The sequence below is a fragment of the Rutidosis leptorrhynchoides genome, chromosome 4, assembly GCF_046630445.1.
Source record: "Rutidosis leptorrhynchoides isolate AG116_Rl617_1_P2 chromosome 4, CSIRO_AGI_Rlap_v1, whole genome shotgun sequence".
NCBI lineage: Eukaryota > Viridiplantae > Streptophyta > Magnoliopsida > Asterales > Asteraceae > Rutidosis > Rutidosis leptorrhynchoides.
In genome coordinates, this window is record NC_092336.1 from 225,557,523 (window position 1) to 225,629,611 (window position 72,089).

Below are 72,089 nucleotides of genomic sequence, written 5' to 3' on the forward strand. Positions count from 1 at the left end.
GGTAATTTGGAGTGGCTTCAGTGGATCTCCAACCCTATGTTCTTCGATGTTAACCCCATTTCAAAAGCGGGAATTGGCTGATCTGAAGGTTTTTGCTCAAATCCTCTGTTATGTCTTGGAATTGGGGCTAAGTGGGTTAGGCTAGGACGCTTTGTCGCTGAGTTCTCAGCACTGTGATCTTACTCCTATCCCAGCTTGTTTTTACAAGTTGTCCCTCCCAAGATGGTAACCGAGGATTAAAGCTTTTTTCCTTCAATGTAATCGCGTTGTTTCTAGTTTTTTTTTTTTTTTTTTTCTTCCCTTTTAGCTGTATCTTACCTTTTGTATAGCTTCTGTATTTTCTCGAGTTGTATTCCAGGATCCTTATGATCCTCCTTGTTGTACGTTTCATTCTTTATTTCCTTTATAATAATTTTTGTTGGCTTTTCAAAAAAAAAAAAAAAAATTAATTAATCCCAGTTCAGTTTGGCGTGCTGGTTCCATTAAAGATCGCAGTTACAAAGTTCGAATCGTGCAGTTTCAAGTATATGCATCAACAAAGCTTTAGTTAGCCGAGGGTCATATAGGGATGTATATAATAAATCAAGCAAAAAGAAGTTTAAACCTTAGATTCTAGATTATCATGTTGTAAATTATAGTGTATGATTATTAGTGGTATTCTTGGTCAAAGAGTTGGACTTTGGCATCTAAAACCAATGGTGTCTGTCTCGATGACCAAGTATTACAAATAAGTTACAGTGAATTACAAGTTTGGTTTTATAAAAAGAAATGAATATAATATAATTAGATGAATCGGTCAACATGAAGTTGCAGTTTAACACTTCAAGCTACAAACCTATGGTGATTGGTGCTTGAAATTTCATAGTAGGTACTACGTTATGGTTTCTAAAAACATGCTCAATTGGGTCTAAACTAAAGATATTACGATATGTAGACTGATTAGTAAAGATTGTTTCTAGCTGAATAAGAAAGAACATGATTGGGGTCAACTTCATATGCAAGCATTTAAGTCAGCTTATTTATAAGTGAACTATTATCAGAAGAAGAAAAAATACTATGGATCTTTACAAATATAGGTATCTAATCGTTTATATCCACTGAAAAGAAGACTTATGTGAGTTTCAGCATGTTAGACTCATTCAACCAGTTTGAGTTAAAACTTAAAACATGGCTCAAATCGATCCATCAATCCATATTATAATTGAATAGGTTAAAAACAACAAACATAACATACAGATCTATAGAACTCAACTAATTTTTACATGTAGTCTAACCGATAACGATCTTTTAGCTAGCCTAACCAATCCTCCTTTGTTGAGGTACAACAAGCACTGGTACAGGACCATTTACATGTCCATTGACCACATATTTTGACCTATACATGAACTTTTTGGGGGTTACAAAAAATGTTTTAAATCTTGAAGTACTTGTAACCATCTTCTGGGTTTTTCATTCCCTCTTCCCAGTCGCCCATTGACCGACCCCCAAAAACTACCTGCTGTATACCTACATATCTGAAAAATAAGATAACTGTTAGAAAATAAAGCAAAAATAGATTTACTTGAAATGGAAAGTGGACTTTTGGATCACATGAGATTCCTTTCTATGACTCTCAACGGCTACTACAAGCATCAAATTGTCCTCTTTCCTAAATTAGTCAAAGTTGAATAAGTTGTCATAAAAGTGATAGGATCCCTTGCCAAGTTAACCATATAGCCGTTTGAGGCTATATGATATAAATGGTTGTATTTGTCAATTGTAAAAAAAACTAAGTAATTCACAATGTAGTCCATTCACTTTTTTACTCATTTTTATCTTTTTCTGTTTATCAACTTGGCTCCATAAATAATCAATTCAATATCAATAAACAATCTAATTCCGCATAAATTATCAATTGTTTACAATAACGATAAGCTTAAACGAACTAAGACTACCAATCATAGGTTTTTCAACCCACTCATACACAAACGGGTTAATTTTCGGTTTCGTATCATAAGTGACATCATCAGACCCAGCAATTTAAACTGAAAAAAGGGGTCCACGGGATTAAAAACAGGGTTTCAGTCATCTGACATGCAATAAAATCTTTTATATCTCTTTATCAAAAAAAAAAAAAAAAAGTTCAGATTATATTTATTATAGTATAACTAATTAGGTCAACCATTTATATACCAGTATATAACAAAAATGATTATCTGTCAGCCCGACCCATTACAAACCAGCACAAATTTGTTGCAGATTGTGGGCTGATATACAGGTGCTTACTCTGAACTCAATACAGTGAGGCAGTTGAGCAGCACATCAAGAGCAAAGTAATCTGACGTACCAATGTCTACCCTGTACCACATTATCAAATATCCTGATTCTGTTTTCCTTGAAAAAAAAAAAAAAGTTTAATGGCAGCAATAAAATAGCATTATGTAAAATTTCATACCAAACCCTGCCCCAATTGTCCTGAAACTCAACATCACTGACGTCATGGAATGATGATGGCATCACATTAAAGCCCTTATCTGCATCGTACAGGGGATTGTATTCCATTGATGTATTTGCCAACTGTGAAATGAAAGACCACTATCAACGCTACTACATCAGAAAAATATAAATTATGTTTGACTTTTTGGTGTCCAAACTTTCAATACACAGCGTGATCACATAAAATTGTTCAAGTATTTCGTGTAGTTGTTAAGCATTTCAATCACTTTGTTGTTCCTCATTTCTAATCAGAGTTTCTTTCACTAACCTAAATATGAATAAATGTGATTATGGGAATCTATGGTCAAACAGGTATGCATAGATTTTATTAGCTTCATACTTCCCATAATTACAGCAGTTACAAAGTTTGAGTAATAAATTCATGAAAAAAAGTAACAATTATAACACAACCTAAAATGGTCTATATCTGCCTGCAACTACTCACTTTGCTCCAAACTTAGTCACACAATTCAAAAGTGGATCAAACGAACCTGGCAGTTAGCTGAATTAAATGCACCCAAACGCCCCATGACATACCATGACTGAATAACCTGTCACATACACAAGCCATATTGCGTTATTTAATCTTCATACCTAGTAAAAAGGTGCATAAATTGGGTGGCCGGTTTATATATAGTAAAATGAAACAATGAACTACAATCATCTTCTCAATTTGGGTATGGTGGAAGAGGAAACAAATCAACAAATATAAAAGACTGAAAACACGTTTTCACTAAAAAGCTAGTAAAAAGGTGTGGAAACATACACTGCCAATCAGGTCAACATCCCGATCAGAAGGTGGTCCATATAACTTGAACCATATATTTGAACCAACAGGACTGAAGCTGTCAATCACAAATTAAAACAACAACCATTTTCAGGTAAATTAAGTGACATTTCAAAAGGATTATAAATACTATATATAGACGTCATTCATATATGCATTTGTCTACATTCATCGGATAAATATCTCTTTTTATGAAATCATCTATCAACATAGTCAATTGGAAGCTTCACAAAAGTGATCGAAGAGTAAATATAAGAGATATGGCAAGTTAATTACTCTCTAAAGGTGACTTTAAAAGCAACAACCGAACCCGTTTTAGCCTTGTGAAAATCCCTCCCCTTTTTCCGGATCCTATCTTCTACCTGTAGAATTATACATTTGTAGACTCATTACAGATTTTTAAACAGAACATAATCCAAATAAGAAGTAAATAAAAAGGAATCGAACATAAAAATAAAATCAAATAGCAAAATATGTTATACAAACATTAATTAGAACAATTGAATAACAATAACATATAATCTGTTACCTTCTGTCTCATCTGCTCAGGCTTCCCAATGCTATCACCCAAAACATTTCTCAGTTCAATATCATTTTTAGCTGCATCTTCTAAGACCCTACAACCACAACAAAACATATGCAAATTCAAAACCCTTTTACTACAATAGTTATTTATTTATTTATTTTTATTATATCATTACATTAAAATGTACCAGAAACTAAAATAAAAATAGAAGAAGCTTGAAACTGCAAAAAGTCAATGAATGATTCGGTGCTGATGCAAGATGCACACAAAATTGTGCATCATGTTGAAGTAAAAAACCATGCTTCATACAGTACTTGTTAGCGCCACAATTCTTTTATTTGGAAAGGTTTCGTATGCTAACACGTGTCATGATACCTATTATTTAATCGAGATGCATATTTCATTTTGGGGGAATTGTTTGAAATAACCTCTCAAATTAAGTAGTACTATTAAGTAAGTATGTAATCATATATCATAGATAAGAAACTTACTGTGAAGTATATACACTAAAATGACTAAAACTAATTTGCATTCTCAATTTGTATAGAAAATAGAAGATTACTTAGCCCAAGAAGGATAATTATGAAGGCGATCATATTCACGTTTTCTTTTTTCTTCTCTAACTTTGAGCAACCTCCGTCCTCTAGCGCTCGTACCAGAACCTCTGACGTCATCATCTACCGAAACACCGTCGTTGGTACCGGAATTCTGTGCACATACGGTGGTAATTGGCGTTCTTCCGTAAACAGGAACGAATTTAGGGCATAAATGTAAAATTTCTTGATTGAATGAAATTGAAGAACAGCGATTGAAGGCACTGCACATGTGCATGTTTTTAATTTTGAGCAATTTGTGTATCAAATCAGTTGAATTTATAACTGTTATGGTAGTTTGAGGATAAGCTGAAGTTTAGGGTTTTTGTAGGGGGTTTATGGTATCAACAAAACAAATTGTTGTTACATTTAATCCCTAGAGTTTTAATATTTTTCATAAACAGTCAGTCCATCAACCAACTGTCGAATGAACCTAAATGAGTAAATGGTCTAACGTAAGGCTTATTTGTTTATCGTGTATATTGTTGTTGTTATGTTATCATCGATGAATGGTCTCAGAAAATGTAAGCTTATGTTATGTTCATCAATAAATGGTCTCAGAAAACGTGCATTTATATTGTTTATCGTCTATATTGTTATCTTATGAGTAAATGGTATCAGAAAACATAACACTATGTTGTTTATCTATATTGTTTATCTTCTATATTGTTATGTTATTGATGTATTTCTGTATGCAGATTTAAAAATCCTAAAAACATGTACTTCATTCATCTCATTTCAAGTGTCTACATTACTATTTTAAAATGTTCTATTTTAAGCATTCTTGTATTTCAACCAATTAACATAGATTATTAAAGATAACATATTTTATTGGTGGAGAATGAAGTTTGTGAGATTTTTTTACTGCACAAAAAGTAAGTTGACATTTATAATTAGGAATAACAATGGATCAGATATGGATGAGTTTCATATCCACATCCATATCATTTTAGATTTTTTTATCCATATCTATATCAATTTAATTTAAATCATCTATTCATATTCACATCCGCCAGATTAAGCGGATTAATAGATATTCATCCATATCCATATAAAATTCTTATATTTTGCCCAATCGTAAGTGTTGTTCTAGTTTGTATAGTCAAATTGATTATTACCAATCGCTTATACAATCGGAAATCATAATTTTACTAATTTGTACAATTAAAAGTCAATAGATGACTTATTAAAATTTATAAGCATTGGTTGTATGTTCATTGCACACTTTGAAAGTTACATGAGATTACATTGAAACTCTTTTTTTATTTTTATTTTTGAAAAGCAATAGAGTTTCATTTCATTTAAAACACAGTAAGTACAAAGGCCATAATGAAGGCCTCAAAACCACACAAACATATGCTACAATCTACACAATTACAAATAAAATGGATGTTGAGAATGCATCCAATTTAAGCGTAAAAACTAAGTGATGCACGACTTCGGATTCGATAGCCACATTAACCAATCAATTGTTGTTCCTTTTATCCTTTTTGAAATCCACTCGTATGACTTAACTTGAATTTCGTTAAGCGCCGTTGGACCGTTCCACTCTTTGTTTTTAAAAATTGATTGATTCCGGTTTCTCCAAATGAGGAATTATATATTGTAACAACCCAAACCATACCGCGTATAAAACCCCGTTAAATTTCATGACAAAAAAAAAAAATTTGCTGACTGATCCATTTGCGCGGCGCGCCGACAGGTTGCGCGGCGCGCAGAACCTGTCTGGCAGCCCGCTGTCCCGTTTTACTTAAAATGCCAAAATGTTTGACCCGTTCCCGACGTTTTTAGCCAAAACGCTTTTAACCATGAATTCATACATATAAAACTAACACGTTTAATTAATAAAATTAAGTTTACGAAGCGGGTCCCACATCGACCCATTTTACCACCTTAAGTACCAAAATACAATTTTCGACTTTAAGACTTTAATACAACACAAAGCCGAGCATGGCGATCGGGGATACGCTACCCAATCCTAAACGATCCAAAAGCAAGTCTCTAAAGCAAGCTATGAAAGTCTTCTAGTCCTCGCACTTACCCGAGCCACCGTCCGCATGAAATCTATAAAAATAATCAACAACGAGAGGGTAAGCTAGTGCTTAGTGAATGATAATATACTACATACATATATATGTATAAAATGAATACGCCACACAAAACAAATACCGCATACCGAAGCATCCAAGTATAAAGCGTCTACACTAAGCATACCGTACGATCTAAGCAACGAGCTAAAGATACAACACAAAAGATAGTCCATCAACGACAAAGTAAACATCGCCAAATAGCTACACCCGGAGGGTTAGCTACAACACAACAACACATTAATATATATATATAACAATATAAACGAACAAGGTTAACCCCTTAACCTCAAACACACGAACATTGGCCGAACAACCCGAGCCTTGTGAATTCGCACAACCCGAAATTCACTTCTCAACCATAAGATGACCGAACAACCCGAGTCATCATGAATCCGCACTACCCGAGATTCATTACCTCCAATAAGGTGACCGAACAACCCGAGTCACCATGAATCCGCACTACCCGAGATTCATTTCACAATACTAAAACCCACGGTCACGGGATTATAAAATCCACCACACAACCATATCAACCCTTCGCCATTAGGGTTATAACAACCAAATCACAACCAAGTGTGATAACGTGCACACAAACGTGTACTTCGCCAAAGATGGTCAACCAAGACGCACAAACGTGCCAATTGGACTCATACACAAGTCCTTCAAATCCACCTATATGTGAAGTGAGCTCTATAACCGAGAATCACCTCACCCGACCCGCACCCATCCTACACATACATATGCATATAGGATATTATCACTCACCTTGAAGTCTTGAAGAAAGCTTCCAAGTAAACCGCAACTCGCCGATGGAAAATACCTATTCCATTATCACAAATACCACAACACAATTAGATTGGATTCACAAATTAACCCAATTCGTCACTTAGTGCCATTTCGACCCAAATGCACTTCCAAGCACAAACCGTACCCAAACTAACCAATAATCACTAACACAAGTGAGAATGGTCCTAATATGCCAATTAAACCCGAACTCAAGTGTTAAACACGTGTCATACCCATTTTGACACTTAAACCCAAATTTTGACCCATAAAGGTCAAAATCTCATCCTTTACAAGTTTTGCCACCAAAACACATTTAACTCGGTCTTATACTTCAACTTAATCCATTTTAAGTTTATAAACCTCATTAATTCGCCAATCGGGTCATAGTCACCACCAAACCCTAATTTGACTCAAAGTCAAAGTTAGTCAACCAAACAACCTCCAATGGGTTCCAATACTTCCATAATCACTAATCCAAGTGATTAAACTCATAATCAAAGCCTAATCAAGGCCAAACCGCCAACCAACCCAAAACCCACCAACAATAACTATAAGATCCGATTACTAGCTTCACTTAACCCATTTCATCACTTAAAAGGGTTTTACAACTAATTAACTCAAAACCCTAACTTGAATATCAAATTAAATAAATGAAATTCGGAGTTTGAGCTTACCAATACTATCACCGCGTAGCCGAGAACGAAAGGAACAACTTTAAAACCCGAGCTTTTGCGAGAAATCCACTCCTACTTCCCCAATCAAGCTCTCTCTCTCTAAACTCCCTTCTCTCTCTCTAGATGTAAGTGTGTGAGTGAAAGAGGTGAAAATGAAGATAAGATTGCCCATGGATCAGTTTTGTGGCTCAAAACCCGGCCACCAAGTGAAATACCCATTTTACCCTTTTTAAAACACTTAAAAGAAAAAGGGGTCTGCCAGCTCGATTCTGCGCGGCGTGCACCAGGACCGCGCGGCGCGCAACATGCCTGTTCCAGCTTCTTTTGCTTTTTAACTAATACAAATAGCCAATGCAACCAGAACTCGAATGTTATAAGTACATAAGTATGTAATATAAATATTTGGGTCTTACATATATTTTCGGGGAAACTAAAACTAAAGATAAGATAAATGTGCATAATGAAATGAACCAATGAATTATATATTTTCGAAGAAACTAAAACCAAAGATATATATATTTAATGAAATAGTACCATATAATTGATATCGTAATATATTTATATATTTAATTATTTCGGGTAAACACGGGTTCATTAATGGATAACAAATTTTCATTCATATTTGATCCACTAATCTCATCATCCATATTTATAGCTATCGGGTCGAATGTTAGGTCACCCGTATCCGTTTTTAGTAGATCAAGGATAATAGATACTTCATCCGTCTTAGTTCAATAGTCTTGGGTTGTCTTTTTTCATAACTTTGACAGTAAATAGCTTGTTTGTGTTATAAAATACTTGATGAAAGTTATACTATATAAAAGCATATATAAAACTTAATTTATTCATTTAACTATTTTTCATCAGGAAAAAGAAATATTTAAAGTCAGGAAAAAAAATTAACCGATCACTGTTAAATTGAAATTGAGATGAGTAACAAAATGATGTATACACATTCTAAATAATACTCCGTAGATAGCCACATTCTAAGTAGCAAGGTTTATATAGTTAACAAGCAGAGTAATAGATAGCCACATTCTTGGTGCCCGTCCCAACCCAACTTCAATTATATGGATTTCTTGGATTCCAAAGAAAGTTAACTTGTTCGTTTGGAAGTTAAATCTGGACCGGCTATCGACTTGCTCCAATCTACTCTCAAAAGGTATAATTCTAGACACTTATAGTTGCCCATTTTGTCAGGCTCACCTAGAAAAAGTGGAACACTTAATTCACCATATTTCGATATACATTGCCAATTTGGAGGACATTTTAAAGTTGGTGGTCTAATTCCGACCCTGTACCTGTTGGAGTTGCGAATGTACTCAGTTCGGAAAATCAAAACTTAGGTTCCAGCACGCTTAATCGGATTTATTTGGCTACTCGTTACGTGTTGTTGTGGCTTATACGGAAGGGATTATCACTAAAATGCCCATTTTTTCTCACCTATTTGACTCAGAGCCCATAATTTTTTTTTTTTTTTTTAAAATTTGCCCGCGCAAGACGTAAGGACGCAAGGTGCTCTTTGCGACCTTGCTCCCCGGTGGACGCAAGGACGCAAGGTGCCTCTTGTTCTCTTGCTTTCCGGGGACGCAAGGACGCAAGGTGCCTCTTGCTCCTACCTGATGTCATAATCAATGTTTTTTTCCAGACATTTCATCAAACACGTTGCGTGCATATCTTTGTTTTGCTCTAAAAGAAAAAGTATTTTCTTCATCGCAATATAATTATTCATTATTTCAATTGGAAATGTTTCACCATTAATCACTTTCAGTTTCTATTATTGGGGGAATATATAAATGAACAATATTAATCAGCAAATTTGAAATGTGCATATATAATTTTAACTAATTAATTAAATCGTGAAAAGAGAAGTATAATTAAAGGGGTTGCATGTTTGGTATGATGGCCCGAACAAACCTACAACGGCCACGAAATATTTACGGTACCAATTCTTGCTTTCAGTTACCATAAAGATTCCGTTTGTCATCACAAATAAAGGGTTTTACATAATCATTTTGCTGATTTTTTAGAGCAAAACAAAGATATGCACGTAAGGTGTTAGATGAAATGTCTGAAAGAAAACACTGATTATGACATCAGGGAGGAGCAAGACGCACCTTCCGTCCTTGCGTCCCCGGGAAGCAAGGTCGCAAGAGGCACCTTGCGTCCTTGCGTCCCCGAGAAGCAAGGGAGCAAGAGACACCTTGCGTCCTTGTGTCCACCGGGGAGCAAGGTCGCAAAGAGCACCTTGCGTCCTTGCGTCTTGCTCGGGCAAATTATCAAATTTTTATTTTTATGGACTCCGAGTCAAATATGGGAGAAAAAATGGGCATTTTAGTGATAATTCCTATATGGAAGTGGAGCAATAGATTAGTTCATGCAAAGCAAGAAAAAAAGGAGAGTACTCCTAAACGAGGACATCATGTCAAGTTTGCGGGTTTCGACACATGGCTATCCAACAAAAGTTCGAAGATCACGGGTGAGTTTGAGGTGTGGAAATCTAACCCGAAAGGCACGGTGACAGCAACTAAAAAACCAAGTGGTTTGAAGGAGTTATTGATTTTCAAAGAATGTAATTGTATTTGTAGTTCAAATTCCTGATGTAATTTGCTTGCGCCTTTCGCAGCTCATAGGTTTTGTTTGGCTTTGAAGGCTAGATGTAGACATGTAGGTTTTGTTTCGTATCTCGATGTGTTGTTTTGTTGGTGTTGTCATCGTATTCTCTTGTGTTTTGTTTCGGGTCAATTTTTCGTGCGTGTTGTTGATGTTGGTTTCATGTCGTGTAGGATGTTATGTTATTTTTCTAGGTCATTTTTCTTGAGGTGTTCGTATATTGTCTAACTTTTCGGTAATTTTTTTTTTTATAAATCCATGTCTTTAGAGAATATAAAAAGAAAACACCCATTTGATCTACGCATGATACCGTTATTAATTTCTAATAATCATGTATCACCGAAGTTTCAACGACCCTTAGTTTTGCTTTTAAACTTAATAAAACAAAATTTCGTCAAGGACTTTCGTAGCGTGGCAATTACCTTTGTTTGGTAATCATGCTCTATGATTCTAACCAAATAAGTTTATTGATATACTAAAGCATAAACAGTAAAAACGGAACAAACGGAAAATCAATAGATTTTATGCATCTATTTGGTTCGGTTTACACAAAATAAATACCCTAGGATTTAGCAAAACTTTTGATGTTTACTGTAATTCCAATATCTTACATTTTAATCATTCAAAGTCACCATTTTTTTACTTTAATACCAATTCCAAATTCCAATTGCCAAATCTCAGCCAAAACAAACACACCTTCAAAATCCCATTCCAATTTCCAAGTTCCAGCCAAAATAAACACACGCTTGAATATCCAATTTCCAAATTCCAGCCAAAATAAACACACCCTTGAATATCTCTCTACTACATACATTATATCATGCATGAAAAGCTTCTATTAGTTTACTTTAAAAGTCTATGCAACATCTTGAATATCTTCTATTATGTTCCAAATCGAACAATCACAGTCGCGTGATACCATATGCAGTAATTCTTGCTTCAACATAAACAATGGTTAAACTCTTCAAGTGTCTAAATATATAATATTATGCCTTGCCAAAACCAGGACTGACCAGGACTGAGCCCTAAAGATAGTTTAACCTAAATACTTATGGTTTGTTTTTGCTCATCGCTGCCATGATTCCTTAAAATTACGTGTTCTGTCGTGAATACTTAAAAATTTTCCTACATGAACTGCCTGAAAATAATACAAAGATTACATGTCAAACATAACCAAAATTTTCTGCATATTGTGATTATGACAAAATAAAATTAATCGTCGGTAACTACAAGCTACAAGAGACCATCAGCGTTCATTTAGAACACATCTAATCTCAGCAGTCAGAATGAATAAGTTGTGTAGAAACTGCAAACTGGTTGGTGGCACAACAGGATCATGTTTCATCATCAAGCTGCTTTGACCTTTCGTGATGGTGGACGACGGAAAAGACTGATTAGATCGTCAACACCCTGTTGAGAGATATCATGTGCAATTTTTATAATATGAAAATAAAGATTCCTATTACTTTTAGAAATTCAAATCAATAAGAGTATGAAAAGAACGTTCAGAAGGTAGAAATGGCAATGAATGTAGTGGGTTATTATACGAGTCAAAACGGGTAATTAAAAATTCTTTACTATTTTCAAAGATAATCAAAAGTCTGAAATTAGTAATAAAATGTTTTTAAAGATTTCATCCATTAAAGTCTGAAGATACAATCAATGACTTCCGTGATCCGATTGATCAATTTCCTTCAAATTTAAATGTTTGACCCGTTAGGCTGTTGGCCCAAATAGCCCAATTCATATGTGGATCACAATTTCTACATATACCCACAGGTTTAGGTAATGAGAGGATCATACCCTGGTAGTTATTACGAGGAAACTGAAAAGTGTAATCAAGTATGAGCCAAGAACAAGTAGCAAGAGCAAGTCAAATGTTACACTTGCAACCTGTGATGCATTCAAAATGATTTTCCTGTTAGCTTTAAAAAAGTTTGTTCACTATAAATAAATTCAACAAAGTTGACAAATTATCACTATCATGGAAATGAACAAATATAATAGTGGGGGATTAAATTCACCTGATAAATCTGCAATTTATTAACCGTGGAATCATAAAAGGTGAACATCCCATCAATCACGTCATGTTGCAAATTCACTTCCACAACATGATCTGCTAATTCCTGCGATTAACAAATATAAAAAAAATTGAAATAAGTGGATTTCACTTTATTTTTTAGCAACACCAAAAAATCAATAAAACGTCATGGTTAATACCTTTTTCAATGACATGATGAGTGCATCGTCCTTAGAAAGAAAAGGTGCCACACGAGGTGTTCTTGACAAAAGGTAAAGCCAAGATCCAATGTAAGAAGGATTGACCGCCAAACTACTGTTATCTGCAAATATATTGACTTTCTTCCCCTCCTGACCGTATATATGCCTCTGCATGTACCAGTAGTAGTTATATCAATTTCACACTTTTAAAAAAATTTATTTTTACTAGTTCTTATTACATGCTGAGAAATATTTACTCTAACATGCATACATGTCATAAAATTAATACTTCTATTTGCTGAAAAAAATTCGGAGAGAATGTAACAATAATAACTATCACTTTATTTAAGAGTCTTACCGCCAAACTCTCAGCGACCAATTTTACACTCTGGGCAACTGCATTTTCGCTGACAAACTCTCTAATGACAAAGCAAAGAAATTAAACCAGAACATCAACAAAACAATATGTTTTATTAAATGATCTATGTAGATGATAAAACTGGCAATATCCATATATATATATATACCTGCTATCAGATAGACCTCCAGTATTTTCCAGTAAACCGGGTGCTACAGATAGTCCAGAAAGTGTGGCTGCAGTAACTCTTAACCTTGAAAACTGTTCATGCTCCCAGGCTACCTGCATGTAGTAGTAACCTTTAGCATAAAATTAAATGGCTTCCCATTGTAAAAGGCCGACTAGACACACATTTGACTTGATTGGATTCAAGACATACTTCAAATTTTTTAAGGCCGGTTTATTCAGCCAAATTTGTCCAAAAGTCCAACTTAGTCGGTCAAAGTCATTAATTAGTTCAAAGTCGGATTTATTTGGTCAAATGGAGTCAAAGTCAAGTTGGTCAACATCCGAATTGTCTCCGACTTGGCGAAAGTCCTTGCAAAACTAACTAGTCCCGAATAGCGACTTTTACAAGCTTGTGTATATTTTTGCAATTTATTATAATAATCAAATTTGTAGTATTTTAAGAATCGTAATCGTTTTTATTAATTAACTTACTCGGGGATTGGAAACATTTATTTTCTTGTGCTTTAGCCCAACTTTAAGGCCCAATTCTTCCGCTACATTGGATAAACCCTGCAACAAGAGCAATTAGGGTGGGAATCTGCTTTTGAATGACTTTATGGAACTCCAAAAATGATGTTGTTTACTATGTGGTTCCTATCTACTTACCTCAAAAATTTGCTTTACGTAAGCATTCTCTGGAGGTTTAGACACATGAACCCATAACCTGTTTTCGCCTGGGCTTTGAGTACCTAAAGTATTTAGGCAGATAGCATAATCAATACTTTCTCGTAGACGCTGATCAAAACTTCTAAGCCACTGCAAGGAATAAAAACATAATGATTGACCATCTTCGGAAAAAGAAATAAAACAAAATATATATGATGTAGATGTGGCAGATGGATTTTGGTACCAAGACAAAATAGGCCATTCTAGCACAGTCCAGTTCATGTTGCATTAACTCGTAATAGCTTTTTTTCGATATTATACATACACACACAGACATATATCTAATAATACTACGCCCCTATTAATCTCATAAATGAAAAATACTTTATATAGGGATGTTTTTATTCAAAGTTACTTCTTTGCAAATTTGTTATTGTCTGAACAAGGCTGATACTTTTGATTTTGGTCTACCATATATCCGATATCCTTTTCAAAATTTAGATATCTGGGCACCAATAATACACTGAATCTTCAATTACATAAGTCCAATATCCTTTTCAAAGTTGGATATTTGGGCACCAATCATATACTTGATCTTTAATTGCATTTATAATACTTTATGATTTAAAACTTGCATTAAAATGGAACTCACGGAGTGAGAGAAAAATAAAACCTCCATGTAACATTTAGTTATCTGCATACATGATAATTATAAAAGTTCATTTTATAAGTATTACATATCAACACAAAGTATATTCAGTGGATCAAAGAATTTATATTACTTATTTACTAAATTGTCAATAAAAAGTCTGTTCACGATTCAAAGGAACAAAATGATCAATTACTTAGGTATAACCAGTGGTTATATATCTATACTTATTTGTGAAGCATTTGGTATGGTATTTTACTCATTTTGAAAAGTTATATCTAAAACAATGAAAGAAAAAAAAAATATTATTTTAGTAGAAAAATTCAATTGCAAGCTTTGCGTAGGGCAACATGCTAGTATATACAAATGTATTTGATAGATATACATAACCAGTTGACCATTTTACCAAAATTACAAAAAAAATCTAATAATAACCTAAAACAATTAAGAATAGATTTGGGGCAACTTTCATCCCTTTGATTTGTTCAAGTCATTTTAACTATTTGAAAGTGCAACATGAATGAAGTCTACATAGAAAGATACACACCTTTTGAGTTCCGTTGTAGTTATAAGGCCCTCCGGATGTCAGCCCAAACAGTATATTATACCTTCCTCTCGTGTTTGGGTTGGAATATAAAATAGAAAATAATCTGGCAATCTCAAGAAGTGCCACAACACCACTGCCATTACTATCACTTCCAACCGATAATGCCTATAACAGATAATGAAAGACACAACTATGTAAAATGTAATGTAATTCTAAGTATAGAAAAGGGTAATCTGGTAAATTACCGGAGCTGCACCAAATGTATCATATGATGCTACGATAGCAATAGTTGGGAGTTGGTTTGAATCCCCGTCAGCTTTCAATCCAGGCAACCATCCCTGTGAATAGTTAACTCGGTATCAGAATATCTTGTCTAAATCATTTCAAAAAGCATGGACGAGCAAGACTAATAAACATTTTCTATTTCACACAGTTCTTAATCGCTACATCTGTTACGAATATGCCTGGCAAACGGGTCAGGTTGGGCCGGTTTGGGTAACGGTTCAAGATGGTTTTGGGTTGAAATGGGTCATAGGTCAAACGGGTCAAATTTTTTTTTTTTTTTTTTTTTTTTTTGATTAGCCTGGGTTTCCTCCTCGCTATGCTAGTCGACTATATCCCAGGGCGACTACCCGCTTTGCGGGCAGCCCGGAGTCATCGCGGGTGAACCTCCGTGGCCAAGATGGGGTTTTTAATTGCTTGCATGGATTTGAACCCATGATCCCCTTGTTAAAGGGGTAGGCCCAAAACCATCTTTTTTTGCATGGGTCAAACGGGTTAATTTTTTAAACGGGTCAAAATGGGTCAGGTTGGGTAACGGGTCGAAACGGGTCAGTTGGGTCAAATGGGTTACATCGCTTTTTTACATTTATTACATTATTTTAGTTATTATTATATATTATTTATTATATTATATATACATAAAAACTATTAATATACATAATAAATGATATAACCATGAATGCTTTGATAAATTTTTGACGGATGAAACTTTTTATGCTCGACCCATTTGACCCATTCACAAATCCCATTAGACCTATTTCTATTTATTGATCTTTGAGTATTGATACCCATTACACTTGTTCCTTCATTTTTTGTATAGGACTTAATAGGTTAGAGAGGAACCCATTTAGATCTTTTTTTAAGTTTTGATTTACATTGTTAGGCCTAATTTTTCTCAAGACCCAATTGACCCGAAAGCTAGACCCATTTGACCCGAATTTGAGTACATGGGTCTTAATTGTCAGGTATAGTTACGAAGCACATCTCATATATTCTCACAGACGTCTACAATCAACATTCAACATACATTAAGAAAGAATATCTAAAGAAAGGAAAAGAGAACATAATTGAAGGCCTCTAGGTGGACTGTGCATAGACACATTCATGACTTGAAATTTTGAAGGCAATCTGAACCAGGTTATATAAATCACCGATTGGGCTATAGTTTCAGTTTTTATCCACTTAAGTACAAAATTTAAGTTCTATCTAGTAGAAATCACACTGCCCCAATTACACGTAAAGATAACAGCTTATCAAATGCAGACAGGGAAAAACCTGGATGTTTGTAATTGTGGGAGATGCAAGTTTCTTAGGAGCTGCTGACGTGACAATAAGCTTGTATCTGCAATTAACTGGAACATTAATTTCCTGAATAAAATATGATTTAAAAGGAAAGTGTAAAGCTTTTAGTGGTGTTTCTATACTAAGATTAAATTTGCATGCTGATTGAATATATACTAACCCGCCTGTAGTTGCTGTTGCAGACTGACCAGCTACATCACTTTTCTTAATATCCGACAATACCTTTTGCAAATCTTCATCTTCAAAAGCAAAATACACAGGATACTGAAAATGAAAACTAAATTAATTAACACGAAAAAGGGGTGATACAGAGAAAAAATATGAAACACCACCATCTGACGTTTAAATTTAATATTTTAACTTTCAGGTCTCATAGTTGCACATCAGATTTTTGTTAGAAAAACAGTCAATTGTAAATGCACAAAGATATATAGTGGTTATTGCACATATATTGTGTGTTCACTCACTTGAATAGTAGCACGTATTAGCTTCTTTTCTAAATCCGCCAATGTATCTTTTAAATTCTCCTTACCAACATATAAACAATCAGTTGGAGTGATCTCCGGATTGAAAAATTGAGGAAGTAGAAGTAGTAGTCCTCCTAAAGGCTTTCCGCTTTCGATATATTCTGCCATATGGTCAACAATAGTTAAAAGACGAAATCAGATTGTTACAGAAGCAATAACAAAAATGAGAAACCTTTTATCTCAAAATACAAGGGATGGGCTCACACGAATGCATCTAAATGATCAACAGAGCTATTATCGGCCAATATGATACGACAAGCAAAATAACAAATACATTCCTCTTCTGATTATTTTTTCTCCATATATCTAGTAGTCACATTCCCTCTTTTCCATATCTAACTTACCAAACTATTTTATTTCAATACGCTTCAAATTTAGTAAACATATTATGAGCTGGAAATAACAACTCTATATCACTAACTTTTCTAACATACACAAAGCCCAACACTTTCCATATTTACTTAAGTGTATCCAAATTCCAACTCCAAATATAGTAATAAAAAAGACAGCATAAACTGTGTAAACGTATCGTAAACATCTCAGTAATTTCTGCATCAATCAAATGCTTCTCGGAAGCTTATTACTTTGCATTTAATTATATATGACCTATCAGATTTGAACCCCATAAAGAAGACCAATACCAATCAAAGCCATAATCAAATAAGAAGCTAAAAGTGTGAGAAGTAACCTGATTTACAACTTCTATGAATTAACTCACATATGTAACTATGTAAGGCTTACGGTTGACATTTACATAAGTAGTATATCATTTTAGTTCTTACGCTTCTTACCTATATTGCACTTCTTATTAGATCCTAAAACCCCAATAAAAAACACCGTTATTGATTTCATCTTATTCAAATTCAATCAACTGTGACACTCTAAGTCTACTCAATTCGATCAAACAAGATATATAAAGATTAACATCGACGATAAACAGCGTTCACAATGACAGAAACTAGTTCATTTGCTTTTGGTTTAATATGGTATCGATAGCAATAGCTGTTTTTCCAGTTTGTCGGTCCCCAATTATAAGTTCTCGTTGACCACGGCCTATAGGAACCAGGCTATCTACCGCTTTTAACCCAGTTTGCATAGGCTCGTGCACAGATTTACGTTCAATAATCCCAGGAATCACTTACAACTTCCATGAATCTGTCCAAATACGGAAGGTCGTGAGTCAATGTCACCGAAGTAATGGTTTGATTGTTTCTCACGTAGCTTCACGCTAGATCTATGTCCCCCGATCTACAAGACATATATCAGATTCATTCTTTTCAAACTCAATGAAGTCCAACAATCAAAGCCTACTCCATTCTATCAAACTACATAAAGATATACTCACATCGGTAATAAAACACAATTAAATATCAACTGATCATACTCTCTACTCTCTAGATTTGAAGACTAAGCTTAAAGAACAATCATCGAATACTTAACCGCATACAGACAAAACTGTAAACTAATAGTTACTACATACATTTATAAAAATCACCAACTCAGTAAACCTAACATCCACCACCTCTCAATCAAATACACTAGCATCGATTATAAACACAGTTAATCAAAATACTCTATCAGATGCAAATGAAATCACTAGATTTACCATATTCAAATTCAAAAAACCTACAATCCAGCTCTCAATCAATGCTTTAGCATCGATTATGAAGAGATGTAATCAAAGTACTCTAGCATATGAATGAAACCATTAAATTCACCTTATTCAAACTCAATAAACCCTAGAATCCAGCTCAATCAATACTATAGCATCAATCATAAATAGAAGTAATCATAATTCAAAACAGTTTAACAGATGCAAATGGATTTTGTTCAGTTCACCTTATTCAAATTCAAGAAACCTAAAATGAAGCTCTCAATCAATAGAACAGCCTAAAATCCAGCTCTCAACCAATACAGCAGCATCGATCATAAATAGTCAAAATACTATAGTAGATGCGAATTAAATAATTGAATTTACGTTATTCAAGCTAGATAAACCTAAATTCCAGGTCTCAGTTAATATAATAGCATCAATCACAAACAAAGGTATCAAAATACTTCAACAGATGTAAATGAAATCAAAAGTTTTCTGTTTACCTCGAACGAAAGTTTCATTCAATTCACGTAAAGGAAGTATAACAACAGTACGCGAGAGATCAGAACCAGGAGCAAATAAAGAAGAAACAGCGTGATGATTAAGTGACGAAACACGAGATCCGTACGGAGCTCCGGCGAGATCGTACTGAATAAGGCGGTAAACGTCAACGACGGTAGAAGCATCGCAGAGTTCAACACAAGCGACTAAAATGAATACAATTGTAATGACGGAGTACATTGATTCGAGCATGAGTCGTCGCTTATTTGGTGCTGCAATCACGGGATTCTCCATTGATGAAATTAAGGAGAGAGATGTGGAGTTTGGATGTTTGTGTGAGTTGTGTGTGAACTAGGGTTTAATAGTTTGATTAAAAGAAAATTATTAATATTAATATTTATTAATAATTAATAATTAATAATTAATAATAATAATAATAATAATAATAATAATAATAATAATAATAATAATAATAATAATAATAATAATTAATAATAATAATAATAATAATAATAATAATAATAATAATAATAATAATAATAATAATAATAATAATAATAATAATAATAATAATAATCGGCCTTATGGAAATCACAGCAGGGTATTCACACCTCTGCTCGGCTAAGGGCAGTCCCTATTTTGGGGTTGGATCAGACGATGAACGCAAAGATTTACCGATGTGTGTTGTGCTACCGGTTAGGTGTTCCATTGTTCTCTATCTCGACGGCATGCTCTGCCTGTTCAAGGGTTTTTACTGGGGATCTTTTCGGGGATCACGCGGTGTCTTGTGCTGGTATGGTGGGTATTAAGCATCGACATAATGTTGTTCGGGATTCCCTTGTTGATGTTTGTTATTGATATGGGATTTCAGCGAGAAAGGAGGTTGACATTGGATTGTCTGGAGGGAACGACAGGGCCCTCAGACCTGCAGATGTGTTACTTTATTCCTGGGATTGTGGTCGCGATGTTTGTGTTGACTTGACAGGGTCTTCTCCTTTGACACAGTCTGGGCTTTCTGACTTTGTCCCTGGACGTGCTGTGGTTGATGCGGCTCGTCGGAAGTGGGTCAAGTACGAATCTAGCTGTCAGGCGATTGGTTATGGTTTCATTCCTTTCTCATTTTCTTCCCTTGGGAAATTAGAGAAGGAGGCTGTTTCTTTGCTAAAGCGAGTTCAGAAGAGTTCGATGGCGCAAGATATTGGTGCCGGTGCTGCTAATCATATTTTTACTATGATAGGTTTTGCTATTGCTAGAGGTGTGGGGGCTCAGATTGTCTCTAGGCTTCCCACTAATTTTTTATAAGTTTAAAACTTTTAAGTTTATTATTATTATTATAATAATAATAATAATAATAATAATAATAATAATAATAATAATCATAATAATAATAATAATAATAATAATAATAATAATAATCTATCTATTATAGTGGTTTCTATTAAAATTCCAAAATGATTATGTCATAAAAAAACTATTTCTCTTTATATAAAAAAATAAAAAATAAAAAGAAAAATTTTGAGATGGAGTTAGTGATGTCATTAATAAAAATTAATATAATTGTATTAATCTCAATCTCGAATTACATTCAACACTCGATTACATTACATTCAAGGAATTTAAAATCTACATCAGAAGCTCTAGGGTTTCCTACCACATATCCAGTGGCGGATCCAAAAAAGTTACTTACCGGGGGCAAAATTTTTATCATAAAAATAACAAAATTACTAAATAGCTCAAAAGAACACGGTGGGCCAAAATAAAATGAAAAACGATCTTTTTTCATAGAAGTCAAAGTGTTGGTCAATGTTTAAATGTTGATCCACGTTAGAAATGTTGATAAGTTAACTTGTGTTCGATGAGATACAAGATATAAAACTTTAAAATTTGAGGTCATTATGAAATTTAAAATGTTCATCAATGTATTTTTTGTAATTTTCTAAGACTCGACTCGTATATATATTTTTGTGCTCTACTTATATATTTGAACCCATTTGCAATTGTCGTTGTTATATTGGAGGTTAGCACAACCAGGGGCGGATCTATTAAGGTGCAAACGGGGTCACCCGCCCCCAATGAACTTGAAACTTTTAGGGTATATGTTTTAGTGAGTTTAGTGTGATTAAATGTAAATTCGTTATTTGACCCCACTACTCTTGTTGTTAAACTCATTAATCAAGCTTTTATAAAAGAAAAAGGAGAAATAATGAAGTGCAGATCGTATTTTATGGAAGTAATTTTGAATATAAAAGGCTTTTTGGAAGTAATTGAGTTGCACGGAAATTTTGGGGGAGATGACATTATGGCCCCACTTTCTTTCTTATATTTGATTTTTCTTTGAAGTCCTTTCTTTTGTCTAAACTTTTAATTTCGCCCATGAACTTACAATTTTCACTTTGACCTGATTTCATCTTATAATTTGATTTACCCATAATGAAAATTGTAAATCAAATTATGGGTAAATCAAATTAAAATATCAAATTATAAGATGAAATCATGTCAAAGTGAAAATTGTAAGTTCATGGGCGAAATTAAAAGTTTAGACAAAAGAAAGGACTTCAAAGAAAATATCAAATATAAGAAAGGAAGTGGGGCCATAATGTCATCTCCCCCAAAATTTCCCTGCAACTCAATTACTTCCAAAAACCCTTTTATATTCAAAATTACTTCCATGAAATACGATATGCACTTCATTATTTCTCATTTTTCTTTTATAAAAGCTTGATTAATGAGTTTAACAACAAGAGTAGTGGGGTCAAATAACGAATTTACATTTAATCACACTAAACTCACTAAAACATATACCCTAAAAGTTTCAAGTTCATTGGGGGCGGGTGACCCCACCTTAATAGATCCGCCCTTGGTTGTGCTAACCTCCAATATAACAACGACAATTGCAAATGGGTTCAAATATATAAGTAGAGCACAAAAATATATATACGAGGCGAGTCTTAGAAAATTACAAAAAATACATTGATGAACATTTTAAATTTCATAATGACCTCAAATTTTAAAGTTTTATATCTTGTATCTCATCGAACACAAGTTAACTTATCAACATTTCTAACGTGGATCAACATTTAAACATTGACCAACACTTTGACTTCTATGAAAAAAAGATAGTTTTTCATTTTATTTTGGCCCATCGTGTTCTTTTGAGCTATTTAGTAATTTTGTTATTTTTATGATAAAAATTTTGCCCCCGGTAAGTAACTTTTCTGGATCCGCCACTGGACATTACCATATTTGATAATGAATTTTATAAAAATTCTAATAGATTTTAGCTTTTATGAAAAATCTTATTTTAATAAATAAAAAAAAAACTTCGTTTGCCTAAAAGAACTTAAAGTTTTAAACAGAAGGACAAGCTAAAAGCTAATAGAAGTAAACATTTGAGAAAAAAACTCAAATTTTTTTTTTGTCATTTTACACTTTATTTTAACATTTTCAGTTACTGTGCTAAACACCTAGATACATATAAAAAGATAACCGGTATGTTTGGCGCGAAGCTTTTAGGTATTTTTTTAGCTTTTATGAAAAATCTCTTATTTAACTAAAAACTTTGTTTGGTTAAAGAAGCTTAAAGCTTTTAGACAAAGAAAAAAAAAGCTAAAAGCTACTAGAACTAGCGTTTAGCTTTTTAATATTTATTTAAAAAATTCAGATACTCTACCATGCATCAATATATATCTGAAAAAACTAACAGCTAAAAGCTACCACCTACAAGCTAAAACCTACCAGCTACCGACTAGTTTGCCAAACATACCTACAATATAATCAATATTCAATATACGTGATATATAACAGTAGTATACAATCAGTAGATGTAATCAAAACAACAACAGATATAAAAGCTTCCACGTATTAGCTACAAGCTTAAAGCTAAAGCTAAAGCGAAAATTATAAGCTAAAAGTTAAAAGTTATTAGCTACAAACTATAAATATTAGCTACTAGCTACCAGCTAAAAGCTACAAGCTACTAGCTAATTTTGCCAAACATAACCTAGGAGTTAGAGAGAATTAGGCATAATAATCTTTTCACTCTTTTCACTTATCTCTTAAAAAAACTCAGCAATACTAAAATTCTTTTAGTCATAGAGCGCCACATTTTATTCATACGATATGTATATTGATCAAGCAAAAATTAGTTCAAGGGGTTCGATTCATGCAAGATCAACAATAAAGGGAGATTTAAGGGTTCCTTGAGTTTAACTCACCGGTCCGGAGTACCGTGAATAACCCTCATACGAGATGATGATCTCCGAAAGGGTTGTTAAACATAACCCACCATCATTCGGGTTTGCCGGAACTGATGGCTCAAGGGCGGTGCTAGGATTTATGTTATAGCCACATTACCTGAAACCGTAAAGGGTGTTAAAGTGCTATTCCGGTTGCGCAGGTTAGCCGGTGTGCTAAGAATAATGCAATTGAGAGTGATTTTTGGTGAAGTGGAAGTTATTCCCAATTGTGTATTTTCAGCTCAAGTTACGTCTATTTATATGTGTGAGCTTTTGTCCCTTAGTGCCACATAGGGACAAAAAGACATGTTAGTGCCACGTTGCTTTGTCTTTGTCTTTTTATTCCGTAAAGCTGTAAAAAGTGTTGCCATTATTTTAGTGATGCTCCCTTTATACCTTGTTGTCCTTTTCTAATCGTTATGCAATGTCAGGATTTGTACCATCCTACCGCAGGTGTCCATTCTGCTTTAGTGTCGTCATAGTACACTTCTGTCCTTGCGTGCATGCTTTGGATGGCGCCATATTTAGACTGCTCGACCGACGTCGAAAGCATCGCATTATGTCATAATCAATCGTGTGTGAGCAAGCGCATTAACACCTTTTTGTGCAATTATTATGGGGTGATGCGCACCATTCTGATGTTGCGCAATGGATGTTGATATCGGCCAAAAAGTAGCGTTTTTACACCCTTTATTGAGCCCTTAAACCATAAAGTTCCAAACTTTATCGCCAAAATAATCACTTTGTTGGTTAATTTGGTAGATTTAGTAATTACAAAGGCTATGTTTCAAGAATCACTAAGAACGGATGAAAAACGAGAAAAAACGAGCAAAACCGACTAAGACGATTAACTCACGTTTAAATAACTTATTTTATAATTTTTGGAAAAGTTTAATTACTTAATCTCATGTTGTAGGATATTCAATTACGAAGGCGTGGGCGCAAGAATCGTCATAAACGGAGCTAAAACGAAGATTCTAGAGCGAAAACGGTGAAAGACAAGTTACGATCCAGCAAACGGCTTGCCAAACCCCTTGCCAAACGGCTTGCCTAGCTTGCAAACGGCTTGCCAAACCCCTTGCCAAACGGCTTTCCTGGCTTGTAAACGGCTTGCCAAACCCCTTGCCAAACGGCCTGCCAGCCGTTTGCCAGAAAAAACCCCTTGCCAAACGGCTTGCCAAACGGCCTGCCAAGCTGTAACTACCCGGATTTTTCCGATCGTTTATACATATGAGATTAATATTTACATAAGTTAAACATTACCAACATGATAAGCAATCTAAATTGTTGAGTCTTGTGTTTTTGAAAAGAGTTTTACACAACGTTTGACCGTCCAATTTGACCGATGATATCACGAACTATATAATATACGATAATTATACGATTGTGTACATATACATATTTATACATATTTAACATGATCTAAGGATGGTTTAACATATCATTGTGTACTAATAACAATGAGTTATAAGTATGCTTTGAGACTACTAACTTAAGTTTTCAAAACGATAACTATACGTAACATTCTTTGACATATATACTTATAACCTATAATGCTTATACAAGTATCGTATAAATACGTATTTAATCACTTTTAAAGGGCTTAAATACATAAAACAATATAAGTATATTCACAAAAGATAGTTATATTTGAATTCTCGTTCCGTTTCCTCAAGATTTCTACACGTATACCTAGGGTATATGTACCCGTATTATACGCAGCTTCTAGATGTATTTACTATTGATAAATACCAATTATTAGACCTCAATTATCTGCTCTTAGCAGCCTTTATTAGTCAACAACATGTGGGATCAAGTAAGAAGACTTATGAGCTAAAAATCAAAACTTAAAATCTATATATATACATACATATACACGTTTTCATATACATACATATACTTCCATATCAACTTTATTTCAAGATAAATGATCTTATAAACTCTCTCATCTTCAACCTTCAAGTGTTCTTCAAGGTCTTCATAAGTTTCTAGCTTCATAATCAAGGTAAAACTATGCTTAAACTTTGATTCAATTCATGTAAGTTAACTATCCTAATATGCCAATTAAACCCGAACTCAAGTGTTAAACACGTGTCATACCCATTTTGACACTTAAACCCAAATTTTGACCCATAAAGGTCAAAATCTCATCCTTTACAAGTTTTGCCACCAAAACACATTTAACTCGGTCTTATACTTCAACTTAATCCATTTTAAGTTTATAAACCTCATTAATTCGCCAATCGGGTCATAGTCACCACCAAACCCTAATTTGACTCAAAGTCAAAGTTAGTCAACCAAACAACCTCCAATGGGTTCCAATACTTCCATAATCACTAATCCAAGTGATTAAACTCATAATCAAAGCCTAATCAAGGCCAAACCGCCAACCAACCCAAAACCCACCAACAATAACTATAAGATCCGATTACTAGCTTCACTTAACCCATTTCATCACTTAAAAGGGTTTTACAACTAATTAACTCAAAACCCTAACTTGAATATCAAATTAAATAAATGAAATTCGGAGTTTGAGCTTACCAATACTATCACCGCGTAGCCGAGAACGAAAGGAACAACTTTAAAACCCGAGCTTTTGCGAGAAATCCACTCCTACTTCCCCAATCAAGCTCTCTCTCTCTAAACTCCCTTCTCTCTCTCTAGATGTAAGTGTGTGAGTGAAAGAGGTGAAAATGAAGATAAGATTGCCCATGGATCAGTTTTGTGGCTCAAAACCCGGCCACCAAGTGAAATACCCATTTTACCCTTTTTAAAACACTTAAAAGAAAAAGGGGTCTGCCAGCTCGATTCTGCGCGGCGTGCACCAGGACCGCGCGGCGCGCAACATGCCTGTTCCAGCTTCTTTTGCTTTTTAACTAATACAAATAGCCAATGCAACCAGAACTCGAATGTTATAAGTACATAAGTATGTAATATAAATATTTGGGTCTTACATATATTTTCGGGGAAACTAAAACTAAAGATAAGATAAATGTGCATAATGAAATGAACCAATGAATTATATATTTTCGAAGAAACTAAAACCAAAGATATATATATTTAATGAAATAGTACCATATAATTGATATCGTAATATATTTATATATTTAATTATTTCGGGTAAACACGGGTTCATTAATGGATAACAAATTTTCATTCATATTTGATCCACTAATCTCATCATCCATATTTATAGCTATCGGGTCGAATGTTAGGTCACCCGTATCCGTTTTTAGTAGATCAAGGATAATAGATACTTCATCCGTCTTAGTTCAATAGTCTTGGGTTGTCTTTTTTCATAACTTTGACAGTAAATAGCTTGTTTGTGTTATAAAATACTTGATGAAAGTTATACTATATAAAAGCATATATAAAACTTAATTTATTCATTTAACTATTTTTCATCAGGAAAAAGAAATATTTAAAGTCAGGAAAAAAAATTAACCGATCACTATTAAATTGAAATTGAGATGAGTAACAAAATGATGTATACACATTCTAAATAATACTCCGTAGATAGCCACATTCTAAGTAGCAAGGTTTATATAGTTAACAAGCAGAGTAATAGATAGCCACATTCTTGGTGCCCGTCCCAACCCAACTTCAATTATATGGATTTCTTGGATTCCAAAGAAAGTTAACTTGTTCGTTTGGAAGTTAAATCTGGACCGGCTATCGACTTGCTCCAATCTACTCTCAAAAGGTATAATTCTAGACACTTATAGTTGCCCATTTTGTCAGGCTCACCTAGAAAAAGTGGAACACTTAATTCACCATATTTCGATATACATTGCCAATTTGGAGGACATTTTAAAGTTGGTGGTCTAATTCCGACCCTGTACCTGTTGGAGTTGCGAATGTACTCAGTTCGGAAAATCAAAACTTAGGTTCCAGCACGCTTAATCGGATTTATTTGGCTACTCGTTACGTGTTGTTGTGGCTTATACGGAAGGGATTATCACTAAAATGCCCATTTTTTCTCACCTATTTGACTCAGAGCCCATAATTTTTTATTTTTTTTTAAAAATTTGCCCGCGCAAGACGTAAGGACGCAAGGTGCTCTTTGCGACCTTGCTCCCCGGTGGACGCAAGGACGCAAGGTGCCTCTTGTTCTCTTGCTTTCCGGGGACGCAAGGACGCAAGGTGCCTCTTGCTCCTACCTGATGTCATAATCAATGTTTTTTTCCAGACATTTCATCAAACACGTTGCGTGCATATCTTTGTTTTGCTCTAAAAGAAAAAGTATTTTCTTCATCGCAATATAATTATTCATTATTTCAATTGGAAATGTTTCACCATTAATCACTTTCAGTTTCTATTATTGGGGGAATATATAAATGAACAATATTAATCAGCAAATTTGAAATGTGCATATATAATTTTAACTAATTAATTAAATCGTGAAAAGAGAAGTATAATTAAAGGGGTTGCATGTTTGGTATGATGGCCCGAACAAACCTACAACGGCCACGAAATATTTACGGTACCAATTCTTGCTTTCAGTTACCATAAAGATTCCGTTTGTCATCACAAATAAAGGGTTTTACATAATCATTTTGCTGATTTTTTAGAGCAAAACAAAGATATGCACGTAAGGTGTTAGATGAAATGTCTGAAAGAAAACACTGATTATGACATCAGGGAGGAGCAAGACGCACCTTCCGTCCTTGCGTCCCCGGGAAGCAAGGTCGCAAGAGGCACCTTGCGTCCTTGCGTCCCCGAGAAGCAAGGGAGCAAGAGACACCTTGCGTCCTTGTGTCCACCGGGGAGCAAGGTCGCAAAGAGCACCTTGCGTCCTTGCGTCTTGCTCGGGCAAATTATCAAATTTTTATTTTTATGGACTCCGAGTCAAATATGGGAGAAAAAATGGGCATTTTAGTGATAATTCCTATATGGAAGTGGAGCAATAGATTAGTTCATGCAAAGCAAGAAAAAAAGGAGAGTACTCCTAAACGAGGACATCATGTCAAGTTTGCGGGTTTCGACACATGGCTATCCAACAAAAGTTCGAAGATCACGGGTGAGTTTGAGGTGTGGAAATCTAACCCGAAAGGCACGGTGACAGCAACTAAAAAACCAAGTGGTTTGAAGGAGTTATTGATTTTCAAAGAATGTAATTGTATTTGTAGTTCAAATTCCTGATGTAATTTGCTTGCGCCTTTCGCAGCTCATAGGTTTTGTTTGGCTTTGAAGGCTAGATGTAGACATGTAGGTTTTGTTTCGTATCTCGATGTGTTGTTTTGTTGGTGTTGTCATCGTATTCTCTTGTGTTTTGTTTCGGGTCAATTTTTCGTGCGTGTTATTGATGTTGGTTTCATGTCGTGTAGGATGTTATGTTATTTTTCTAGGTCATTTTTCTTGAGGTGTTCGTATATTGTCTAACTTTTCGGTAATTTTTTTTTTTATAAATCCATGTCTTTAGAGAATATAAAAAGAAAACACCCATTTGATCTACGCATGATACCGTTATTAATTTCTAATAATCATGTATCACCGAAGTTTCAACGACCCTTAGTTTTGCTTTTAAACTTAATAAAACAAAATTTCGTCAAGGACTTTCGTAGCGTGGCAATTACCTTTGTTTGGTAATCATGCTCTATGATTCTAACCAAATAAGTTTATTGATATACTAAAGCATAAACAGTAAAAACGGAACAAACGGAAAATCAATAGATTTTATGCATCTATTTGGTTCGGTTTACACAAAATAAATACCCTAGGATTTAGCAAAACTTTTGATGTTTACTGTAATTCCAATATCTTACATTTTAATCATTCAAAGTCACCATTTTTTTACTTTAATACCAATTCCAAATTCCAATTGCCAAATCTCAGCCAAAACAAACACACCTTCAAAATCCCATTCCAATTTCCAAGTTCCAGCCAAAATAAACACACGCTTGAATATCCAATTTCCAAATTCCAGCCAAAATAAACACACCCTTGAATATCTCTCTACTACATACATTATATCATGCATGAAAAGCTTCTATTAGTTTACTTTAAAAGTCTATGCAACATCTTGAATATCTTCTATTATGTTCCAAATCGAACAATCACAGTCGCGTGATACCATATGCAGTAATTCTTGCTTCAACATAAACAATGGTTAAACTCTTCAAGTGTCTAAATATATAATATTATGCCTTGCCAAAACCAGGACTGACCAGGACTGAGCCCTAAAGATAGTTTAACCTAAATACTTATGGTTTGTTTTTGCTCATCGCTGCCATGATTCCTTAAAATTACGTGTTCTGTCGTGAATACTTAAAAATTTTCCTACATGAACTGCCTGAAAATAATACAAAGATTACATGTCAAACATAACCAAAATTTTCTGCATATTGTGATTATGACAAAATAAAATTAATCGTCGGTAACTACAAGCTACAAGAGACCATCAGCGTTCATTTAGAACACATCTAATCTCAGCAGTCAGAATGAATAAGTTGTGCAGAAACTGCAAACTGGTTGGTGGCACAACAGGATCATGTTTCATCATCAAGCTGCTTTGACCTTTCGTGATGGTGGACGACGGAAAAGACTGATTAGATCGTCAACACCCTGTTGAGAGATATCATGTGCAATTTTTATAATATGAAAATAAAGATTCCTATTACTTTTAGAAATTCAAATCAATAAGAGTATGAAAAGAACGTTCAGAAGGTAGAAATGGCAATGAATGTAGTGGGTTATTATACGAGTCAAAACGGGTAATTAAAAATTCTTTACTATTTTCAAAGATAATCAAAAGTCTGAAATTAGTAATAAAATGTTTTTAAAGATTTCATCCATTAAAGTCTGAAGATACAATCAATGACTTCCGTGATCCGATTGATCAATTTCCTTCAAATTTAAATGTTTGACCCGTTAGGCTGTTGGCCCAAATAGCCCAATTCATATGTGGATCACAATTTCTACATATACCCACAGGTTTAGGTAATGAGAGGATCATACCCTGGTAGTTATTACGAGGAAACTGAAAAGTGTAATCAAGTATGAGCCAAGAACAAGTAGCAAGAGCAAGTCAAATGTTACACTTGCAACCTGTGATGCATTCAAAATGATTTTCCTGTTAGCTTTAAAAAAGTTTGTTCACTATAAATAAATTCAACAAAGTTGACAAATTATCACTATCATGGAAATGAACAAATATAATAGTGGGGGATTAAATTCACCTGATAAATCTGCAATTTATTAACCGTGGAATCATAAAAGGTGAACATCCCATCAATCACGTCATGTTGCAAATTCACTTCCACAACATGATCTGCTAATTCCTGCGATTAACAAATATAAAAAAAATTGAAATAAGTGGATTTCACTTTATTTTTTAGCAACACCAAAAAATCAATAAAACGTCATGGTTAATACCTTTTTCAATGACATGATGAGTGCATCGTCCTTAGAAAGAAAAGGTGCCACACGAGGTGTTCTTGACAAAAGGTAAAGCCAAGATCCAATGTAAGAAGGATTGACCGCCAAACTACTGTTATCTGCAAATATATTGACTTTCTTCCCCTCCTGACCGTATATATGCCTCTGCATGTACCAGTAGTAGTTATATCAATTTCACACTTTTAAAAAAATTTATTTTTACTAGTTCTTATTACATGCTGAGAAATATTTACTCTAACATGCATACATGTCATAAAATTAATACTTCTATTTGCTGAAAAAAATTCGGAGAGAATGTAACAATAATAACTATCACTTTATTTAAGAGTCTTACCGCCAAACTCTCAGCGACCAATTTTACACTCTGGGCAACTGCATTTTCGCTGACAAACTCTCTAATGACAAAGCAAAGAAATTAAACCAGAACATCAACAAAACAATATGTTTTATTAAATGATCTATGTAGATGATAAAACTGGCAATATCCATATATATATATATACCTGCTATCAGATAGACCTCCAGTATTTTCCAGTAAACCGGGTGCTACAGATAGTCCAGAAAGTGTGGCTGCAGTAACTCTTAACCTTGAAAACTGTTCATGCTCCCAGGCTACCTGCATGTAGTAGTAACCTTTAGCATAAAATTAAATGGCTTCCCATTGTAAAAGGCCGACTAGACACACATTTGACTTGATTGGATTCAAGACATACTTCAAATTTTTTAAGGCCGGTTTATTCAGCCAAATTTGTCCAAAAGTCCAACTTAGTCGGTCAAAGTCATTAATTAGTTCAAAGTCGGATTTATTTGGTCAAATGGAGTCAAAGTCAAGTTGGTCAACATCCGAATTGTCTCCGACTTGGCGAAAGTCCTTGCAAAACTAACTAGTCCCGAATAGCGACTTTTACAAGCTTGTGTATATTTTTGCAATTTATTATAATAATCAAATTTGTAGTATTTTAAGAATCGTAATCGTTTTTATTAATTAACTTACTCGGGGATTGGAAACATTTATTTTCTTGTGCTTTAGCCCAACTTTAAGGCCCAATTCTTCCGCTACATTGGATAAACCCTGCAACAAGAGCAATTAGGGTGGGAATCTGCTTTTGAATGACTTTATGGAACTCCAAAAATGATGTTGTTTACTATGTGGTTCCTATCTACTTACCTCAAAAATTTGCTTTACGTAAGCATTCTCTGGAGGTTTAGACACATGAACCCATAACCTGTTTTCGCCTGGGCTTTGAGTACCTAAAGTATTTAGGCAGATAGCATAATCAATACTTTCTCGTAGACGCTGATCAAAACTTCTAAGCCACTGCAAGGAATAAAAACATAATGATTGACCATCTTCGGAAAAAGAAATAAAACAAAATATATATGATGTAGATGTGGCAGATGGATTTTGGTACCAAGACAAAATAGGCCATTCTAGCACAGTCCAGTTCATGTTGCATTAACTCGTAATAGCTTTTTTTCGATATTATACATACACACACAGACATATATCTAATAATACTACGCCCCTATTAATCTCATAAATGAAAAATACTTTATATAGGGATGTTTTTATTCAAAGTTACTTCTTTGCAAATTTGTTATTGTCTGAACAAGGCTGATACTTTTGATTTTGGTCTACCATATATCCGATATCCTTTTCAAAATTTAGATATCTGGGCACCAATAATACACTGAATCTTCAATTACATAAGTCCAATATCCTTTTCAAAGTTGGATATTTGGGCACCAATCATATACTTGATCTTTAATTGCATTTATAATACTTTATGATTTAAAACTTGCATTAAAATGGAACTCACGGAGTGAGAGAAAAATAAAACCTCCATGTAACATTTAGTTATCTGCATACATGATAATTATAAAAGTTCATTTTATAAGTATTACATATCAACACACAGTATATTCAGTGGATCAAAGAATTTATATTACTTATTTACTAAATTGTCAATAAAAAGTCTGTTCACGATTCAAAGGAACAAAATGATCAATTACTTAGGTATAACCAGTGGTTATATATCTATACTTATTTGTGAAGCATTTGGTATGGTATTTTACTCATTTTGAAAAGTTATATCTAAAACAATGAAAGAAAAAAAAAATATTATTTTAGTAGAAAAATTCAATTGCAAGCTTTGCGTAGGGCAACATGCTAGTATATACAAATGTATTTGATAGATATACATAACCAGTTGACCATTTTACCAAAATTACAAAAAAAATCTAATAATAACCTAAAACAATTAAGAATAGATTTGGGGCAACTTTCATCCCTTTGATTTGTTCAAGTCATTTTAACTATTTGAAAGTGCAACATGAATGAAGTCTACATAGAAAGATACACACCTTTTGAGTTCCGTTGTAGTTATAAGGCCCTCCGGATGTCAGCCCAAACAGTATATTATACCTTCCTCTCGTGTTTGGGTTGGAATATAAAATAGAAAATAATCTGGCAATCTCAAGAAGTGCCACAACACCACTGCCATTACTATCACTTCCAACCGATAATGCCTATAACAGATAATGAAAGACACAACTATGTAAAATGTAATGTAATTCTAAGTATAGAAAAGGGTAATCTGGTAAATTACCGGAGCTGCACCAAATGTATCATATGATGCTACGATAGCAATAGTTGGGAGTTGGTTTGAATCCCCGTCAGCTTTCAATCCAGGCAACCATCCCTGTGAATAGTTAACTCGGTATCAGAATATCTTGTCTAAATCATTTCAAAAAGCATGGACGAGCAAGACTAATAAACATTTTCTATTTCACACAGTTCTTAATCGCTACATCTGTTACGAATATGCCTGGCAAACGGGTCAGGTTGGGCCGGTTTGGGTAACGGTTCAAGATGGTTTTGGGTTGAAATGGGTCATAGGTCAAACGGGTCAAATTTTTTTTTTTTTTTTTTTTTTTTTTTTGATTAGCCTGGGTTTCCTCCTCGCTATGCTAGTCGACTATATCCCAGGGCGACTACCCGCTTTGCGGGCAGCCCGGAGTCATCGCGGGTGAACCTCCGTGGCCAAGATGGGGTTTTTAATTGCTTGCATGGATTTGAACCCATGATCCCCTTGTTAAAGGGGTAGGCCCAAAACCATCTTTTTTTGCATGGGTCAAACGGGTTAATTTTTTAAACGGGTCAAAATGGGTCAGGTTGGGTAACGGGTCGAAACGGGTCAGTTGGGTCAAATGGGTTACATCGCTTTTTTACATTTATTACATTATTTTAGTTATTATTATATATTATTTATTATATTATATATACATAAAAACTATTAATATACATAATAAATGATATAACCATGAATGCTTTGATAAATTTTTGACGGATGAAACTTTTTATGCTCGACCCATTTGACCCATTCACAAATCCCATTAGACCTATTTCTATTTATTGATCTTTGAGTATTGATACCCATTACACTTGTTCCTTCATTTTTTGTATAGGACTTAATAGGTTAGAGAGGAACCCATTTAGATCTTTTTTTAAGTTTTGATTTACATTGTTAGGCCTAATTTTTCTCAAGACCCAATTGACCCGAAAGCTAGACCCATTTGACCCGAATTTGAGTACATGGGTCTTAATTGTCAGGTATAGTTACGAAGCACATCTCATATATTCTCACAGACGTCTACAATCAACATTCAACATACATTAAGAAAGAATATCTAAAGAAAGGAAAAGAGAACATAATTGAAGGCCTCTAGGTGGACTGTGCATAGACACATTCATGACTTGAAATTTTGAAGGCAATCTGAACCAGGTTATATAAATCACCGATTGGGCTATAGTTTCAGTTTTTATCCACTTAAGTACAAAATTTAAGTTCTATCTAGTAGAAATCACACTGCCCCAATTACACGTAAAGATAACAGCTTATCAAATGCAGACAGGGAAAAACCTGGATGTTTGTAATTGTGGGAGATGCAAGTTTCTTAGGAGCTGCTGACGTGACAATAAGCTTGTATCTGCAATTAACTGGAACATTAATTTCCTGAATAAAATATGATTTAAAAGGAAAGTGTAAAGCTTTTAGTGGTGTTTCTATACTAAGATTAAATTTGCATGCTGATTGAATATATACTAACCCGCCTGTAGTTGCTGTTGCAGACTGACCAGCTACATCACTTTTCTTAATATCCGACAATACCTTTTGCAAATCTTCATCTTCAAAAGCAAAATACACAGGATACTGAAAATGAAAACTAAATTAATTAACACGAAAAAGGGGTGATACAGAGAAAAAATATGAAACACCACCATCTGACGTTTAAATTTAATATTTTAACTTTCAGGTCTCATAGTTGCACATCAGATTTTTGTTAGAAAAACAGTCAATTGTAAATGCACAAAGATATATAGTGGTTATTGCACATATATTGTGTGTTCACTCACTTGAATAGTAGCACGTATTAGCTTCTTTTCTAAATCCGCCAATGTATCTTTTAAATTCTCCTTACCAACATATAAACAATCAGTTGGAGTGATCTCCGGATTGAAAAATTGAGGAAGTAGAAGTAGTAGTCCTCCTAAAGGCTTTCCGCTTTCGATATATTCTGCCATATGGTCAACAATAGTTAAAAGACGAAATCAGATTGTTACAGAAGCAATAACAAAAATGAGAAACCTTTTATCTCAAAATACAAGGGATGGGCTCACACGAATGCATCTAAATGATCAACAGAGCTATTATCGGCCAATATGATACGACAAGCAAAATAACAAATACATTCCTCTTCTGATTATTTTTTCTCCATATATCTAGTAGTCACATTCCCTCTTTTCCATATCTAACTTACCAAACTATTTTATTTCAATACGCTTCAAATTTAGTAAACATATTATGAGCTGGAAATAACAACTCTATATCACTAACTTTTCTAACATACACAAAGCCCAACACTTTCCATATTTACTTAAGTGTATCCAAATTCCAACTCCAAATATAGTAATAAAAAAGACAGCATAAACTGTGTAAACGTATCGTAAACATCTCAGTAATTTCTGCATCAATCAAATGCTTCTCGGAAGCTTATTACTTTGCATTTAATTATATATGACCTATCAGATTTGAACCCCATAAAGAAGACCAATACCAATCAAAGCCATAATCAAATAAGAAGCTAAAAGTGTGAGAAGTAACCTGATTTACAACTTCTATGAATTAACTCACATATGTAACTATGTAAGGCTTACGGTTGACATTTACATAAGTAGTATATCATTTTAGTTCTTACGCTTCTTACCTATATTGCACTTCTTATTAGATCCTAAAACCCCAATAAAAAACACCGTTATTGATTTCATCTTATTCAAATTCAATCAACTGTGACACTCTAAGTCTACTCAATTCGATCAAACAAGATATATAAAGATTAACATCGACGATAAACAGCGTTCACAATGACAGAAACTAGTTCATTTGCTTTTGGTTTAATATGGTATCGATAGCAATAGCTGTTTTTCCAGTTTGTCGGTCCCCAATTATAAGTTCTCGTTGACCACGGCCTATAGGAACCAGGCTATCTACCGCTTTTAACCCAGTTTGCATAGGCTCGTGCACAGATTTACGTTCAATAATCCCAGGAATCACTTACAACTTCCATGAATCTGTCCAAATACGGAAGGTCGTGAGTCAATGTCACCGAAGTAATGGTTTGATTGTTTCTCACGTAGCTTCACGCTAGATCTATGTCCCCCGATCTACAAGACATATATCAGATTCATTCTTTTCAAACTCAATGAAGTCCAACAATCAAAGCCTACTCCATTCTATCAAACTACATAAAGATATACTCACATCGGTAATAAAACACAATTAAATATCAACTGATCATACTCTCTACTCTCTAGATTTGAAGACTAAGCTTAAAGAACAATCATCGAATACTTAACCGCATACAGACAAAACTGTAAACTAATAGTTACTACATACATTTATAAAAATCACCAACTCAGTAAACCTAACATCCACCACCTCTCAATCAAATACACTAGCATCGATTATAAACACAGTTAATCAAAATACTCTATCAGATGCAAATGAAATCACTAGATTTACCATATTCAAATTCAAAAAACCTACAATCCAGCTCTCAATCAATGCTTTAGCATCGATTATGAAGAGATGTAATCAAAGTACTCTAGCATATGAATGAAACCATTAAATTCACCTTATTCAAACTCAATAAACCCTAGAATCCAGCTCAATCAATACTATAGCATCAATCATAAATAGAAGTAATCATAATTCAAAACAGTTTAACAGATGCAAATGGATTTTGTTCAGTTCACCTTATTCAAATTCAAGAAACCTAAAATGAAGCTCTCAATCAATAGAACAGCCTAAAATCCAGCTCTCAACCAATACAGCAGCATCGATCATAAATAGTCAAAATACTATAGTAGATGCGAATTAAATAATTGAATTTACGTTATTCAAGCTAGATAAACCTAAATTCCAGGTCTCAGTTAATATAATAGCATCAATCACAAACAAAGGTATCAAAATACTTCAACAGATGTAAATGAAATCAAAAGTTTTCTGTTTACCTCGAACGAAAGTTTCATTCAATTCACGTAAAGGAAGTATAACAACAGTACGCGAGAGATCAGAACCAGGAGCAAATAAAGAAGAAACAGCGTGATGATTAAGTGACGAAACACGAGATCCGTACGGAGCTCCGGCGAGATCGTACTGAATAAGGCGGTAAACGTCAACGACGGTAGAAGCATCGCAGAGTTCAACACAAGCGACTAAAATGAATACAATTGTAATGACGGAGTACATTGATTCGAGCATGAGTCGTCGCTTATTTGGTGCTGCAATCACGGGATTCTCCATTGATGAAATTAAGGAGAGAGATGTGGAGTTTGGATGTTTGTGTGAGTTGTGTGTGAACTAGGGTTTAATAGTTTGATTAAAAGAAAATTATTAATATTAATATTTATTAATAATTAATAATTAATAATTAATAATAATAATAATAATAATAATAATAATAATAATAATAATAATAATAATAATAATAATAATAATTAATAATAATAATAATAATAATAATAATAATAATAATAATAATAATAATAATAATAATAATAATAATAATAATAATAATAATAATAATCGGCCTTATGGAAATCACAGCAGGGTATTCACACCTCTGCTCGGCTAAGGGCAGTCCCTATTTTGGGGTTGGATCAGACGATGAACGCAAAGATTTACCGATGTGTGTTGTGCTACCGGTTAGGTGTTCCATTGTTCTCTATCTCGACGGCATGCTCTGCCTGTTCAAGGGTTTTTACTGGGGATCTTTTCGGGGATCACGCGGTGTCTTGTGCTGGTATGGTGGGTATTAAGCATCGACATAATGTTGTTCGGGATTCCCTTGTTGATGTTTGTTATTGATATGGGATTTCAGCGAGAAAGGAGGTTGACATTGGATTGTCTGGAGGGAACGACAGGGCCCTCAGACCTGCAGATGTGTTACTTTATTCCTGGGATTGTGGTCGCGATGTTTGTGTTGACTTGACAGGGTCTTCTCCTTTGACACAGTCTGGGCTTTCTGACTTTGTCCCTGGACGTGCTGTGGTTGATGCGGCTCGTCGGAAGTGGGTCAAGTACGAATCTAGCTGTCAGGCGATTGGTTATGGTTTCATTCCTTTCTCATTTTCTTCCCTTGGGAAATTAGAGAAGGAGGCTGTTTCTTTGCTAAAGCGAGTTCAGAAGAGTTCGATGGCGCAAGATATTGGTGCCGGTGCTGCTAATCATATTTTTACTATGATAGGTTTTGCTATTGCTAGAGGTGTGGGGGCTCAGATTGTCTCTAGGCTTCCCACTAATTTTTTATAAGTTTAAAACTTTTAAGTTTATTATTATTATTATAATAATAATAATAATAATAATAATAATAATAATCATAATAATAATAATAATAATAATAATAATAATAATAATAATAATCTATCTATTATAGTGGTTTCTATTAAAATTCCAAAATGATTATGTCATAAAAAAACTATTTCTCTTTATATAAAAAAATAAAAAATAAAAAGAAAAATTTTGAGATGGAGTTAGTGATGTCATTAATAAAAATTAATATAATTGTATTAATCTCAATCTCGAATTACATTCAACACTCGATTACATTACATTCAAGGAATTTAAAATCTACATCAGAAGCTCTAGGGTTTCCTACCACATATCCAGTGGCGGATCCAAAAAAGTTACTTACCGGGGGCAAAATTTTTATCATAAAAATAACAAAATTACTAAATAGCTCAAAAGAACACGGTGGGCCAAAATAAAATGAAAAACGATCTTTTTTCATAGAAGTCAAAGTGTTGGTCAATGTTTAAATGTTGATCCACGTTAGAAATGTTGATAAGTTAACTTGTGTTCGATGAGATACAAGATATAAAACTTTAAAATTTGAGGTCATTATGAAATTTAAAATGTTCATCAATGTATTTTTTGTAATTTTCTAAGACTCGACTCGTATATATATTTTTGTGCTCTACTTATATATTTGAACCCATTTGAAATTGTCGTTGTTATATTGGAGGTTAGCACAACCAGGGGCGGATCTATTAAGGTGCAAACGGGGTCACCCGCCCCCAATGAACTTGAAACTTTTAGGGTATATGTTTTAGTGAGTTTAGTGTGATTAAATGTAAATTCGTTATTTGACCCCACTACTCTTGTTGTTAAACTCATTAATCAAGCTTTTATAAAAGAAAAAGGAGAAATAATGAAGTGCAGATCGTATTTTATGGAAGTAATTTTGAATATAAAAGGCTTTTTGGAAGTAATTGAGTTGCACGGAAATTTTGGGGGAGATGACATTATGGCCCCACTTTCTTTCTTATATTTGATTTTTCTTTGAAGTCCTTTCTTTTGTCTAAACTTTTAATTTCGCCCATGAACTTACAATTTTCACTTTGACCTGATTTCATCTTATAATTTGATTTACCCATAATGAAAATTGTAAATCAAATTATGGGTAAATCAAATTAAAATATCAAATTATAAGATGAAATCATGTCAAAGTGAAAATTGTAAGTTCATGGGCGAAATTAAAAGTTTAGACAAAAGAAAGGACTTCAAAGAAAATATCAAATATAAGAAAGGAAGTGGGGCCATAATGTCATCTCCCCCAAAATTTCCCTGCAACTCAATTACTTCCAAAAACCCTTTTATATTCAAAATTACTTCCATGAAATACGATATGCACTTCATTATTTCTCATTTTTCTTTTATAAAAGCTTGATTAATGAGTTTAACAACAAGAGTAGTGGGGTCAAATAACGAATTTACATTTAATCACACTAAACTCACTAAAACATATACCCTAAAAGTTTCAAGTTCATTGGGGGCGGGTGACCCCACCTTAATAGATCCGCCCTTGGTTGTGCTAACCTCCAATATAACAACGACAATTGCAAATGGGTTCAAATATATAAGTAGAGCACAAAAATATATATACGAGGCGAGTCTTAGAAAATTACAAAAAATACATTGATGAACATTTTAAATTTCATAATGACCTCAAATTTTAAAGTTTTATATCTTGTATCTCATCGAACACAAGTTAACTTATCAACATTTCTAACGTGGATCAACATTTAAACATTGACCAACACTTTGACTTCTATGAAAAAAAGATAGTTTTTCATTTTATTTTGGCCCATCGTGTTCTTTTGAGCTATTTAGTAATTTTGTTATTTTTATGATAAAAATTTTGCCCCCGGTAAGTAACTTTTCTGGATCCGCCACTGGACATTACCATATTTGATAATGAATTTTATAAAAATTCTAATAGATTTTAGCTTTTATGAAAAATCTTATTTTAATAAATAAAAAAAAAACTTCGTTTGCCTAAAAGAACTTAAAGTTTTAAACAGAAGGACAAGCTAAAAGCTAATAGAAGTAAACATTTGAGAAAAAAACTCAAATTTTTTTTTTGTCATTTTACACTTTATTTTAACATTTTCAGTTACTGTGCTAAACACCTAGATACATATAAAAAGATAACCGGTATGTTTGGCGCGAAGCTTTTAGGTATTTTTTTAGCTTTTATGAAAAATCTCTTATTTAACTAAAAACTTTGTTTGGTTAAAGAAGCTTAAAGCTTTTAGACAAAGAAAAAAAAAGCTAAAAGCTACTAGAACTAGCGTTTAGCTTTTTAATATTTATTTAAAAAATTCAGATACTCTACCATGCATCAATATATATCTGAAAAAACTAACAGCTAAAAGCTACCACCTACAAGCTAAAACCTACCAGCTACCGACTAGTTTGCCAAACATACCTACAATATAATCAATATTCAATATACGTGATATATAACAGTAGTATACAATCAGTAGATGTAATCAAAACAACAACAGATATAAAAGCTTCCACGTATTAGCTACAAGCTTAAAGCTAAAGCTAAAGCGAAAATTATAAGCTAAAAGTTAAAAGTTATTAGCTACAAACTATAAATATTAGCTACTAGCTACCAGCTAAAAGCTACAAGCTACTAGCTAATTTTGCCAAACATAACCTAGGAGTTAGAGAGAATTAGGCATAATAATCTTTTCACTCTTTTCACTTATCTCTTAAAAAAACTCAGCAATACTAAAATTCTTTTAGTCATAGAGCGCCACATTTTATTCATACGATATGTATATTGATCAAGCAAAAATTAGTTCAAGGGGTTCGATTCATGCAAGATCAACAATAAAGGGAGATTTAAGGGTTCCTTGAGTTTAACTCACCGGTCCGGAGTACCGTGAATAACCCTCATACGAGATGATGATCTCCGAAAGGGTTGTTAAACATAACCCACCATCATTCGGGTTTGCCGGAACTGATGGCTCAAGGGCGGTGCTAGGATTTATGTTATAGCCACATTACCTGAAACCGTAAAGGGTGTTAAAGTGCTATTCCGGTTGCGCAGGTTAGCCGGTGTGCTAAGAATAATGCAATTGAGAGTGATTTTTGGTGAAGTGGAAGTTATTCCCAATTGTGTATTTTCAGCTCAAGTTACGTCTATTTATATGTGTGAGCTTTTGTCCCTTAGTGCCACATAGGGACAAAAAGACATGTTAGTGCCACGTTGCTTTGTCTTTGTCTTTTTATTCCGTAAAGCTGTAAAAAGTGTTGCCATTATTTTAGTGATGCTCCCTTTATACCTTGTTGTCCTTTTCTAATCGTTATGCAATGTCAGGATTTGTACCATCCTACCGCAGGTGTCCATTCTGCTTTAGTGTCGTCATAGTACACTTCTGTCCTTGCGTGCATGCTTTGGATGGCGCCATATTTAGACTGCTCGACCGACGTCGAAAGCATCGCATTATGTCATAATCAATCGTGTGTGAGCAAGCGCATTAACACCTTTTTGTGCAATTATTATGGGGTGATGCGCACCATTCTGATGTTGCGCAATGGATGTTGATATCGGCCAAAAAGTAGCGTTTTTACACCCTATATTGAGCCCTTAAACCATAAAGTTCCAAACTTTATCGCCAAAATAATCACTTTGTTGGTTAATTTGGTAGATTTAGTAATTACAAAGGCTATGTTTCAAGAATCACTAAGAACGGATGAAAAACGAGAAAAAACGAGCAAAACCGACTAAGACGATTAACTCACGTTTAAATAACTTATTTTATAATTTTTGGAAAAGTTTAATTACTTAATCTCATGTTGTAGGATATTCAATTACGAAGGCGTGGGCGCAAGAATCGTCATAAACGGAGCTAAAACGAAGATTCTAGAGCGAAAACGGTGAAAGACAAGTTACGATCCAGCAAACGGCTTGCCAAACCCCTTGCCAAACGGCTTGCCTAGCTTGCAAACGGCTTGCCAAACCCCTTGCCAAACGGCTTTCCTGGCTTGTAAACGGCTTGCCAAACCCCTTGCCAAACGGCCTGCCAGCCGTTTGCCAGAAAAAACCCCTTGCCAAACGGCTTGCCAAACGGCCTGCCAAGCTGTAACTACCCGGATTTTTCCGATCGTTTATACATATGAGATTAATATTTACATAAGTTAAACATTACCAACATGATAAGCAATCTAAATTGTTGAGTCTTGTGTTTTTGAAAAGAGTTTTACACAACGTTTGACCGTCCAATTTGACCGATGATATCACGAACTATATAACATACGATAATTATACGATTGTGTACATATACATATTTATACATATTTAACATGATCTAAGGATGGTTTAACATATCATTGTGTACTAATAACAATGAGTTATAAGTATGCTTTGAGACTACTAACTTAAGTTTTCAAAACGATAACTATACGTAACATTCTTTGACATATATACCTATAACCTATAATGCTTATACAAGTATCGTATAAATACGTATTTAATCACTTTTAAAGGGCTTAAATACATAAAACAATATAAGTATATTCACAAAAGATAGTTATATTTGAATTCTCGTTCCGTTTCCTCAAGATTTCTACACGTATACCTAGGGTATATGTACCCGTATTATACGCAGCTTCTAGATGTATTTACTATTGATAAATACCAATTATTAGACCTCAATTATCTGCTCTTAGCAGCCTTTATTAGTCAACAACATGTGGGATCAAGTAAGAAGACTTATGAGCTAAAAATCAAAACTTAAAATCTATATATATACATACATATACACGTTTTCATATACATACATATACTTCCATATCAACTTTATTTCAAGATAAATGATCTTATAAACTCTCTCATCTTCAACCTTCAAGTGTTCTTCAAGGTCTTCATAAGTTTCTAGCTTCATAATCAAGGTAAAACTATGCTTAAACTTTGATTCAATTCATGTAAGTTAACTATCTTAAATCAAGATATAAACTTACTTACAACCTTTGTTTCTTTCATGATTTCACTTCTTAATCTTCCAAGTCATCAAGAACAAGTTCATATCTTGTTTATTCAGTAACTTTCTTCATCATACTTGAGGTATAACCTTTGTTCATCACCTTGTTCAATTATAACTATCTTATTAAGAATATACAAATTATAACAACAAGAACATAGTTTGAATGATTTTAAACTTGTTTGCAAACTAAATAGATCCTTCTAAATTGACTTTTAAAACACTTCAAGACCTTTAATATATCATAATGATATGCTAACTTAACAAGATACAACTTGATTTTACAAAGAACACCTTAAAACTGAATCCACATCGTTGGAGTGCAACCGGGGGCTGTTTTGGGTTGGATAATTAAAAATCATCTTAAACTTTGAATTGGAAGTTTATATTCTGGAAAAAATGATATTTCTTATGAATATGTTAATATATAAAAATCTCATGGTGTAACTCAAAGTGTAAGTATTTTTGTAAAAATGATCATCTAGATGTTGTTTTTACGACGGAAATGATCACTTTCATAAGATTCACCAAAGTTTGACCTATAACCTATGATTTCGAATGCAAACTAAGGTATTTACAGTTCATATTCATAAATAATGGCTCGATCCAAGGAAGTGGCAAGTTGAACCAACAAAAACGGAGTTGTATTGAAGAAACTACTGCTAAAACAAAATCGGGTATCCGAAGCTAGTTTAGCTACGAAAATATTTTGACTAAAACCAAACTAATCATATCTTGGTAAATTAATATGATATTTTATATATATTTACTCATGATTTGATTTTACATATTTCAGGACCACCCGTAAACAACACGAGAAGATTAATTATAAGACCTCATGATTGTACGCAACACGTCATTTGACAACACGGTACTTTATGTACGCAACACGTCATTTGACAACACGGTACCATGGGTCAAGATTAATTCTAATCAATACGAATACGATGGGGTCTTTATTTTATTAAGCAACTAATTGTGGACCACTAACATCAGACTGCTAACTACGGACTAATAGGTATTAAAAGTATTATAAGTATATATGTAACGATTATTTGAAAAGAAAATATGTTGATATATTATATATATGGTTAGGTTCGTGATATCTATCGGAGACCATGTTGTGTTAAATATCTTCAAGGCAAAACTGTTGATAGATCTATCGGGCCTGACAACTCCAACCGGACTGGACGACCAGTATTCAACGGTTGCACAATACTTCGTTTCGGTGACTACACTTGGTACGGTGTAGTAAGATTTCATAATAAAGGGAATATGTGACGTTGATTAAATATTAAGTATGGTTATCAAGTGCTCAACCACTTAGAATATTTTTATTAAAACGTTTATGTATATTAAATCTTGTGGTCTATATTTATAACGCTGCTAGCATTAAACCTATATCTCACCAACTTTATGTTGACGTTTTAAGCATGTTTATTCTTAGGTGATAATTAAAAGCTTCCGCTGCATTATGCCGAATTTAAGCAGGATTTGGAGTATGCATATTTGTGTCAAAAATAAAAATGCATACCGAAAGATTTGTAATGTGAAATATGTTGGAAATCGTATTGTTATTATCAAATGTAAAGTTTGTAAGACTAAGATTATCGCTAAACGATAATCATTATTATGTTGTTTAAGCCTTTGGTTATAATAAAGGTTATGGTTTGTATCATAAAAACGTATGCAGATTTTGAAAAATGTCACATATAGAGGTCAATACCTTGCAATGACACTAATAATTACGTGACGTTTATAATCGATATGAACGGGACGCTTCAGGTGGTATCAGAGCGTTGGTCTTAGAGAACCAGAAAATTTGCATTAGTGTGTCTTATCGAGTTTGTTAGGATGCATTAGTGAGTCTGGACTTTGACCGTGTTTGATTTCGAAAACTATTGTTTATCCTTGTTGGTTAAAAATTAATATGTAAATATTATGTGGTACTAACGTGCTAGTTGTTGTGTGATAGATGTCTGGCTTAGAACTTGTTATCACATTCAGCGACTCCGAACCAAAATCCTCAGATAGTGTTCCAGTAATTAACCTATCCGATGATGAAAACGACACCTTTGGGGAAGACTCACAATTTTCGGATGAATCAATTGAAGAGGAACCGGAAAGTGATCCTGAGGAGGAAGAAATACAGGAAATTACGAAAGACAAGTTCGAACGAGGAAAGAAACGAAAGGCTACTGAATTGGAAAATCCAAATCCCGAGTTTAGTGAGGATGTCGTGGCACCAACTCCACCAGACACTTCCACCCCTATTCCCACTATTCCTATTAGTTCTATCCCGACATCCAGTTCTTCAGCCCCTCAGCCAAAACGCAGAGAGACAGCCAGGATAAGCGTTAAGCAATTTTTTTGAACACAAACGTTTTGGGTTAAATGATGCGCTGTTGTTTTAAACCATGTGATCATATAACGTTTTGTATAATATTACTAGTGTGGTTTGCTTAATGTTTGATGTAAGATAAGCATATGTAAAATAGTGAAGTATGAAATGCAATAATTTTCCATGGTTGAGTATTATTTGGGTGGTAGTAATTGATTTCCGTACTAAGCTATTAAGTATGAACTTTAACGGGTAGGTACTACCCTAGATATAATTATAAAACGCTAATAAGAAGAAAATGCTTTTATAATAATAACTGGTTCATATTATTAATAAGCTACGATGTACTGTAAATACACACTACATCAATAATATTCCATGTGAATAATTATTTATTTTCATTCTTATTGAAGATTATGGCGCGATTGAACCGAATGACGGAACAAGAAATCGAGGAACTCATCAATCAGCGAGTGAATGACAGAATGTTATGGGTCGAGGATGCAAGAGGTGCTGCAGTTAACCCAAATCCTCGTGTGGGATGCTCCTACAAAAATTTTCAAGGTTGCAAGCCCTCATCATTCAGTGGAACAGAAGGACCGGTCGGTTTAACCCGGTGGATCGAAAAGATTGAGTATGTGTTTAAAATCAGTGGTTGTATTAAGAAGGACATGACCAAGTATGCATCGTGCACCCTACAAGATAGTGCACTCACGTGGTAGAAAAACTATGTGAAGGCCGTAGGAGGAGATGTAGCTTATGATACTCCATGGGAAGAATTCAAAACAATGCTAATCAACGAGTATTGTCCAAGGAACGAGGTTAGGAAGTTGGAAGCTGAATTATGAAGCCTGAAAGTTGTTGGTACTGAACTCACCAACTACAATCAGCGATTCATGGAATTAGCTTTGCTATGTCCCGAATTGGTACCAACCGAAGAACGGAAGATAGAACTGTACAAAGATGGTTTGCCTAAAAATGTCAAGGCAAATGTTACAACATCGAAACCCAAGACTATTCACGAAGCCATCACCATGGCAAACGAGTTGATGGACCAGATTATTCTGGATAAGAACACCGATGTCAAGACATTGGAAAACAAAAGAAAGTGGGAAGGTAATCATCAACAATCCAACAAGAAACAAGAAACCACGCAAGGTGCGGGTAGTGGTTCAAGCTCAGGTTACAAGGGACGAAATCCTTTATGTAACAGATGCCACAAACATCACTCTGGTTATTGTAATGTGGTATGCAACAATTGTAATCGAAGGGGTCATCTTACTGAAGATTGCAGGGTTCCCGTTACAAATGCAAATGGCACCAAGACTCCTGTCACCAATGCAAATGGAACTGCCTTGGCCACTGTTACTTGTTATGGGTGTGGGAAACAGGGTCATTATAAGAGCCAGTGCCCGAATCTAGAGAAAAATAACGGATCTGCACGTGGAAGAGCATTTATTATTAATGCTAGAGAGGCATGTGAAGACCTGGAGCTTGTTACGGGTACGTTTACCATTAATAACTTATCAGCATCTATTATATTTGATGCTGGTGCCGATAGAAGTTATATGTGTAGAGACTTTTACGCTAAATTGAATTGTTCATCATTACCTCTAGATGCTAAGTACATGATTGAGTTAGCTAATGGTAAACTAATTAAAGCCGATAAAATTTGCCGTGATTGTAAAATAAATTTAGCAGGAGAAACGTTTAAAATTGATTTGATACCCGTAGAATTAGGAAGTTTTGATGTAATAGTCGGCATGGACTGGATGTCCAAAATAGGAGCTGAAGTTGTGTGTGCCAAGAAGGCAATTCGCATTCCTCGTAAGGATAAAACGCCGGTAATGATTTATGGAGAGAAGGGTAACTCAAAGCTAAAACTCATTAGCTGTTTGAAAGCCCAAAAGTGTTTGAATAAAGGGTGCTATGCTATCCTAGCACATGTTAATAAAGTGGAAACGAAAGAAAAAGAGAAGTGCATTAACGACGTGCCTGTGGCAAGAGATTTTCCTGAAGTCTTTGCGGAAGAGTTGCCGGGATTACCTCCATTTAGATCTGTAGAATTTCAAATAGATCTAGTACCAGGAGCTGCACCAGTGGCTCGTGCTCCATACAGACTTGCACCATCTGAGATGAAAGAGTTACAAAGCCAGTTACAAGAATTACTGGACCGTGGTTTCATTCAACCAAGCACTTCACCGTGGGGAGCTCCGATTTTATTCGTCAAGTAGAAAGATGGATCCTTCCGAATGTGTATAGATTACCGTGAATTAAATAAGTTAACTATCAAGAATCGGTATCCACTACCGAGAATTGACGACTTATTTGATCAACTGCAAGGATCATGTGTTTACTCGAAAATCGACCTAAGATCGGGCTATCATCAACTACGCGTCAAAGAAGAAGATATTTCGAAAACTGCTTTCCGGACACGCTACGATCATTACGAATTTTTGGTCATGCCGTTTGGATTGACGAATGCGCCAGCTGTATTCATGGACCTCATGAATCGAGTTTGTAGTCCGTATTTAGATAAGTTTGTTATCGTTTTCATTGACGATATTCTCATCTATTCCAAAAATGAGCAAGAGCATGAGCAGCATTTAAGGTTGGTATTAGAATTGTTAAGAAAAGAACAGTTATACGCCAAATTTTCTAAGTGTGCTTTTTGGTTGAAAGAAGTGCAATTTCTTGGCCACGTTGTTAGTAGCAAAGGAATTCAGGTTGATCCAGCTAAAATTGAGGCCATTGAAAAATGGGAGACTCCTAAGACACCAACACAAATACGTCAATTTTTGGGTTTAGCCGGTTATTATAGAAGATTCATTCAAGATTTTTCCCGAATAGCTAAACCATTAACAGCGTTAACGCAAAAAGGGAAGAAGTACGAATGGACTTGTGAGCAGGAGAGTGCATTTCAATTACTGAAGAAGAAGTTGACTACGGCGCCTATTTTATCGTTACCTGAAGGGAACGATGATTTTGAGATATATTGTGACGCTTCGCGACAAGGTTTTGGTTGCGTCCTTATGCAACGAAAGAAAGTTATTGCGTACACATCCCGATAATTGAAGATTCACGAGCAAAATTATACGACGCATGATCTAGAACTGGGAGCAGTAGTGTTTGCATTGAAGATATGGAGACACTACTTATATGGGGTTAAATGCACTGTGTTTACTGATCATAAAAGCCTTCAACATATTTTTGATCAAAAACAGCTAAACATGAGGCAACGTAGGTGGGTCGAGCTGATAAACGACTATGATTGTGAGATTCGCTATCATCCCGGGAAAGCGAATGTAGTGGCTGACGCTCTAAGTAGAAAGGAACGAGATCTAATTCGAGTACGAGCGATGAACATAAAAATTCGCATGAATCTCAACTCACAAATCAAAGAGGCTCAACGAGAAGCTCTTACTAAAGAAAACATAGGAAATGAAATAATGAAGAAGTATGAGAAGCAACTCGTTATACGGGAAGATGGAATTCGATATTTTGAAAAACGTATTTGGGTACCAAAGTTGGGTGGATTAAGGAAGTTGATATTGAACGAGGCACATAAGACAAGATACTCGATACATCCTGGAGTTGGAAAGATGTATCAAGATCTTAAGACGCATTATTGGTGGCCTAATTTAAAGACAGACGTTGCAACATATGTCGGGAAATGTTTAACTTGTTCCAAAGTCAAAGCAGAACACCAGAAGCCGTCAGGGTTACTTCAGCAACCAGAAATCCCAGAATGGAAGTGGGACGGTATTACCATGGATTTTATCATGAAGTTACCCAAGACTGCATGGGGTTATGACACCACTTGGGTAATAGTTGATCGTCTCACCAAATCTGCACATTTCTTGCCTATAAAAGAAACGAATAGAATGGAGAAACTATTACGATTATACATAAAGGAAATTGTTTCAAGGCATGGAATACCTATTTCCATTATATCCGATCGTGATAGTAGATTTACATCAAAGTTCTGGCAATCACTACAGGAGGCCTTGGGAACTCGTTTGGATATGAGCACCGCATATCATTCGCAAACTGACGAGCAGAGTGAAAGAACAATTCAGACTCTTGAAGACATGCTCAGGGCATGTGTGATTGATTTTGGAAACGGATGGGATAAATATCTACCATTAGCAGAATTCTCGTATAATAATAGTTATCATGCGAGCATTAAAGCTGCACCATTCGAAGCACTGTATGGAAGGAAGTGTAGATCCCCTATCTGTTGGAATGAAGTAGGAGATCGACGATTAACTGGTCCCGAGATCATACACGAAACTACTGAGAAGATAGTACAAATCAAGGAGAGATTGAAAACAGCCCGTAGTCACCAAAAGAGCTACGCCGATGTCCGAAGGAAACCATTAGAGTTTCAGATCGGTGACATGGTTATGCTAAAGGTGTCACCTTGGAAAGGTGTAATACGTTTCAGCAAAAGGGGTAAACTGAACCCGAGGTATGTAAGCCCGTTCAAGATCATCGAACGCATTGGACCGGTAGCTTATCGACTTGAGTTACCACAACAACTCGCCGGAGTACATAATACGTTTCACGTTTCAAACCTTAAGAAGTGTCTTGCAATGGAAGACCTCACCATTCCTATTGAAGAAATCCAAGTCGATGAGAAACTACAATTCATAGAAGAACCAGTCGAAATCATGGACCGTGAAGTTAAACAGCTCAAGCAGAGCAACATACCAATCATTAAAGTTCGTTGGAATGCTCGAAGGGGTCCTGATTTTACTTGGGAATGAGAGGATCAGATGAAACAAAAGTACCCACATTTGTTTCCCGAGAACGCAAAATAGGTACAACTTTAAAATTTCGGGACGAAATTTATTTAACGGATAGGTACTGTAACGACCCGGATTTTTCTGATCATTTATACATAGGAGATTAATATTTACATAAGTTAAACATTACCAACATGATAAGCAATCCAAATTGTTGAGTCTTGTGTTTTTGAAAAGAGTTTTACACAACGTTTGACCGTCCAATTTGACCGATGATATCACAAACTATATAATATACGATAATTATACGATTGTGTACATATACGTATTTATACATATTTAACATGATCTAAGGATGGTTTAACATATCATTGTGTACTAATAACAATGAGTTATAAGTATACTTTGAGACTACTAACTTAAGTTTTCAAAACGATAACTATACGTAACATTCTTTGACATATATACCTATAACCTATAATGCTTATACAAGTATCGTATAAATACGTATTTAATCACTTTTAAAGGGCTTAAATACATAAAACAATATAAGTATATTCACAAAAGATAGTTATATTTGAATTCTCGTTCCGTTTCCTCAAGATTTCTACACGTATACCTAGGGTATATGTACCCGTATTATACGCAGCTTCTAGATGTATTTACTATTGATAAATACCAATTATTAGACCTCAGTTATCTGTTCTTAGCAGCCTTTATTAGTCAACAACATGTGGGATCAAGTAGGAAGACTTATGAGCTAAAAATCAAAACTTAAAATCTATATATATACATACATATACACGTTTTCATATACATACATATACTTCCATATCAACTTTATTTCAAGATAAATGATCTTCTAAACTCTCTCATCTTCAACCTTCAAGTGTTCTTCAAGGTCTTCATAAGTTTCTAGCTTCATAATCAAGGTAAAACTATGCTTAAACTTTGATTCAATTCATGTAAGTTAACTATCTTAAATCAAGATATAAACTTACTTACAACCTTTGTTTCTTTCATGATTTCACTTCTTAATCTTCCAAGTCATCAAGAACAAGTTCATATCTTGTTTATTCAGTAACTTTCTTCATCATACTTGAGGTATAACCTTTGCTCATCACCTTGTTCAATTATAACTATCTTATTAAGAATATACAAATTATAACAACAAGAACATAGTTTGAATGATTTCAAACTTGTTTGCAAACTAAATAGATCCTTCTAACTTGACTTTTAAAATACTTCAAGACCTATAATATATCATAATGATATGCTAACTTAACAAGATACAACCTGATTTTACAAAGAACACCTTAAAACTGAATCTACATCGTTGGAGTGCAACCGGGGGCTGTTTTGGGTTGGATAATTAAAAACCATCTTAAACTTTGAATTGGAAGTTTATATTCTGGAAAAAATGATATTTCTTATGAATATGTTAATATATAAAAATCTCATGGTGTAACTCAAAGTGTAAGTATTTTTGTAAAAATGATCATCTAGATGTTGTTTTTACGACGGAAATGATCACTTTCATAAGATTCACCAAAGTTTGACCTATAACCTGTGATTTCGAATGCAAACTAAGGTATTTACAGTTCATATTCATAAATAATGGCTCGATCCAAGGAAGTGGCAAGTTGAACCAACAAAAACGGAGTTGTATTGAAGAAACTACGGCTAAAATAAAATCGGGTATCCGAAGGTAGTTTAGCTACAAAAATATTTTGACTAAAACCAAACTAATCATATCTTGGTAAATTAATATGATATTTTATATATATTTACTCATGATTTGATTTTACATATTTCAGGACCACCCGTAAATAACACGAGAAGATTAATTATAAGACCTCATGATTGTACGCAACACGTCATTTGACAACACGGTACTTTATGTACGCAACACGTCATTTGACAACACAGTACCATGGGTCAAGATTAATTCTGATCAATACAAATACGATGGGGTCTTTATTTTATTAAGCAACTAATTGTGGACCACTAACATCGGACTGCTAACTACGGACTAATAGGTATTAAAAGTATTATAAGTATATATGTAACGATTATTTGAAAAGAAAATATGTTGATATATTATATATATGGTTAGGTTCGTGATATCTATCGGAGACCAAGTTGTGTTAAATATCTTCAAGGCAAAAGTGAGTATATAGTCCCACTTTTAAACTCTAAATATTTCGGGATGAGAATACATGCATTTTATGATTTACGTTATGGACACAAGTGATAAAATATATATTCTACGTTGAGTTGTACCACTGGCATACCTCCCTGTAACTTGGTAACTACTATTTACATGCGGTATTGTAAACGCGAATCCTGTTGATAGATCTATCGGGCCTGACAACCCCAACCGGACTGGACACTTCGTTTCGGTGACTACACTTGGTACGGTGTAGTAAGATTTCATAATAAAGGGAATATGCGACGTTAATTAAATGTTAAGTATGGTTATCAAGTGCTCAACCACTTAGAATATTTTTATTAAAACGTTTATGTATATTAAATCTTGTGGTCTATATTTATAACGCTGCTAGCATTAAACCTATATCTCACCAACTTTATGTTGACGTTTTAAGCATGTTTATTCTCAGGTGATAATTAAAAGCTTCCGCTGCATTATGCCGAATTTAAGCAGTATTTGGAGTATGCATATTTGTGTCAAAAATAAAACTGCATACCGAAAGATTTGTAATGTGAAATATGTTGGAAATCGTATTGTTATTATCAAATGTAAAGTTTGTAAGACTAAGATTATCGCTAAACGATAATCATTATTATGTTGTTTAAGCCTTTGGTTATAATAAAGGTTATGGTTTGTATCATAAAAACGTATGCAGATTTTGAAAAATGTCACATATAGAGGTCAATACCTCGCAATGACACCAATAAGTACGTGACATTTATAATCGATATGAACGGGACGCTTCACAAGCGACAAGCTGTTTTTCAACCAAAAAATTACATTTTTGCCATCGAGCATTTCCTATAAATGGGGGCTTCATTTATCATTTCAACACACACTATTCTTCACTTCTTTCTCTAAATATCTCTCTATAGTCGCTCTCTAGTGATCTATAGGAGATTAGTTCTCTCTCTACTTTCTCTCTCTAGATTCTAGAGAAAGAAAAGTACAGAGATTAGGAAATATAATTATCTCTCTATTGTCGCTCTCTAGTGATCAATTGGAGATTAGTATGTAGTTAGTAGTAGAAGCTATCGAGCATTGTAACGCTATGGATATTATGAAGAAATACAAGTGTTATTCTGCCGACATTATTCGGTAAGATCTATCCTTTCTTTTATTAATTCATTATAATATTCTTGTTAGATGTTTGTGATTTATTAATATTAGAAATCCTTGTTGCCATGATGTATGAGTAATTGCTTGATTGTTTTCCATGATTTATTAATGTTAGTTAGGGATGATTATCGTTTCGTACTCACTTTCTGTCTATGATATTAAACCTCGTTATTATCGTCCTTCCACCAATAAACATGATTAAAACCTTTTATAAAGTCGATATTATAAAGGTAATTAGTTATCTGTGTTTATACATTGGTCAAGGTATGAACCCATCGGAAATACTATAAAGTACATGGGGAATTACTGTAGGACCAGATCAAGATATTGGTCAAGAGTATAAGACTCGAGGAAATATTGTTGCAACAGTAGAGTACAGTGTTGATGTACTATAGGACCACTTGGGCATGGTCAAGGTTAGAAGCTATGGAACCACTATAAGTCAAGTACATGGTGGATAACTAAGGGATTTATTGGGTATATTTAAGTAAGGGTTGGTTTAAATCATAAATGGGAATTTAACGCACTACAATACAAACTAAGTTTATAAATCTTCAAGGATGACTGAGAACTATCTGAGGTTCTAATTTGTCTACAAACCCTTAGATTTTACCGAACCATTGACAGAAAGGGATTCGAAACACAATCATAACCACTCACTTGGGTGATACACTAAGGTGTTAAGAAAGGTTGGATATTCTATATATATGGCTATGATACTTTATTCGTGTGCTCAAGGTATGCACTGCATCTAAGATGGGCCGCTTATATCCTTAAACCGGATAAAGCGTCGGGAGTTGAGCATAGTCCATCCGATCAGAATCTTCAAAGCCTAGTTCCTCGTGACATGCTAATCGGGAAACCGCTTAGTAGGGAACCTAGTGTTCACACCAAGGTATATCTATCCAAGGAGTGTCTCATAATCATCCCGACACTACGTTATCTTAAATCATGGTGAACCACGTCTTCTATGTCCTTAGCTGTTGCATGCTAGCTTATTTATTTTAATTATATTGCTTTAATATCTTAATTACAATTATATAAACTATTCAACCCAACTATTGCCTTTACACAATTTGATATTCCAGATAAAAGTGGTGTCTAGAATAAACTGGTTGGACTTGGTTGTAGGATTTTCCGAACAGTCGCCAATTTATTGTGACCAAAAGGATCCTGCCTCTCCACACAAGGTGTACCTGGCCACTAGTATTGGATACTAAATTGTGTATAAACCCAATCTTAATTACTAAATTATCTAGATAAGCTCCGCTTCAAATTCGACCGCTCAAGGAACGACCCTAGGTCATATTTGCCCTTCCTAACCCATAGGAAGGAATAATAGATTTAGGCCCAGCATATATAAATTAAACAATCAACTTCTACTCTTGATATCCTGAGTTGACGTTTTGCGACCTAATGACATCGCATAAATGAACCGTCCGATTCGGGCATATCAGATGTGCAACTATGCACATCATTAAGTCCCCCTAGTTCTATATTGCGCGCAATTTATTGCGTGTGATGTAGAACTCTAATCATGACATAGAGTGCGCTAAAGAGGTGCATTTAATGCTAGGGTGGTTTTTTCGGCTTGTAAGTCTGGCAGATATGGAAGACTGTTAACTCAACCGTTACCCCCGCACATTTACTGTCGCATGTCAGTCTCACCTCTGCTGGATTTGCAACACGTGTACGGCTATGATGTGTTTTCCCTTCTTCCAGGTTTTCAATTCAAATTTTTCTCTGTAATTAGCCCATAACCTTCTCATAAAATTTTTACCGCCTACACATCTTCTCTCATCTCCTCCTTTTGTGAATTTGATTCGACGCCTTTACAACTCGCTCCACTTGCTTCTTTTTCGATCATCAGGTTAGAGCTCTTGTACCCCTATCTCTTTTTATTTAAAAGCATCATGTCTTCTTCTACTTATGTTACCGAGAGCAAAAATATTGAGGATATTTCTTCTGTGATTACTAGTAAAGATCTGGAGGAGATCATAGAGGATTATCCTCCCATTCGTGAGTTGAAACCCATTGCTCCTAGGCGCAAACAACGCGACAACGATCCCCCTGCTGATAAAGTTGCCACATACTCGAAAGTGATGAAGTATGGCAACATTCGCTATCCTCCCACCGAATTCTTCTTATCCGTACTACACTATATTGGGAGTGGCTGGGCAGCTCCACCCTTACAGCGCGTGTCGCATCTCCCTCTTTGAGATGTGGTGCAGGGGGCGAAACTTTGTCCCTACTGTGAGCTTATGTAGGAACGTCTACTCTTACCAGCCACACGAGAATGGGTGGTATTATTTTAGGGAGAGCGTAAAGTTTTTTCAGCGCACCAAAGCTGACATGCGTGAAAAATGGAAGAATTCTTTCTTTTTTGTCGATAACACCTTTATTCCTAACTCTTGCGTAAGAGTGCACGAATGGTGCTCTGGTGTCAATAAATATTTGAACGAGAAGCCCGCAATGACACCGAACGAGGATCATATATACCATCTTTGTATTGACAGGCAGCTTTCGGTGCGCGTATAGGAGACCGACATTCTGTGCGCCAGTCAAATTTGTACTTATCCTGCTGTTGCGCCTGTCTTGATGTACCACGGACTGGGTATGCTAGATAGCGCATGTGTGACGATCGCTCCAAATCCATATGGACAATACGTCATTCATTGATTTCATTGCGAGGTATTTGACCTCTATATGATACGTTTTGTAAACATTGAATTCTTTTGAAAAGGCACACCATAAATGAATATTTAAATCAAAGGTTTTCGACATCTGATGATTTCTACATATAGACAATCACCGTAAATAATAGTTTACAATAGTACTTCCATTGACAATGCAGTCAAAATAAGATACATGGTGATGATTTGGTGAATGCAACGTTTCCTTGAAAAATATGCCATGTACGACTCCATGCACATAGCTTGTCTAACATATAAGCAAACAGCGGAAGACTCTTAGGAAACCTGAGAATAAACATGCTAACAAGTGTCAACACAAATGTTGGTGAGTTCATAGTTTTAGTGTTTCACATAATCTGTATATAAAGGTGGATCACAAGATTTCAGTTGTTTCATCCAGAAACGTTTATCAATAGATTCTACATAACAGAGCACCCTGGTAACTAAACTTTAATGTTATAATGATAAATACCCCATTCGTTTTAATACACGCAAACCAACATGTCCTAAACTCAAATAACACACGTCCGTTAAAAGGCTAGCGCTCTAGCTCGGACGGGGATGTCAAGCCCTATGGATCCATATACTGTTATTCGCGCCCACCAGTCCATATCCTATGTACTGGCAGCTACTAGTTACCAAAGCTAAGGGATTTTCGGTTCAAACTCAGTGTAGAATTTAGTATGTACTTGTATCCATTGCGTTTAAAATAAATTGCATGTATTCTCAGCCCAAAAATATAGATTGCAAAAGCAACTAAAAAGGGAGCAATGAAACTCACCTTAGCAGCATATAAAGTCGTTCACCAAAATGTGACCGAAACTCGAATTACCAAATAACCGTAGATCTCAACCTAGAGAACATATGTTGGTCAATAAATGTCTATCAAGCTAGGTCAGGTCATAGTGTATCACAGTCCTAATGCTCGAGATCGACATACAAAAGTTATCCAAAGTCGTTTCAAAAAGCCAATTTTGACAATAGTTCAACAAAACGAGACGTACCTTATATAAGGATTCATTTACTCGGTTGGTAATATTCAAAAATCTAATTTATCAATCTTACAAACAAGTTGTTTAAATATTAATTGCATATTCAAAAGCAATTCTAATTAACGTCAATCATAATTCAGTTGATCATATCTTTTGATTTGTTCATCGAAATTACGCAATTTCTAAATGAAAAGTTATTGATTTTTCGCCAGCTTTCCAAAAACATGTATATCATATACCTTTTACTAGTAATATATGTATTTAATTCGTGATTCATTATAAACTGTTTAACGGCGAAATTTAGCATACAAGCATGCATAAATATATATACTCGAGCACTAGACATGGATACACAATTAATATATAAAAGATAAAATATGAATGCTCACGTATAAATATCGTGATTCAATATTGCAGGGAAGTACGTAGACGTAACAGAGATGATAAACACTAGGTTTGACTTTCCAATAATACCCACGTACATTACCCATAACCTCCATAGCTATAATCCATAATTTTCTTAGCTCTATCCCGCTTGAAAACCCATTTTGAAAGTGACACACTCATGACTTCGTCGTAGTATTTTATGTATAATAATACTACTGATAATAATACTAATAATAATAATAATAATAATAATTAAATAAATAAATACAGAGTATGTGTGAAAAAAACTCGAGCAGAAACTGGACTTTTATAGGCAACTTTTTAGAATCTGATGCCCATGCGATCGCATGAGTTTTCAGTGTTTTTGCCATGCGATCGCATGACCGCCTAATCCGTTTTTGTTTGCTAGTTCGTCGACATCAAATAGTGGTTACTGTAGTAAATAGTGTTTTACTGTAGGAAATAGTGTGTTACTGTAGCACTGTAGCAAAGTACGGTTTCACTGTAGCAAATAGTGTTTTTACGGTTTCACTGTAGCAAATAGCGTTTTACTGTAGTAAAGTCGTTTTCACTGTAGTACTGTAGCAAAGTACGGTTTCACTGTAGCAAATAGTGTTTTACTGTAGCAAAGTCATTTTTACTGTAGCAAATAGTGTTTTACTGTAGAAAAGTCGTTTTTACTTGTATATATATATATATATACATACATATAATTGTTCATGAATCGCCGAGAACAACCGAAAGGTATTTGAATATATGAAAGTAGTTCAAAAATTTTGAGATTCAGTTTTACAGACTTTGCTTATCGCGTCAGAAATATTAATCATACAAAGATTAAATTTAAATTTGATCAGAAATTTCCGGGTCATCACAGCATGTTATCCCCGCACTTTATAATTTTATTAGTTGTTTATTATTGTGCTTACTAACTTTGACTTGTGTTTTTTTTAAGTTATGTCTATTCTCAATGTTCTCGAGGACGAGGAGCTTAACGAGATTGTTTCCGCGCATGGGGGCGAGGATATTGAGGAGTCCCAAACTGAGGGGGATGTCATTCCTCCTACTGGCGCGGAGGCCAATGTTCCTCCTACTAGCGTTGAGTCCCATGTGCCCGGGGGGGGGGGGGGGGGGGCAATCATTCTGAGGAAGAGGGGGTTCCTCACACTGATGTGGAGTTCAGAGACCACAAAACTAGGGTTCCTACTCCCCCTACTATAAGTCAAGGAAACCTAGCTGACCAAGGAGCTTCTTATAAAATAAAAAGAAGCACAAACATTCATATAACGGTGGGGAGAAGTCCCATAAGAAGAAGAAGAAAAAGACTGGTAAGCGCGCTTCTTCTCATGACTTATGATTATCTTCAATTTGCTGTATTACTTTCTCTAACGCACAATTGTTTGTTTTTATTGCGCAGATGGCGATGATCGCCCTCCTCCAGACGTGCTTTAAGAGTTCAACAAGCTGGTGGAGTTTCTGGAGGTGCCTTCTAGACCTGCCATAACCCAGTTGAAGTTCTTGATGGACTATACTCCAATGAGTGCGTTGAGGTTTTTTAGAATGAGGATCTGGAGGCGGATCTATATATGGATGTGCAAACATCATTCACCAGTTTTTTGCGCGACGTTAGTAGAATCAAGGGCAAATATGCACTGTTGAAGGGTGAGTCCAGCTCGGGGCAGGAGGCCCTGAACGTGCAAGAGAGGCGCACGATCGTATTAACGCACTTCATGATGATCTCGAGGCAACGCAGGAGGCGCGTGCCAGTGTTGAGGCTGCTGCCACGCAGGCGTCATCTGAAAAGGATGCGCTTGCGAGGGAACTTGACCTGGTCAAGGGCAAGACGGACCAACTGAAAATCAATTAAAAGTCCCTCCTGGCCGCTAGCGCCGATCTTTGCAAATCCGCAGAGCAACTGATAATGCTAAAAATGAACATATATTTCATAGCATTATCCCTCAAGAAAGACAAACTTTTGGTTGCAATTGTTCTATTTACAAGTGATATTCGTTTAAATAATAAAAGGTAAAGATAAAAGACAGATTCGACGATTTGAAGACGCAAATGACCAAAAAGCTAAAATTACAAAGTACAATCAAATTGGTTCAAATTATTGATGAGAAACGTCTAGAAATTACAAGAGTACGATCCGCAAAACGCAAAGTACAAAATAATAAATAGTACGAAAGGACGTTCGAAAATCCGGAACCAGGACCAGAGTCAACTCTCAACGCTCGACGCAACGGACTAAAAATTACAAGTCAACTATGCACATGAATATAATATAATATATAATTAATTCTTAAAATGAAATATATATATTATATTATATATTAAAACCGTCGACAACAAGAAAACAAGCAAATGTGAGCTGTCCCAGGGGGCCATGCGATCGCATGGCCTAGTAGTTATAAACCCATGCGATCGCATGGCAGCAACAGTGAGGCCAGGGTCTATAAATTCAACGTTTTTCGGACGAATTTTGTACATAATTTTCAATCTCTCTTTCTCACACACACACACACACACACACACACATATATATATATATATGTATATATATATATATATATATATCATATTTGTTGTCTTGCACACAATATAGACTTAAACTATGCGCCAGTATCTGCGCATCGAGAGTCTTCTAAGTGCGCCAACACTTGGAATTGAGGTTAAGGGCAACCAACCCTATCGGTTATAGTCATGACTTGCAGATCTCGTATTCTGCACGGGTGGGGCTAGGATAAACCAATGTCCGTCGTCTTTCAGTAATAATATATAGCTCGTCGCCAAACAAGTTTCTGCCGCGCGGGGTTGGAGAAAATACCCCTTCAAGGGCAGGAGTGCGATGGGTATTCACGACCGTGCACACCAATCCAAGTTAAAGAACTACTTTACATTAATACATGGCATAAAGATTTTCGCAGACAATATCTTGGAAAAGGAAAACATAGGCGCATTGCCAAAATTGATTATAGTAGTTTATCTGCTAGCGCAATTACATGAACAACACTGCGACATTCTTCTTAGAACAATACACATAACATAATTGAGATTACAAAACCCTAGACATTATCCTTATGCTTCATCCATGCAATCTCGTGACTAACCATAAAAACTTCCACCATCCCCTGCCATCGCTGACGAGCTACCTCCTTTTTCTTATCCAATGCCAGTTGCTTGATTGCTTGGGACCTGCTTAGACCAGTTCAATGTTTTTTGTAAATCAACGAATGCGCATTAATATGCGTTAAATGCAATAAAGCGTGCGTCTTATGTTTCGAATTGTACAAGATTGTGCTTATTTAAATGCGGTAAGCGCGCTAAACTGTACGAGCGCAAAGCATCTATTCAGGTTAAGCAACCCGTCAACCTATCTTACAATTGTGATATCAATAATTAATATAAATACCTGTCACATAATGTGTCTGTCTTCTGGTGATTTTGACACCATTGTTGCAATTCCAGCTTTTGTAGGAAACTTAAGCAGACCATGCGCAATGAAAAGTATTGCCCAAAACTTATGCAAGGATGGGTATCCTAATAGCGCATCATAATCGAACGCTGCGCGTATGATGCTAAACTCCACACTCTCAGTCCGCGTCCTTTCCCGATTATCATCATCCTTGAGTTGCAGTTCAACCCCTAAAGTTCCTAAAGTCAACATCGGATCTCCGGAGAGCCCTTGAAACCTATCTCTGGACGGCTTTAAGCCAAGTATGAGTTTGCGCGGAAGTTTCCTGTGACTAAGTTCAAACATGATGTCTGCGCTGCTGCCAGTGTCCACGCATAGGTGCTTGATCTTGAGTCCGTACTCAGGAAAACATCCGCCAACTACGATGAGATCACACTTGACTCCTCGAGCTTCAATAGATGAAAAGGAGACCTGCAAGTTTTCCCAAGAATGTGCAGGTCTTGGCTTCATTGTAGCGCATTCTCTTGTGAAAACATGGATTACCTTATCTTGCCCTTTTGCTTTGTCTTCATCGTACTCTTCCTTGCGCGATCGCTCCCTATGCTCCTTTAAGTGTTGAAGCTCACCTCACTTCAAACATGCGACCTCCTTGTCTAACGACCCGTCCTAATCCATCTGGACGAATACATTACATTTGGTTACATCGCGAGGTACTTGACCTCTATATGATACATTTTACAAACATTGCATTCGTTTTTAAAAGACAAACTTTCATTACATCGAAAGTTGACGGCATGCATACCATTTCATAATATATCCAACTATAATTGACTTAGTAATAATCTTGATGAACTCAACGACTCGAATGCAACGTCTTTTGAAATATGCCATTAATGACTCCAATTAATATCTCTAATATGAGCAAATGCACAGCGGAAGATTTCTTTCATACCTGAGAATAAACATGCTTTCAAATGTCAACCAAAAGGTTGGTGAGTTCATTAGTTTATCATAAACATTCATTTTCGTCATTTTAATAGACCACAAGATTTCATATATTCAATTGTACACGTAACTCGAGTACATAATAACACGCGTAACCCGCGAATTAAAAATCATTCATATGGTGAACGCTTGATAACCGACTTAACTTTAATGCATAGAATATCTCCAAACAGAACCTCTCGTCTGTAATATAATAATAATCTCGAAGTACTAAAGCATCCGTACCCCGGATGGGACTTATCGAGGTCCATAGATCTATCTTTAGGATTCGCGTCAATTAGGGGCCATACCCGTTTCCTAATTATTAGGTTACCAAGCTAAAAAAGGGGTGATATTCGATATCCATAATCCAGCCATAGAATGTAGTTTTTGATCACTTGTGTCTATTTCGTAAAACATTAATAAAATCAGCGCATGTATTCTCAGTCCCAAAAATATATATAAAAAGGGAGTAATGAAACTCACATAATGTATTTTGTAGTAAAAATACATATGAATATATTGAACAATGCGGGGTTGGCCTCGGATTCACGAACCTATATCATATATATATATGTTAACACATATAATGGTAATCGAACAACTTTATGTATATGTAGTTATGTATTAAGATTAATATTTATATATAATTTTATTAATACTTATAATATATTATAATGCTCATTTGATATATAATTTAATTAACGTTATGTCAATATAAATAATATTCTATTAGTTAAAACATAATATTATGTAATATTAGTATATATTTTTATATAAATATCTTCTGTTGGCAAAAATTAATAATAACACTAAGTTAAGGATAATAATGATTATGATAGTAATAATAGTAATAATAATAATAATAAATGTTTCTTTTTAATAACGAAAATTTTAATAAAGAAAATGATAGTTTTTAATGATAACAAAATAATAACTTTAGCAGGAATGATACTTTTAATAATAATAATAGTTTTTAAATAAAAAGATAAGTTTAATAATATTGATAATGAAAATAATAATTTTGATAATAATACTTAATACTTAATAATAATAATAATAATAATAATAATAATAATAATAATAATAATAATTTAACTATAATCTTAATAATAATAATAAATGATAATTAATACCTATATTAGTAATGATAATAATAATAATTGTAATACCAACAATAATAGTAAAATAATAATAATAATAATAATAATAATAATAATAATAATAATAATAATAATAATATAGTAATACTTGATAATATTATTTATATATATATATATATATATATATATATATATATACACACCTAATTAAAAGGAGAGCTGGACAGTTTATTTAGATCGAGGATGGAAAACATGCAGGAGAAGAAAAAAGAAGATCACGGCTCAGGGTTTCATCAATCCATTTATCAAGCAATCGATCAAGTAGCAGTCACCAATGTTTCATCGATCGATTTGTCCGATCAGGAGAAGAACTCATTCACAGAACATGAACTATAGAGATCATAACCGTCATCATCAGCCATCGTAGAAATCGAATTTCTATTTCATCGATATATACAATCAAAGATCTATGTACGTAATTCATTCACCTATAATTAATTCGTATGTTAGGGGTTTTATTTAGTCCGATTGGATTTATTTAAACTGGATCTATATACATAGTTACAATTTTTGTTGGATTTTGAAACTTATTGTATTTTAGGGATTAGGTTGATCTTGTGGTTTGGTTCAATCAACATGATGTAGTAGTCATAACAGAAAAATGTTTGATAGAGTCGAAGTAGAATTGCTAAAGCAGTAGCAGTCTAAAGAGTTCAATTCAAGTAGTAGTTTGCAACAATATTCTGTTTTGTCTTTCGAATTGATAAAAACAGAAACATTATAAAGCAGTAAAATAATAATGATTACCTTTGATTTTCGATGGTACTAAAACAGAAACTGTATTAGCAGTTTATGTTTTGATCCAAAATAGAAGACGGGTGTATCAATAATTGCTCGAAGCTGTGATGTAGATATTCGATGATGGGGTCGTGGTTGAAGGTTTATAGTGTCACGGTAGTACAACAGAAGGTAGCAGTAGCTTGTGGTGGTGATATTGATGATTAGAAGTCGAGCAGTAGCAACGATAATTTATAGTGGTGGTGTTAGAGCTACGGTCTGGTAACAGCAACCAAGAAAAGGAACATTAACCCCATTGGTGATGGCGGTTTGGGGTTGGAATTCGAGCAGGAACAGGTTAGATTCAAAAGATGGCAGTTTGATTTTTATACTTGTGATCTTATGTATTAAATTGTAGGTGTTTTCAATAATAAAATGAATTGTGTTTTGGTCTGAGCAGGAAACAGAAAGTGTAGCAGATTACCGGAGTGGTGAAGTCTCATAAGGATTGATGGTTATGATGGAGGTTGTGATGGTGGAGGATTCACGGCTGACTTGTGTTGTTCGATCCCACATAAAACAGAAATATAGGTAGTAGAGTTGCATGGTTTATGTGTTCATGATCAAAGAAAGAAAAAGAGATGAGATGGTAAAGTTGTCGTGGTTTGAATTGTAACAAGTTCACACCTCTAGCTGTATACATTATGTGTATGTATATAAGACATGTTGTGTTTATAAAGTTCTAGCTAGAATTTTATGAAATTTGATGTCATTAAATATGTGTATATACATATAGAGAATAGATGATAATAGAAGGTGGGGTTTAATTGGTTGTTTAAAAGGAAGCAGGTATATTATTGAATGTATCTAGTATGCAGTGTAAAGATAAAGGTAAAGAAAACAAATTGATCGAGCTGTAATAATCCTATCACCAACTTCCATTGAAATCATGACCCAGCTAAAGTGATTTGCTTTTTGTTTGTCAACATGAGTTCACGGGATAATACAAGACTCAATAATCTAATTTGGAATTGTTAGAATCAACTTTTTGTAGACAAAAACAATTTAACAACAATTTTGATGGTGAAAGCAAACAGAATCGTATCACTCCTTAACTTCTATAATTTATATAATTAAATTAGCATTAATAATTAATAATAATATATTGTATTATTTTATAATAAATATAACTATATGAATACTAATAATAATAATAATATTGATAAAGAAAATAATAACAAATAATCATAATAACCTAAAGTTAAAATTTTACTACTATTTCTAATGATAAATTAAAGGTATTGATTTTGTATATTAAATTAAATAATAGTATCATGATATTAACATTAGTATTAATAATGAATGTAATAATGATATAACAAGTGTAAATAACCTACATTTAATATTACGATTTATTAATTATGTAATATTATCTTATTTAATAAAGTTTATTTATTATTTATATATTTTATATATTACAAATAATTATAAATCATATATATATATATATATATATATATATATATATATATATATATGATTTATAATTATTTGTAATATATAAAATATATAAATAATAAATAAACTTTATTACAAATAATTATAAATCATATATATATATATATATATATATATATATATATATATATATATATATATATATATATATATATATATATATATATATATATTTATTTATTTATTTTAATGGTATCGTAACTATTTTATTTATTATTTTACCTTTTTAATTCCAATTGATTAATATGTATTTTATTAATATGTATATATATCTTTACATATTTATTTTACACACAATTGTTCGTGAATCATCGGGCATAGTCAAAGGTCATATGAATTCATAAGAATAGTTCAGAAATTCTTGAGACTCAACTTTACAAACTTTGCTTATCGTGTCGAAATTATATAAAGATTAAGTCTAAATTTGGTCGAAAATTCCCGGGTCGTCGCAGTACCTACCCGTTAAAGAAATTTCGTCCCAAAATTTGAGGGGGATGGTCATGGATGACAATAAATATGTTTTCATGCGTATACGAGTTGAAAATTAGAGTTTTATCATCATTGAGTAATATGGATAAAACAATTCGATTATTCGAAAAGTACAAATGAAACTAACACTAAATAGTGAAATGAGAAAGACAAGTTTCATCATAACTTTTGACTAGTCATGGTTGAATTTAGAAAATAAGGTGTGTCTTGATTTTTAACGTTGTCTTGGTTGAATTCCGGAATTTAAGGGATTTAAAAGAAATCTTGGAAATCTATAAGATCTGATTCTTCGGAATTCAAGGAGATTAGGATCTCTTTAATTCAATGCAGTCATCTATCTCGATTGCTTTGTCGAATATTTCTATTATAAATTAACTTCTTCTGTTTTCCATTATTTTCACCATTCCTTTACTCAATTCATACTTCCAAAAGATTCTAAAAATGATTAATCCAGTTCTAATCCTTGTCCTTATCCTTACTATCGCAACAATCATTCTCCTTTTCCAACTTCCACCGGAGGAATCTGTTTTCTTCTACTTCGCCCTTGGGGTTATAGTGTTTTTAATTCTCCCATGTCTTTATGTTGCGATAAACATTGATATACACGGTTTGTAATTTATGTTTTATTATCGGGCTTTATATTTCCTTTTATATTTAGGAGCTCCTTGCTCTTGTTTTCTCTTCCCGACTCCAAGTAAAGCGAATAATGGTTCAGAATTCATATGTATGAAATTTTGAATGATCATAATATACTAAGCAGAGGAATTGTAATAGCACGATTTGATTGGTTAAAATACCAGAATTACAGAAGATAGAACTATCAAGAATATATTTTTCTTGATATGTTCAGAGGTTAAGTAGAATGAAAGAGTTATGTAACATGACACATGATAATGGTATGATCTACTGTGAACCATCATCACGTTTCATTAGAAACTCAGCATGACTTACTGTAATATAATCACGTTGGCCGGGCGTCATTATATTATACTAACCCATTCTTCAATTCCCAACACTTCTCCACAATTCATTCATAATTTATACTTAGATTTTACTGAAGTTTCCAATATAATGGAATACTGAAAACACGAAGAGGTAGATAATTTCGGACAAGAATATTTATGAAAATATCCTCAGAAATATCGAAGATATTTATAATGATATTTTGGAATTTCTAAGTTCGAAGGTTGATGAAGAAAAAATTTTCGCAAGATTTTAGCATGACTTTGGAACAAGATATTCTCTAAAGATTTCGGCGGATCCAGCATTACCTGGATTCTTTGAATATAAGGTTTGGTCCTTGTATTTGTCCTTGGTCTCCTTCGTGGTCAGCTCAATCCGTTTTTTAGTACCAAATTTTTAATCGAGCGTTCCCAACACTCCATTCTTTATCATCAACCTCTTGGCCAATTAGGCCATCTACAATCTTAATGTTTCGTCTGCATTTAATGCAGCCATATCTGAATCGCCGGTTATCAATCTGAGGTGTTTTAAGGAGAATTGTGTTTTTAGATGATTAAACGCTGATGGTAGTATGGTGGAATATAAAAGGTTCTCTGGTAACAATAAATGAGCACACATATATTTCAAGGTTATAATAAGACTAGTACGATTGAAAAGTCGAAGTTGACTTGCTGGAGCTGTGACAAAATTGGCTAATTTGGGAAAGAATTGCATTGTTATTTATGGTAATAACAATGCCAAAGGAGCTAGCACAGATACGTGTTAAACGTTTACTCAGGTTTCGAGTGTGTATAACTATATGCATCAATCTTTTCTTCCGTAGATAAAATGCGGTTGGTTCATTCTCTCGATTGAGGTGTTTTCAAGAATCATGAAAAGTTTGAACGCATATTGTAATCGTCAAGATACAAATGAGGTTTAAGATGAGATCAAGTGGCAAACTTGTAGAAATGTTTAATTTCATATGTTATAATCAATATTTTAATTCATTTTAATTGTCCAATGTTATTAGTCCACAGTCGATAGTCCACAGTAACAGTCCAATAATTCATATATAGTTTAATATAGAATATTCGAATTAATTAATACGTATCGTGACCTGTGTACATGTCTCAGACTCGATCACAACTCAAAGTATATATATTATTTAAGAATCAACCTCAAACCTGTATAGCGAACTCGAACATTACAACATATAGAGTGTCTATAGTTATTCCAAATAATATATATAGATGCGTCGATATGATATGTCAAAACATTGTATACGTGTCCCGACATTTAAAGTGCGTAAAATAAATAACAGAAATTAAATGACGATAAATAAAATTGCGAGAATTTAAATTGCGATAATTAAAATGTAATCAGTTAGCTAGGAACAGTTAGCTGGAACAGTTAACGTGGATTCTTAACAAAATTTCTCATAGTTAATTTGTTTGTTTCTATCAAATTTTATTTTGTCCAATGTTTTCTTCATTGTGCCACTTGTTGGATTCTGATAAATCAAAATCCAAATATGAAATTGAATGAAAATAGTTATTCGGTGGTGAACGGATTCCTATAGCTGTGGATGTAAGTAGGATAGTAAATGAACTTTGAATCAGATTTGAAGAATGTACAGTGTAACTTATTAATGTGAAATCTAAATATTTCTCGGGTATTACCTACCCGTTAAAATATTTTCACCATTAATCGTTTGTACAAAAGAATTTTAATTACAATCTTTATGAAAATATACTTACATATATATTCTCTTCAGATGTAATCATAGATTTAATGAGTTAATATGATATTAAACTCATTTGATTTACCGTTAGAACGAGAATATATAATCTCTAAAACATTAAAGATTACATAATTGCCATGTCGAATGAAGGTAATTGATGTAGAATGTCATGTATAACGATGATTATGCTCGAGGTGTAGATTGTGATGTTGAGGTGCGGATTGTTGAAACTTGGGTTGTTGGTGGTACTGGTGCCGTTGGTGCTGAGGCTGGTGATGTTACTGGTGTTGGTGATACTGCTGGTGCTTGCAAATTGTGTACTGTGTTCTCTAAAGTTAATACTCGAGCTCAGAGTTCTCTAACTTCTTCTACTAACCCTAGTTGGTTATCAGTGTGAGGTAGAGGTCGGATATCTTCTCTAGTTCCGTTAATGGCAGCCTCAAGACGAAAAATTCTTGCAAAAAGGGTATAAACGGTGTTGCGAACGGGTTCGCCGGTGAGCAGGTCAATTACTCCAAGGTTAGGTGGTAGATTCGGTTCATGATATGGAGTTCCTTCTTCCCTTCTCCATAGGGTGAGTATGTCGCGAACCCACCCCCATTTTCTCCAGTAATCACGGTAGTTGATTAGTTGGTGTGCTCTTGTCACGCTGTCTTCGGAGTCAGAGGAACTTGGCCGATTCGTAGAGGCCATCTTACGCTATCTCAGGAAAGATTTTTGGTATGAAGAGTTTAGTGACAACAATTGATAGTTGAATGGTATTCTCAATGCATAATATGCATAGATATATATAGTACCAGGATCCCTTAAATTACGGAGAAATTTACGAAAGATATCAGGCAAAGTCTACCGTAATAGATACGCTAAGATATGAATTTATCTATACACTGTCTATGCAATAGAGGCAGTAAGACGTGTCTAGACTTTAAGGATGATAAGAAATTAATTTTCGACACTAAATGATAAGCAAAACTTTTGACATGCAGACACGGTCGAAGTCCAGACCCACTAATGCATCTAAACAACTATCAGTTAGACACACTAATGCAAGACCTGGTTCGCTAAGACCACCGCTCTGATACCAACTCTAATGACCCGTCCTAATCCATCTGGACGAATACATTACATTTGGTTACATCGCGAGGTACTTGACCTCTATATGATACATTTTACAAACATTGCATTCGTTTTTAAAAGACAAACTTTCATTACATCGAAAGTTGACGGCATGCATACCATTTCATAATATATCCAACTATAATTGACTTAGTAATAATCTTGATGAACTCAACGACTCGAATGCAACGTCTTTTGAAATATGCCATGAATGACTCCAAGTAATATCTCTAATATGAGCAAATGCACAGCGGAAGATTTCTTTCATACCTGAGAATAAACATGCTTTCAAGTGTCAACCAAAAGGTTGGTGAGTTCATTAGTTTATCATAAACATTCATTTTCATCATTTTAATAGACCACAATATTTCATATATTCAATTGTACACGTAACCCGAGTACATAATAACACGCGTAACCCGCAAATTAAAAATCATTCATATGGTGAACGCTTGATAACCGACTTAACTTTAATGCATATAATATCCCCAAACAGAACCTCTCGTCTGTATAATAATAATAATCTCGAAGTACTAAAGCATCCATACCCCGGATGGGACTTGTCGAGGTCCATAGATCTATCTTTAGGATTCGCGTCAATTAGGGGCCATACACGTTTCCTAATTATTAGGTTACCAAGCTAAAAAAGGGGTGATATTCGATATTCATAATCCAGCCATATAATGTAGTTTTTGATCACTTGTGTCTATTTTGTAAAACATTAATAAATTCAGCGCATGTATTCTCAGTCCCAAAAATATATATAAAAAGGGATTAATGAAACTCACATAATGTATTTTGTAGTAAAAATACATATGAATATATTGAACAATGCGGGGTTGGCCTCGGATTCACGAACCTATATCATATATATATATATATATATATATATATATATATATATATATATATATATATATGTTAACACATATAAGGGTAATCGAACAACTTTATGTATATGTAGTTATGTATTAAGATTGATATTTATATATAATTTTATTAATACTTATAATATATTATAATGCTCATTTGATATATGATTTAATTAACGTTATGTCAATATAAATAATATTCTATTAGTTAAAACATAATATTATGTAATATTAGTATATATTTTTATATAAATATCTTCTGTTTGCAAAAATTAATAATAACACTAAGTTAAAGATAATAATGATAATGATAGTAATAATAATAATAATAAAAAATGTTTCTTTTTAATAACGAAAATTTTAATAAAGAAAATGATAGTTTTTAATGATAACAAAATAATAATTTTAGCAGGAATGATACTTTTAATAATAATAGTAGTTTTTAAATAAAAATATAAGTTTAATAATATTGATAATGAAAATAATAATTTCGATAATAATACTTAATACTTAATAATAATAATAATAATAATAATAATAATAATAATTTAACTATAATCTTAATAATAATAATAAATGATAATTAATACCTATATTACTAATGATAATAATAATAATTGTAATACCAACAATAATAGTAAATTAATAATAATAATAATAATAATAATAATAATAATAATAATAATAATAAGAATATAGTAATGCTTGATAATATTATAATATATATATATATATATATATATATATATAT

The 72,089-nt window shown here is 34.1% G+C and overlaps 4 protein-coding genes and 1 long non-coding RNA gene across 5 annotated transcripts; all 5 read right to left on the minus strand.

Moving 5' to 3' along the window:
- Window positions 1-1,374: 1,374 nt before the first annotated feature.
- LOC139845096 (uncharacterized) lies at window positions 1,375-4,658 on the minus strand. The gene is made up of 8 exons (XM_071835319.1): window positions 4,351-4,658; window positions 3,792-3,879; window positions 3,539-3,624; window positions 3,242-3,320; window positions 2,967-3,026; window positions 2,435-2,556; window positions 2,266-2,337; window positions 1,375-1,514 (listed from the first exon to the last, which is right to left on the minus strand). Exons 1-8 carry the CDS (start codon window positions 4,617-4,619, stop codon window positions 1,412-1,414), a joined length of 879 nt encoding a protein of 292 aa, XP_071691420.1. The 5' UTR covers window positions 4,620-4,658; the 3' UTR covers window positions 1,375-1,411.
- Window positions 4,659-11,850: 7,192 nt separating this feature from the next.
- LOC139843561 (uncharacterized) lies at window positions 11,851-19,663 on the minus strand. The gene is made up of 14 exons (XM_071833668.1): window positions 19,361-19,663; window positions 17,204-17,364; window positions 16,897-17,000; window positions 16,710-16,776; window positions 15,398-15,490; window positions 15,153-15,317; window positions 13,957-14,106; window positions 13,783-13,860; window positions 13,292-13,404; window positions 13,123-13,183; window positions 12,765-12,932; window positions 12,569-12,670; window positions 12,348-12,437; window positions 11,851-11,954 (listed from the first exon to the last, which is right to left on the minus strand). Exons 1-14 carry the CDS (start codon window positions 19,650-19,652, stop codon window positions 11,892-11,894), a joined length of 1,707 nt encoding a protein of 568 aa, XP_071689769.1. The 5' UTR covers window positions 19,653-19,663; the 3' UTR covers window positions 11,851-11,891.
- Window positions 19,664-29,983: 10,320 nt separating this feature from the next.
- On the minus strand, window positions 29,984-30,875 carry LOC139843378 (uncharacterized). The gene is made up of 3 exons (XR_011757547.1): window positions 30,772-30,875; window positions 30,551-30,640; window positions 29,984-30,157 (listed from the first exon to the last, which is right to left on the minus strand). It is a non-coding gene; the product is annotated as an uncharacterized lncRNA (long non-coding RNA).
- Window positions 30,876-30,943: 68 nt separating this feature from the next.
- Window positions 30,944-35,276, minus strand: LOC139841437 (uncharacterized). Its single transcript, XM_071831655.1, has 10 exons — window positions 35,269-35,276; window positions 35,102-35,218; window positions 34,915-34,981; window positions 33,601-33,693; window positions 33,356-33,520; window positions 32,160-32,309; window positions 31,986-32,063; window positions 31,495-31,607; window positions 31,326-31,386; window positions 30,944-31,135 (listed from the first exon to the last, which is right to left on the minus strand). The coding sequence occupies exons 1-10, from the start codon at window positions 35,274-35,276 to the stop codon at window positions 30,944-30,946; spliced, it is 1,044 nt and encodes a 347-aa protein (XP_071687756.1).
- Window positions 35,277-35,378: 102 nt separating this feature from the next.
- Window positions 35,379-37,868, minus strand: LOC139841438 (uncharacterized). Its single transcript, XM_071831656.1, has 2 exons — window positions 37,566-37,868; window positions 35,379-35,569 (listed from the first exon to the last, which is right to left on the minus strand). The coding sequence occupies exons 1-2, from the start codon at window positions 37,855-37,857 to the stop codon at window positions 35,379-35,381; spliced, it is 483 nt and encodes a 160-aa protein (XP_071687757.1). The 5' UTR covers window positions 37,858-37,868.
- Between the last annotated feature and the right edge of the window lie 34,221 nt (window positions 37,869-72,089).

Excerpts from the sequence above, each read along its gene's own strand:
- LOC139845096 (XM_071835319.1), bottom strand. The coding sequence starts at position 4,619 with ATGCACATGTGCAGTGCCTTCAATCGCTGTTCTTCAATTTCATTCAAT. Across the intron at positions 3,625-3,791 it reads CTGAGCAGATGAGACAGAAG|GTAGAAGATAGGATCCGGAA; the intron begins GTAACAGATTAT and ends ATAATTCTACAG. Across the intron at positions 3,027-3,241 it reads ATGTTGACCTGATTGGCAGT|GTTATTCAGTCATGGTATGT; the intron begins GTATGTTTCCAC and ends TGTATGTGACAG.
- LOC139843561 (XM_071833668.1), bottom strand. The coding sequence starts at position 19,652 with ATGGAGAATCCCGTGATTGCAGCACCAAATAAGCGACGACTCATGCTC. Across the intron at positions 13,861-13,956 it reads ACGTAAAGCAAATTTTTGAG|GGTTTATCCAATGTAGCGGA; the intron begins GTAAGTAGATAG and ends CTCTTGTTGCAG. Across the intron at positions 13,405-13,782 it reads TAAATGTTTCCAATCCCCGA|GTAGCCTGGGAGCATGAACA; the intron begins GTAAGTTAATTA and ends TACTACATGCAG.
- LOC139841437 (XM_071831655.1), bottom strand. Across the intron at positions 34,982-35,101 it reads GCAACAGCAACTACAGGCGG|ATACAAGCTTATTGTCACGT; the intron begins GTTAGTATATAT and ends AGTTAATTGCAG. Across the intron at positions 33,694-34,914 it reads CCACAATTACAAACATCCAG|GGATGGTTGCCTGGATTGAA; the intron begins GTTTTTCCCTGT and ends AACTATTCACAG.
- LOC139841438 (XM_071831656.1), bottom strand. The coding sequence starts at position 37,857 with ATGGAGAATCCCGTGATTGCAGCACCAAATAAGCGACGACTCATGCTC. Across the intron at positions 35,570-37,565 it reads GAATGAAACTTTCGTTCGAG|AATATATCGAAAGCGGAAAG; the intron begins GTAAACAGAAAA and ends ACCATATGGCAG.